General features: G+C 57.0%; 6 protein-coding genes across 8 annotated transcripts; 2 read left to right on the top strand and 4 right to left on the bottom strand.

Annotated features, from left to right (window-relative positions):
- Positions 1–8861: 8861 nt before the first annotated feature.
- Positions 8862–11228, bottom strand: OAZ1 (ornithine decarboxylase antizyme 1). Its single transcript, XM_049789299.1, is given in 6 exon segments — positions 8862–9265; positions 9356–9441; positions 9529–9701; positions 9791–9877; positions 9879–9936; positions 11012–11228. Coding segments are annotated over 6 exon segments (684 nt in total). The 5' UTR covers positions 11158–11228; the 3' UTR covers positions 8862–9131.
- A 9597-nt stretch (positions 11229–20825) lies between these two features.
- On the top strand, positions 20826–23563 carry JSRP1 (junctional sarcoplasmic reticulum protein 1). Its single transcript, XM_049788248.1, has 6 exons — positions 20826–20880; positions 21198–21235; positions 21366–21459; positions 22136–22253; positions 22946–23091; positions 23217–23563. The coding sequence occupies exons 1-6, from the start codon at positions 20826–20828 to the stop codon at positions 23561–23563; spliced, it is 798 nt and encodes a 265-aa protein (XP_049644205.1).
- Positions 23564–23666: 103 nt separating this feature from the next.
- Positions 23667–25927, bottom strand: AMH (anti-Mullerian hormone). Its single transcript, XM_049788247.1, has 5 exons — positions 25501–25927; positions 25144–25286; positions 24956–25061; positions 24698–24863; positions 23667–24609 (listed from the first exon to the last, which is right to left on the bottom strand). The coding sequence occupies exons 1-5, from the start codon at positions 25925–25927 to the stop codon at positions 23730–23732; spliced, it is 1722 nt and encodes a 573-aa protein (XP_049644204.1). The 3' UTR covers positions 23667–23729.
- Positions 25928–26261: 334 nt separating this feature from the next.
- Positions 26262–31770, bottom strand: SF3A2 (splicing factor 3a subunit 2). Its single transcript, XM_049789397.1, has 9 exons — positions 31692–31770; positions 28711–28872; positions 28542–28613; positions 28375–28421; positions 28125–28234; positions 27640–27689; positions 27381–27521; positions 27222–27290; positions 26262–27139 (listed from the first exon to the last, which is right to left on the bottom strand). Exons 2-9 carry the CDS (start codon positions 28834–28836, stop codon positions 26378–26380), a joined length of 1377 nt encoding a protein of 458 aa, XP_049645354.1. The 5' UTR covers positions 28837–28872; positions 31692–31770; the 3' UTR covers positions 26262–26377.
- A 426-nt stretch (positions 31771–32196) lies between these two features.
- PLEKHJ1 (pleckstrin homology domain containing J1) lies at positions 32197–33857 on the top strand. Its single transcript, XM_049788757.1, has 6 exons — positions 32197–32413; positions 32520–32587; positions 32685–32751; positions 33165–33255; positions 33335–33398; positions 33489–33857. Exons 1-6 carry the CDS (start codon positions 32320–32322, stop codon positions 33552–33554), a joined length of 450 nt encoding a protein of 149 aa, XP_049644714.1. The 5' UTR covers positions 32197–32319; the 3' UTR covers positions 33555–33857.
- A 169-nt stretch (positions 33858–34026) lies between these two features.
- DOT1L (DOT1 like histone lysine methyltransferase) lies at positions 34027–66636 on the bottom strand. 3 transcript variants are annotated; one of them, XM_049787911.1, is made up of 27 exons: positions 66530–66636; positions 58387–58430; positions 54153–54227; positions 52905–52968; positions 52030–52258; positions 50116–50210; positions 49715–49777; positions 46381–46436; positions 45791–45870; positions 45458–45526; positions 45238–45344; positions 44954–44995; positions 44043–44192; positions 43705–43945; positions 43503–43616; positions 43071–43162; positions 42764–42865; positions 42537–42674; positions 42224–42349; positions 41415–41854; positions 41209–41332; positions 40955–41098; positions 40320–40428; positions 39424–40186; positions 38526–38590; positions 37008–37919; positions 34027–35286 (listed from the first exon to the last, which is right to left on the bottom strand). In XM_049787911.1, the coding sequence occupies exons 1-27, from the start codon at positions 66608–66610 to the stop codon at positions 35279–35281; spliced, it is 4533 nt and encodes a 1510-aa protein (XP_049643868.1). In that variant the 5' UTR covers positions 66611–66636; the 3' UTR covers positions 34027–35278. The 3 variants fall into 3 exon arrangements, with proteins under 3 accessions (XP_049643868.1, XP_049643869.1, XP_049643867.1); XM_049787912.1 differs by lacking the exon at positions 34027–35286 and adding an exon at positions 35389–36643; XM_049787910.1 differs by lacking the exon at positions 34027–35286 and having other exon boundaries at positions 36784–37919.
- Positions 66637–67233: the final 597 nt, after the last annotated feature.

Here is a 67233-nt window from a genome sequence, read left to right as displayed (position 1 = left end):
AACCAGTCAACGTGCGATCACCACCTTCAAAACCTTCAAATAGTGAGGGGGACATACGAGAGGGCCAAAAGGAATACCTGGGGGCCCCCAACTCTAACAGAGTTGTGCAGGTATTCCCTAACTTCCTCCTCACCTGGCTTGCCATGGCAGCTTCAGGAAGCCCCCCCAAACATCCAAGTGCCTTTAGCATCTTCCAGAGGAAAAGGGGTGACTCCAAGGCTCCCAGAATGCCAGTATATGTGGAACCCCTGCCCTCTCTACCTGCCCCCTTCCCCCATAGCCCCCAACACCCTCACCTGCCACCTCATGACCTAGCCCCCCACCCTTGCTGTATTTGGTTGGAATCCAATAAAAATCAAAACTGATTTAATAACAAACTATGTCTTTTTCCCCCCTAAACTCAGGGGGTTCCCAAACTGCTCAGATCTGGATAGTTCCATGCTTGAGCACTGTAAAGGAGTCACATTTGGCTGAGTATCATAAGATGCTGGGAATGGCCGGCATGGTGGCGCTAGAGGTAAAGTGTCTGCCTTGCCAGCACTAGCCTAGGACGGAACTCGGTTCGATTCCCCGGAGTCCCATATGGTCCCCCAAACCAGGAGTGACTTCTGAGCACATAGCCAGGAGTAACCCCTGAGCGTTACCAGGTATGGCCCAAAAACCAAAAAAAAAAAAAAGATGCAGATGCTGGGAATGGAAGTACCTAGAATTTTGGGAACAGGGGGCTGGAGAGATGGCATGGAGGTAGGGCGTTTGCCTTGCATGCAGAAAGACGGTGGTTCAAATCTCGGCGTCCCATATGGTCTCCCAATCCTGCAGGAGCAATTAGCATAGATCCAGGAATAACCCCTGAACACTGCTGGGTGTGACCCAAAAAAAAGAATTCTGGAAACAGAAGTACTGTGGCATGCTGGGAAGACTGGTCTCCTCACCTCTCATTTGGTCTTTTTTGGGGTAAGGCCACACCCAGCACTATTTGGTGCTTACTCCTGGCTGTGCTCAGTATTAACTTCTGACAGTATTTTGGGCTATGTAGGTTGCCAGAAATTGAATGAGGGTCAGTTGCATGCAAGGCAAGCACCCTCCCCACTATACACTCCTGACCCCTAAATCAATAACTATCTGCCTTCTCTATCTCTTTTTTTGTTTTGTTTTGGGGCCACGCTGGGCACTGCTCAGGGTTACTCCTGGCTCCGAGCTCGGAAATCACTCCTGGCAGGCTTGGGGGACCATATGGGATGCGGGGATCAAACCCGGTTGGCCAAGTGCAAAAGCAAACGCCCTACCCACTGTACTATTATTGTTCCACCCCCCTCTCTCTGTCTCTCTCTGTCTCTCTCACTGTATTTGTCACTGATTCTGTCTCTCTTCTCTGTTTCTCTGTTTCTCTCTCTGTTTCTCTGTTTCTCTCTGTCTCTCTCTCTGTCTCTTTCTGTCTCTCTCGCTCTCTCGCTCGCTCTCTCTCTCTCCCTCTCTTTCTCTCATCTTTGGCCCACACCTGGCTGTGCTCAGGGTTATTATTGGCTCTGCACTCAGGGCTCACTCCTGGTGGGACTGGAGGACACTTTGGGGTGCCACGGATTAAACCAGGGTCAGCCATGTGTGAAGCAAACGCCCTCCGCTTTGTACCATCTCTCTGGCCCTGTGATAATGAGATTTTTCTCAGGAGAGCTCAGGCTGCTCACCTGTGCAGCCCCCTAAAGAAGCAGCTGCTTGGTGGCAGGAGCCAGAGCACAGCAGGAAGAGCATTTACCTTGCACACAGCCAACCCAGGTTCAATCCTTGGCATCCCAGGATCCTCTGAGCACTTTGGGATCACACCTAGAAGTACTCAGGGGTTACTCTTGACTCTGCACTCAGAAATCACTCCTGGGGCTGGAGATATAGCATGGAGGTAGTGTGTTTGCCTTGCATGCAGAAGGATGGTGGTTCGAATCCTGACATCCCATATGGTCCCCTCTGAGCATAGAGCCAAGAGTAACCCCTGAGCACTGCAGCGGCCGTGTGCAAGGCAAACACTGTGCTGTCTCTCCAATCATCTCTCTGGCCTCAAGAAGATGTTCTTGATTATCTACAGCAGAAAGGCCTAGCATTTGTGTTTTTATTTATTTATTTTTTAGTTTTGTATTGTGGTTTTTGGGCCACACCAGGCGGTGCTCATGGTTATTCCTGGCTCTGAGCTCAGAAATTACTTCTGGCAGGCTTTGGAAACCATATGGGATGCCAAGGATCGAACCTGGGTCGGCTGTATGCAAGGCAAACACCCTTCCCACTGTGCTACTGCTTCAGTCTAGGCCCAGAGTTTTGATCCACGTCACACAGCAAGCCCCAGTAGGGCACCAAGCCCAAACAAATAAACCAGTCCTCCCTCCCAGGCTCCCTAACACAAGCAGGGGTGCCGAGAACTGGCAGACTGAAACTTCTCAGCTGGTCTCAAGGGGAAGTGGATCTGGAGGGAAGTGAAATTGAAACCACAGACTGGTCAGGAGTGGGGCTCCCTGTGGGCCTCAGTGCCAACCCCCTAAGTCCCCAGGGCTGCCCACAGCCACACGCCCAGCCTGCTCTGTGCCCAGCACCCCTCCATGGCGAAACATCTGTTTCTCCTGCCCCAATGTCCCAGCCCTGGTCCCCCATAGCACTGCAGAGACAATAAGACACCCCCAGGGAAACCTGAATTTTGGGGAATCAGGCCTCCTCAAATCTGTGATCTCGCCTCTTCTGAAGGTAGTGGGAATGCAGCAGATGGGGATGAAGAACTGGACTGTGGGGTGAGGCTCAGTGTGGGGTGCATCTGGCCCCCCACCCAATGGCCCAGCCTCCCATACGTCTTTCTTTTTTTTTTTTTTTTTTTGGTTTTTGGGCCACACCCGTTTGACACTCAGGGGTTACTCCTGGCTATTTGCTCAGAAATAGCCCCTGGCTTGGGGGGACCATATGGGACACCGGGGGATCGAACTGCGGTCCGTTCCTTGGCTAGCGCTTGTAAGGCAGACACCTTACCTCTAGTGCCACCTTCCTGGCCCCCATACGTCTTTCTGACTCTGCTCACTACCCTGCAACCGGTGTGGGTGACAGGCCAAAGAGGGCTAGTTACATAGCAGTGGCAGGGCCAGGCTGAAAGATATGTGGGTCCTGCCAGCCTGTGCCCAATGGGGACCCCACTTGGACCTTTGCCAGCAGAAGCACCTCCAAGCCACCAACCATGACCCTCCCAGACCTGACAATCCCCAGCAATACATCTTAGCTTACATAGAGCAATACCCTGAAGAGAGACACTGAGTCTAGTGTGGTCCCCAAATCTAACTAAAAGGACCCTGGAGATAAGTCTCATGGGGAGGGCACTTGCCTTCCATGTGCTGACCTGGGTTTGTTTGTTTGTTTGTTTTTTTACTTGAGTTTAATCCCTGTTACTTCATGTGGTCCCCCAAGTCTGCCAGGGATGATAATTGAGCACAGATTAAGGAGCACCACCAGGTGTGGCCCCGGGTCCCCTCTTTTTTTTGTCGGTTTTTTTTGGGGGTCACACCCGGCAGCGCTCAGGGGTTATTCCTAGCTCCATGCTCAGAAATTGCTCCTGGCAGGCACGGGGGACCATATGGGACGCCGGAATTCGAACCGATGACCTTCTACATGAAAGGCAAACACCTAACCTCCATGCTATCTCTCTGACCCTGAAAGGAAATAACAAAGGAAGAAGTATCCTTAAGATTTTTTTGGGGGGGCTGGGAAGGTGGCGCTACAGGTTAGTTGTCTGCCTTGCAAGCGGATGGACCGCGGTTCGATCCCCCGGTGTCCCATATGGTCCCCCCAAGCCAGGGGTGATTTCTGAGCGCATAGCCAGGAGTAACCCCTGAGCTTCAAACGGGTGTGGCCCAAAAACCAAAAAAAAAAAAAAAAAAAAAAAAAAAGAATAGTTTGGGGCCGGGCGGTGGCGCTAGAGGTAAGGTGCCTGCCTTGCCAGCGCTAGCCTTGGACGGACCGCGGTTCGATCCCCCGGTGTCCCATATGGTCCCCCAAGCCAGGAGCGACTTCTGAGCGCATAGCCAGGAGTAACCCCTGAGCATCACTGGGTGTGGCCCAAAAAACCAAAAAAAAAAAAAAAAAAGATTTTTTTTTTTTTTGGTTTTTTGGGCCACACCCATTTGATGCTCAGGAGTTACTCCTGGCTAAGCACTGCCCCTGGCTTGGGGGGACCATATGGGATGCCAGGGGATCGAACCGCGGTCCTTCCTTGGCTAGTGCTTGTAAGGCAGCCACCTTATCTCTAGCGCTGCCTCTCCAGCCCCCCCCCCCAGTCCCCTCTTGTCTCTCTCCAAATGTTCTTTCATGGTTGAAAGAATAACTTGTGTTATGGGGCCAGAGAGATAGCATGGAGGTAAGGCTTTTGCCTTGCATGCAGAAGGTCGGTGGTTCAAATCCCGGCATCCCATATGGTCCCCCGAGCCTGCCAGGAGTGATTTCTGAGCATAGAGCCAGGAGTAACTCCTGAGCGCTGCCGGTGTGACCCCAAAACAAAGAAACAAAAACTTGTATTATGTTTATGAAAACAAAATTTTTTTTTTTTTTGGTTTTTGGGCCACACCCGGCGGTGCTCAGGGGTTACTCCTGGCTGTCTGCTCAGAAATAGCTCCTGGCAGGCACGGGGGACCATATGGGACACCGGGATTCGAACCAACCACCTTTGGTCCTGGATCGGCTGCTTGCAAGGCAAACGCCGCTGTGCTATCTCTCCGGGCCCAAAAAAACAAATTTAAATTGTAAGAATTTTTTTTGAAATGTATTTTTTTATTTAAGTAACATGATCATAGTTGGGTTACAGTCATAACAAGAACACCCCCCTTCACCAGTGTAACATTACCCCCTCCCCCTTCCGATCCTCTGCCTGTATTCCAGACAGGCATTCTACTACAGTTATTTGTTTTTAAGTTCAGTAAGTTGTATTTCTTTTCCTTAAAGGATAAGAGTAAAAAAAAATATAGTAAAGGTATGATAGTGGCAATTGCCGTTGTTTGCATAGGTCCAGAAAAATGGGGAAAATGGAAAAAAATCCTTGACCTGATTACAAAAAGGCCTCACCCCAGAAGTTTATTGGCATAAGACCGACTCTGGGTTCCAGGCATACCAGTCCGTCCAACCCGAGTCATTCTCCGTGGTCCTGGTGAAACTTTTTCACACTTTAGCTATTGTTGGTATCAGATTCTTATATGTAAAGACTCTGGATTCTGTGCATTTCTTTCATCGATGTCAGGCTGATGTGGAGCATCCTCTAGTTTCAGCATACCATTAAATGCGGAGCAATCTGCCCTGCATGCAGACTGTTGCTGAGTCGTCTGGGTGTTGGGAGCACTCTTTGGAGTAAGTCAATGCCAAAGCAGTGGTAGGTCTTCCCTGGTAGAGGCTTGGATCCTGGTAATGTTATAGACAATTGTGGTTGTTTCCATAGATGGTATCCATTGTTCAGGTGTGTGTTGGCGATGCCCATTCTTCTGAGGCCTAAGCCGAATCATTATGCCAATGTTCAGGGTAAAAGGCCTAATTATATTTAAACTGTAAGAATTTTAAAAATTTTTGCTCGGAGAGATAGCATGGAGGTAAGGCATTTGCCTTTCATGCAGAAGGTCATCATTCAAATCCCAGCATCCTATATGGTCCCTGTGCCTGCCAGGAGTGATTTCTGAGTGTGGAGCCAGGAGTAACCCCTGAGCGCTGCGGGGGCTGTGACCCAAAAACCAAAAAAAAAAAAAAAAAATTTAACTTTTAAAAAATTATAGTTTTTATTTTTTGGGGGGTTTGGGAACCACATCCTGTGATGCTCTGGAGTTATTCCTGGGTTATTCAGGGATTCAGGAATTCACTCCTGACAGTGGGATGCTGCAGATCCAACCAGTTCGGCCCTTTGTAAAGGCAAGTAAATGCCTTACCTGTCTCTCTCCAACCCTAAGAATTTTATTTTAAGGGATCAGAGCAATAGCATAGGGGGTAGGGCACTTTCCTTGCACACCAACAACCAGGGTTCGATTCTCAGCATCCCATATGATACCCTAAATGATCTCTGAGCACTGAGCCAGGAGTAAACTATGAGCATAGCTGAATATGGCCAAAAGCTCAAAATAAATAAAATAAAAAGCAGAAAGAAAAGAAATAGAGGGGAAGAAGAAGAAGAAGAAGAAGAAGGAGGAGGAGGAGGAGGAGGAGGAGGAGGAGGAGGAGGAGGAGGAGGATAGCAATAGCACAGCAATAGTTCATTTGCCTTGCACACGGCTGACCCAGGTTGATCCCTGGAATCCCATATGGTCAAGCCAGGAGCAATTACTGAGCCCATAGCCAGGAGTAATCCCTGTGTGTCACTGGTGTGCCCCCCCCCCAAAAAAAAAAAGAAATAGAATCGATGAAACATACAAATGCATCCTTCCGAGGTCTGGGGGTCCTTAGCTCTTCTGCTTAGCCATCTTGGGGGTTCAGACTGTGCCCTCCTCAGTATTCTTAGCATAGACCGCCCTGCAGGCCCCTCCCTGAATAGACACCCCAGTACATGCTCCATTTATGCTCATTTCCTGTGCAGTCCCCCAAACTCAAGCCTTCCCTCAAAATCAAACCAATTACTGTATTGGTGAGAAAGATGGCCTACAGGGGTAAAGTTCTTTCCTGCTCAGGGCAGCCCTCTCACTACAGGATGCTCAGAGCAGTATCCCAGACTTCCATGGGGGTCCCCGGCCCCTCTGAGTCTGAACACCACCACATTTGGGGCTAATGAGGCCAAATGTCCCCAAAAGGAGTCCCTGAGTCACTCTACTTGGGAGGTACCCAAAACATATAACTGGGGAAAAAACTTCTGGGGAACCAGAGAGAATTTCCAGTACCCCCACTGTGTGCCCTGAGCCCCAACAAATGTGGCAACAAAAAGAAAAGAATTGCGGTGAGCTGAAGCCATAGGGCAGCAGGGAAGGTGTGACTTAGCATGGAACTAATTCAGCTTTGATGCTCGGTATCCGATAGGTCCCCAAACCTGCCAGGGGTGACCCTTAAGCAATGTCAGGTGCAGCCAAACAAGTCATAGAATTGCCGAGATCCTGGGCTGTCAATTGATGCAAATGAGGGGCTGGAGCTAGAGGACAGAGGGGAGGGCGCTTACCTTGCATGTGGCTGGCCCCAGTTAAATCCCGGGTACCCCCAGAGGGTTCCGAGCACTGCCTGGAGTGATCCCTGAGCAACACCATGTATGGCCCAAACACACACACACACACCAAGTGGGGACCCCATGGCCAGTCCGAGTGTATGACACCCCGTCTTCCTAAATGCAGACTTCTGGTGCTGGGGTCTGGGGACTCGCATCAGTTTGGCCTGGTTGGGGGCACCCCCTTATCCTGTGTGTGAATGTGTGAGGCAGAGCTCATGGAGACCCCAGGGAGCAGGAGGGTGTCCCCGCGATGCTTGCACCCCCTAACCCAGCCACCCCCATGTTCCCACGTTCCCACGCTGTCCTTGGAGACCCCGCAAGTCCCGAGCTTCCCACCTGACCTACCTGGCCGAAGGCGCCTGAAATGTTCCAACTGGGCTCTCTGGCGCCTCCTCGCGGCGGGTCCCAAGAGCCAAACACCGCTTGGAAATACTGGTTTCGCTTTACCAGTCAGGGGACCAGCACCAGGTTTAATAATGGGGGGTGGGGGGGGAGGCCGGAGCGCTAGCACAGCGGTGGGCGTTTACCTTGCACACAGCTGACCCAAAACGGGCCACGGTTCGATCCACCGGAGTCCCATATGGTCCCCCCAAGCCAGGAGCGATTTCTGAGCGCATACCCAGGAGTAACCTGAGCACCACCGGGTGTGGCCCAAAAACCAAAACTATCAAAAAAACCCTTAGGGGAGGCACCACTACCGCTTGCCAGCACCCCCTAACCTGAAAGAGAAGAAATAGAAGTTCCGAATTCCCATGATCAGTGCTGTGGGGACACCCTATATTTTCTGCAAAATTATTTTCTACGATTTTATTATCCCTGGATTGTACTGGAGCTCCCCAAAGATGTAAGTTCTATCTGCCATGCCAACTTGTCATGCTTGGAGGGGTTGCCTTTTGGGGGCTACTCCTGTCCAGTGCTGGCTGGGAGGTCTGAGATTGGAACCCTAATAGGTGCTTTTACTAGGTGCACCCCAGTCTAAGACCCCTAGCGAAACTCAGGGCCTACTCTGGGCTTTGTGCGCAGGGATAGCTCTGGGAGAGGCTTGGGAACCTTTTGGGGTCCTGAGGGTTCAACCTGGGTCAGCAAGGCCAGCATCCAAACCTTTGAGGACAGTCCAAAAACAGAACCCAGAACACACAGGGAAGGGCTGTTGCTAAGCAGAACCCCAGGAACCCGTAGGAAGGCAGAAGGCAGCTTCCTCATGACTGAGGTGCCTTCCAAAAGCCTTCAACACCCTTTCCAGTCTCCAAAGCCTGGAGGTGAACCAGAGGGCGACACTCCCAGGTGTGTCCCGTAGATGGCACCCACTCATCCAGCCTGGCACCCCTACTTAGGCCTCACCTAGCCCAGCCCAGGGGCACTCCAGATGGCCGACCTGACCCCGCCAACTAGGGAATGAAGAGGGGCAATGTCTAGGACCCTATTTTTCCTTTTAACTAAAACTTAATAAGGCATTTGCCTTCAACGCAGCTGACGTAGGATGGACCGTGGTTTGATCCCCCGGCATCCTATATGGCTCTCAAACCAGGAGAGATTTCTGAGCGCAAAACCAGGAGTGTGAACCAAAAAAAAAAAAAAAAAAGACATGTTTTCGGTTGGGCGTCAGTCATAAAGAGGAACAGCCTGGCCCATGGCCAGGAGGGAAGAGCAGCAGGGACCCCCATCCCAAGTGAACACCACTGAGTCACAGGTCTTGAGGTCACTTTATTGGGGTTCTGAGCAGGGGCAGGGGGTCCCAATCAGCCTGGACCAGCCACACCAAAGTAAAATAGAAACTTTTATTCAGAATTAAAGCAAATACTTCAGTATCACAAACACAATATTAAACGTGGAGAACTAGCGGGCTAATTTGGAGCGTTTATTTGCACAATCACAACATGCGACCAAACCCGGGAAAGTGTGGGCCTGGGGTGCCTGCAGGGGGTGCGGGCGTTTGGGAAGGGGCACGCGGTCCCTACTCCTCCTCGCCCGAGGACTCTCTCTCCATTGTGTAGGCCATGAAGCAAGCGTCAGGTCTCTGGGGGACAAGGGGGTGCCCGGGTCTCACGATCTCAAAGCCCAAGAAGCTGAAGGTCCGGAGCAGGGCAGCTGCGTGCAGAGGGAGAGGCAGGCAATGAGTAGCCAGATTCTGGATCCCTGGGCGGACCCCACCCCAGCCCTCCAGGGCAGGGCCTTCACCTCGGTCATCCCGGTTCTTGGGGAAGCAGATGAAGACGTGCTTGACCTGCAGCTGCTCCTCGGCAAACTCCAGCAGCACCGCGAAGCTGGGGGACAGACAGGCAGGAGGAGTTGGCAGAGTGGGGCAGGACCTGGGGAGTCCCCCCACCAAGCACCCAGGTGTGCCCCCTCACCTGTCCTTGCTTCCCTCGGGCAGCGGACCCCCTGGGATCTCGATGTAGAGGCCGCGTCCGCTCAGCACTGCTCTCCAGTGGATGGTCCTGGCCTCGGTGAGGCGGGACTGGACATGGAGAATCCGCGTCTTGCTGTTGCTCGTTGGCTCCTCGGTCACATTCAGCCGATTATCCTGGGGGAAGAGAAAAGGAGATGCAAACCGGGCCCCACCAGTCCCTTGCCAAGAACCCCCCACGGCCCTAGCACCCCTCAGCCACTCACCGAGTACAATAAATTAGCTGGCGGACTCCGATCCCTCTGGCTATTCCCTCGCCCACCTGGGATCTTCGGGGGTGGGTGAGGGGCATCAGGAGCACCACCGAGGCCCCGGACCCAGGTGACTACAGCAGTTGGAGGACATCCTGGAACTGAGGTGAAGGCCGGGTGAGGGGGTCCGGCGCGGGCAGCAGGATGGGGGGAGGGTTCCTCCCACAACCCAGGCTCCCGGGCGCGGCCGTTGCGTCACCCGTGGCGGCCCCGGGGATTTGCACAATCGCGCACCCGGGCGCCCAGCAGCCATTTGCTGAGCCGCCGCGTCGACGGGCCCCGAACCGCCTCCATTTTGCACGGCTCCCTCCCCCCTCTACCACCACCAACCCGCGTCCGCGGGTGCAACAGGGATCCGGGTGGGGACCCTCCGTGCTGGCTACGTGGCGGTGCCTCGAGGAGCAGGGCGGACGTGAGGGTGGGGGGTTCCGAGCCGCAGGGGCGACCCCCTCAAGATTGGGGGGCCTCAATGCAAGCGACTGGGCCTAGCAAACCCGAGCCCCATGCGGGACCCTATATTTTGTTTTTGTTTTGTTTTGAATCACACCCGGCAGTGCTCAGGGCTTTACTCCTGGCTCAGCGCTCAGAAATCGCTCCTGGCAGGTTCGGGGGACCCTATGGGACGCCGGGGTTCGAAATACCGACCTTCTGCATGCAAGGCAGGCAAACGCCTTAACTCCATGCTATATCTCCAGGGCCCCTTAAAAGTCCCCAAACCCGCCTCCCCATCCATATACGATTGGAGCTTCCCAAAATAGTGCACGAGCTTCTGCGAAGACCTCCCCCCCAAAAAAATGCTTCCATAAACCCGTGTCCCCGACGCCCCTTAAGACCCTGCAGGGCACCCCCCAACCCCACCAGCATCTCCCTCCCAGACTTCCAAACCCCCGCCAACTCTCGCGAGATCTTCCCCATCAACAACAAGCCGTGCATCCCCGCAGGTGGGTGGGTGTCCAGCCGCCCAAATCATCGCGGGGATCCCCAGCCACCCACCCACCCAGCCGGGGAGACGCAGGCCGCCCCGCCCCCACCAGCCCGTCTGCGGGCTCCAACAAAGGGGCGGCGATCTCGCGCTTCCCCGGGGCGGCCCCCGCTGCTGGACGCTTCGGCGGGGTGCGGGGCAGTGCGGGCGGGCGGGCGGGCAGTGCGGGGTGCGGGGTGCGAGGCGAGGCTCACTTCTCGCTGCTGCGGCCGCCGCGGCTGTGCAGGCTGAGAAGCGGCATGGTGCGGCTGGCGGTGAGGGTGGCGCTGGGTTTATCCCCTTCCTTCTCTCGGGCGAAGCAGTGGCTGTTGAGGATGCGCTGCAGGGAGGATTTCACCATCCGGCCGCTGGGGGTCCGAGACCAGGCAAAAGCCCTCCGCTGCGCCTCTCCGCGCCGCCGCCTCTGCTCGCCGTCTGCAAAATGGCGCCGCCGCGGACCCCCACTTTTATAGGCGCCCGGCGCTGGCCCCGCCCACTCACGCTGCCGGGAGGGGCGTGGCCGCGCCGCAAGGGGAGCCGGGAAAAAAGAAACTAACACGGGCGGCGGCCCGCCCTCGGCGGCGTCTGATTGGCGAATGGAGAAGGAGACGGGGCTACGAGGGCGCCGCCGATTGGATAAACACGCTTTCGCGGGCGTTGCTGGCGTGGGGCGGCCCCCCCCGCCGGCTTTGGGGGCGTGGCCACCACCGTGGTGTTGGGAACGAGGCGCTCCAGCCCCGCCCCGCCCTGCCCTGCCCCGCCCCGCCCCCACCGCAGGGTTTAGGGGAGCGGGGGGGGGGGGGTGTTTGTCTTTGGGGTGACCCCTCCTTTGCCACTCTCTTCAGAGTCCGTTCCCCCAGCGAGGCCTTGTCCGCCTGGTGGTGTGGAAGGGCCCAGAATAGGCCAGAAAAAGGCCGAGGATATTTGGGGCCTAATTCGGGGGTCCCCTGCACCCCCATTCTATTACCACCGTAAACCCGTATTTCCACCACAGCCGTTGGAGGGGCCCGGAGGATGTTTTTTCTCCCCAACTCCTGGTTTACTGGAGACTTTTCTGGGTGCCTTAAAGGGCCGGAAGGTTTTTGTTGACGTTGTGAAAAGGAGGCCTGAGGCCCCAAGACAAAACCAAGTTTCCCTTTGCGGCTTTGGGGGTTTGGGGCAGAGCGAAACTCAATGGCTTTTCTGCTTTTGGGGGTTTGTTTTTGTTATTTTAGAGCGGTGCTCAGGCTGACTCCTGGCTCTGTGCTCAGAAATGAATTCCCCTCCAGGGGCCGAGATAGCATGGAGGTAGGGAGACTGCCTTGCATGCACAAGGACAGTGGTTTGAATCCCGGCATCCCACATGGTCCCCCCCTAGCCTGCCAGGAGCGATTTCTGAGCGTAAAGCCAGGACTAACCCCTGAGCACAGCCGAATGTGACCCCCCCAAAAAATTTTAGGGGCCAGAGCGATGGCACAGAGATAGGACTTTTGCTTTGCACGCGGCTAACTTAGAACTGACCTGGGTTCGATCTATGGCATCCCATATGGTCCCCCAAGCCAGGAGCAATTTCTGAGCATCTACTGAATGTGGCCCCAAAATAAAAATAAATAAAAAATTTAGTGGGCCCCCCAAAAAATTTTTTTCAGGGCTGGAACAGTAGTAGCATAGCAGGTGGGGCGTTTGCCTTGCACACTGCCAATCCAAGTTCAATCCCTGGCATCTCATATGGTCCCCCGAGCCTGCCAGGAGTGATTTCTGAGTGCAAAGCCAGAAGTAACCCCTGAGCTCTGCTGGGTATGGTCTCAAAATCAATTTTTTTCTTCAAAAAATAAAATAATTAAAAACCTGCAAATGCAAACGAATTTGTAGTATAAAGTTGAATGAGAATTGTCTCACAGACACTTCCCTCCTCCCCATGCAGAAAACTAAAATGAACAGAATTTTAAATCATGGAACCTCAATAAGGAAATAAAAATAGGAAATACATGGAGGGGGCCCGGAGAGATAGCACAGCAGCGTTTGCCTTGCAAGCAGCCGATCCAGGACCAAAGGTGGTTGGTTCGAATCCCGGTGTCCCATATGGTCCCCCGTGCCTGCCAGGAGCTATTTCTGAGCAGCCATAGTACAGCAGGTAGGATGTTGGTCTTGCAAGTGGCTGAGCTGGGTTTGATCCTCAGGATCACAGGGGATCACAGGACCTGAGCACCACCAGGAATAATCCCTAAGTGCAGAGCCAGGAGACACAGTCTGGAGCACCACTGGCTGTGACTTGAAAACAAAACAAACAAAAAGATGAAAAATAGCAGCTAGAGAAATAAGCCACTTGCCTTGCATGTGGCCAACCCTTGTTCAATTTCTGCCACCTCATATGGTCCCCTGAACTCCTCTAAGATGATCCCCGAGAGGCTGGAACAATAAATAGTACAGTAAGGGGCCTGGAGAGATAGCACAGCGGCGTTTGCCTTGCAAGCAGCCTATCCAGGACCAAAGGTGGTTGGTTCGAATCCCGGTGTCCCATATGGTCCCCCATGCCTGCCAGGAGCTATTTCTGAACAGACAGCTAGGAGTAACCCCTGAGCACCGCCGGGTGTGACCCAAAAACCAAAAAAAAAAAAAAAAAAAAAAAATAGTACAGTAGGGAGGGCATTTGTCTGGCATGCGGCAGACCCAGGTTCAATTCCTGGCATCCCATATGGTCGGTCCCCCTGAGTTTGCCAGAAGTAATTTCTGAGCACAGAGCCAGGAGTAAAAGCCCTGAGTATCACTGGATATGATAACCCCCCCCCCAAAAAAAAAGAATGATCCCTGAACAGATAAGGAATAAGCCTTGGGCACTCTCAGATGTGGCTGGAGAGAGAGAGACAGAGACAGAGAGAGACAGAGAGACAGACAGAGACAGAGAGACAGACAGAGAGACAGAGAAAGAGAGAAGAGTAAATGTTCCTTCAATCACCTCAACCCAGCCTTGCAGCCTTTTTTGTCTTCTTGACCTGGGAAGCAGAAACTCAGAGAGGCCTATGTGGGCAGGAGCAAAGTGAAGAGAAAATAGGGAAGTTCCTCAGATGAGCTTGGATCCCCAGAAAGGGTGACGGAGTGTCTGCGGACCACTGATAAGCCCCAGAACCAACAACTCCGGGAGAATATGTATGATAATACTTGAGAACTGGCCCAGAGGTCTTCTCTCTCTCTCTCTCTCTCTCTCTCTCTCTCTCTCTCTCTCTCTCTCTCTCTCTCTCTTTCTCTCTCTCTCTCTCTCTCCCTTTCTCTCCTCTCTTTCTCTCCCAACTATACCCTGTACTACTCAAGATGTTTGTCTAACTACACTCAGAAAAATCTGAAGCTGGAGCATAGCACAACCGATTGGGCACTTGCTTGCAACCAACCAACCTGAGTTCGATCCCCAGCATCCCATATGGTCCTTTAAGCTTATCAGGAGCGATTTCTGAGCCTAGAGCCTGTAGTAACCTGGATCTGGCCCCCTGGAAGGTTCATCCTATACTCCATGTAAGATGCCAGGGATTGAAGCCAACCCCACCACATGCAAGGCAAGCTGGTGAGTTTTCCTGGAAACTCTTTCCTGCATCTGACTTAGGAGGCACTTCCCAAGGTTGGCACGGCACAAAGTGGGACACAGGACAGGACTATGGGATCCCTCGCAGCCCATCATCTCATTTCACAGTCCACCAGCTCCCGCCCCCCCAAATCCCACCTTGGAGTTCCAGGGGGCTGTCTGTATATCCAGGAAATGAAATGTCTGTTTAGGCAGGAAAAAAAGAGGCAGGAGAAGGAAAAGAAATGGCCCTTAAAGCTCTGCTCTGCAGGCACCATGATTGGTGCCCTGGGAACGGGGATCCAGTCCACCAGGGGCCCACATGGTAAGCCTGTGTTCAGAGAAATTGTAGAGCTGGTAGGACACTTGCCTTGCTCGTAGCTGATCTGGACTCCATCCCCAGCACCCCTAAGTGTCCCTTTGAGCTCCTCTTAGAGTGATTCTTGAGTGAAGAGCCAGGATTAAGTCTTGAACACAGTCAGATAAAACTCCCAAATAAATTTAAAAAAACTGTGTTTCCAATGCTTTGCACCATTTGTCTAACCTGTATATATAATTTTGTTGGGTGGGGCACACCTAGTGGTCTCAGGGTTTATTCCTCACTGCTCAGACTTATTACTCCTGGAAGCAGAAATCAGTGATATTGGGTGCCTAGGGTCCAACCCAGGTGGGCTGCATGCAAGGCAAAAACACTATCCAGTATATTATTGCTCTGAACCTCTAAGGAATATTGTAAGTTTTTTGTTTTTGTTTTTAGGCCAGACCCAACAGTGTTCAGGGCTGCCTCCTGGCTCTACTTTCAGAGGATTACTTCTGTCAATAGTCCAGGGACCGTATGGGGTGCTGGGGATCAAATCTGGGTTGACCGTGTGCAAGGCAAATGCCCTACCTGCTGTTTTATGGCTCTGGCCCAATACATCTTTAAATTTTTTATTTTGGGGGAGCAACAACCAGAGGTGTTCGGGGCTAAGTCCAGGTTTGGGCCCAGGGATAACTAACTCTTGGTAAGACTCAGGAAACTCGGGCCCGGAGAGATAGCACAGCGGCGTTTGCCTTGCAAGCAACCGATTCAGGACCAAAGGTGGTTGGTTCAAATCCTGGTGTCCCATATGGTCCCCCGTGCCTGCCAGGAGCTATTTCTGAACAGACAGCCAGAAGTAACCCCTGAGCACCGCCGGGTGTGGCCCAAAAACCAAATTAAAAAAAAAAAAAAAAAGACTCAGGAAACTCTATGAGGTGATGGGGAGCAAACCCGGATGGTTTCTTGCAAGCCGAACACCCTACCAGGGGTCTCAAACTCGAGGCCCTCCGTACAACATTTTGTGGCCCTGCCCTAGAGGAATCTTTATTTGTTTTGTTTTGTTTTATTTGTGTCACACCCCCAACGTTCAAGGCTTACTACTGACTTTGCACTCAAGGATCACCCCGACTCCTGCGGCCCCCAGGTAAATAGAGTTTGAGACCCCTGCAACCACTGCCTTATCCGACTCCAAACAAAACCCAGTATATCAGACCTGACCCTGCTGGTCACCCACCCACCTCCAGCTGGTAAGAGCTAAATCCCAGCCTCGCCCAGGCTCCCAGCATCCTCTGCTCCAGCCATGCCCCCTCTCAGATCCTCCCACCACCACCACCCTAGGTCCTGCCCAGGACCTTTGTACTGGCTGTGCTCTCAGCTGGGTCTGGGTAGGCTGCGGGCGACTCAGCTCTCTCTCCTTTCACAAAGGAGCCCTAGGTAGGACTTTGGTTTGCATTTCCAAGGTGGGCACCACGCGCAGACCTCTACTTCCCCAATTCCAGATACACCCGCTTTTAAACCCCAGGCCTTGATCTATCTTGGTCTCCGATGCCAGTGACACTTGGAGACCACAGTGGTCTGACACCTCAACTGTGTGTCGCCTCGCTGAACCCCCCCGCCCAGGTCCCAGGATGGTCCTACTTTTGAGAGGGTCCTCGCACCCTCTCCACCTCTCCCTCTGGTAACCTCCCGATTGCACAGTCCAACTATTTTTTATTTATTTATTTATTTATTTATTTATTTATTTATTTATTTATTTATTTAGGCCACACCCGGCGATGCTCAGGTGTTACTCCTGGCTCTATACTCACAAATCGCTCCTGGCAGGCTCAGGGGACCATATGGGATGCTGGGATTCGAACCAATCACCTTAGGTTCTGCAGCGGCTGCTTGCAAGGCAAATGCCACTGTGCTATCTCTCCTGCCCCGCAATCCAACATTTTTTTTTTTTGGCCATACCTGCCGGTGTTCTGGGGTTACTCCTGACTCTGCACTGAAAAATAACTCCTGGCAGTACTCAAGAGCTACTCCTGGCTCTGTGCTCAGCCATGCAAGACAAACACCCTACCTGCTGTGCTATCACTCCAACCCCAAGTTATTTATTTATTTATTTATTTATTTATTTATTTATTTATTTATTTATTTATTTATTTATTTATTTATTTTGGGTTTTGGGTCACACCCAGCAGTGCTCAGAGGTTCCTCCTGGCTCTACGCTCAGAAATCGCTCCTGGCAGGCATGGGAGATCATGTGGGATGCCGGGATTCAAACCAGCGTCCTTCTGCATGAAAGGCAAACACCTTACCTCCATGCTATCTTTCTGGCCCCAAGATACCATGATTTGTAGAAATAATTCCTAGTTTGGACAAGAGCGGTGGCATGACGCAGCGGTAGGGCATTTGCCTTGCATGCGGCTGACCTTGGACAAACCACGATTTGATCCTATGGCGTCCCATATGGTTCCCCAAGCCAGGAGAGATTTCTGAGAGCATAGCCAGGAGTAACACCTGAGTATCACCAGGTGTGGCCCAAAAATAAAAAAAGATAGAAAGAAATTCTAGTTGAATTTCAGGCAGAAAATGCTCTAGTATCTTCTCACCTCCAGTGTGCATTTCCTTCCCCCCACTCCCACCATATCTTGCGCTCCCTCCACCCCCAACCTGCCTCCTTCACAAGCATATTTAAAGTCTGACAGGTGTATTTAAGATCTCCTGCTTTCATTGTGATTAACTCTGGTTTGGTTTGGTTTGATTTTGGGGCCACTTCCAACTGTGTTTACGGATTCCTCTTGTCTCTGTGCTCAGGGGTCACTTTTGGCCAGTCCCATCATGGGACTAGATGGGATTATATAGAGATTAAACCAGGGAGGGTATGTGCAAGACACACGTCCTACCCATTGTACTATCTCTCTGGCCCCTTCTCTGTAGTTGGAGTACTTAGCCTTATCACTCTGCTACTCCCACCTAGACCCTTGACCTTTGTCCCTCCCCCCCCCCATTACTTCCCATCTGCTTCTTCTACTCCTGGATTTTATTCCTTTACTGTCCTTCCCCTTTCAACACTCTGGTGTCAAGAGTTGCCAGCACTTTTATACTTTGCATTCCCTCATCCAGTCACTCATATAAGTGAGACTGTCCTATCCCTGTCTTACCTCTTCTTTTTTTTTTTTTTTTTTTTGGTTTTTGGGTCACATCCTGCAGTGCTCAGGGGTTATTCCTGGCTCCAGGCTCAGAAATTGCTCCTGGCAGGCACAGGGGACCATATGGGACGCCGGGATTCGAACCGATGACTTCCTGCATGAAAGGCAAATGCCTTACCTCCATGCTATCTCTCCGGCCCCTGTCTTACCTCTTCTGACCGACTCCACTCAACATGGGACCCGCCAATTTAAATCCACTGGATGGGGGCCAGAGCAATGGTACAGCAGGCATTTTTTGCGTTTTTGCACATGTCTGAGCCAAGTTCGGTCCTCAGCACCCACATAGGGTTCCCTAAGCCTTCTAGGTGTGACCCCTGACCACAGTAATCTTTGAGCACTGTTGGATATGTCCTTTTACCAAAAAGAAATGTGAACAAAAGGCAGTAAATCCACCTTGCAAATATATAAACAGACATTTGAGCTAGTGCCTCCCAGGGAAGCCAGTAGAGGTGAGATTTCACACAACCATGTTGTTCCTCTTTCAGGAAGTCCTTACTGATTCCTCCAGGCTCTGTTGACCATCCTTGAACTCTTTTTTTTTTTTTTTTTTTTTTTTTGGTTTTTGGGCCACACTTGGGCTCAGGGGTTACTCTTGGCTATGCGCTCATAAGTCGCTCCTGGTTTGGGGGACCATATGGGACACTGGAGATCGAACCGCGGTTCATCCTAGGTTAGTGCAGGCAAGGCAGATGCCCTACGGCTTGCGCCACCGCTTCGGCCCTCATCCTTGGACTCTTGAAGTCAGGGATGATAGTGGTTAAACCCAGTGCTGGATCTAGAAGAAAGATCAGCCTTGGTGGGGTTGCTTGTCCTGGGACCCCCACTTTCCAAAGCTCAGACACAGGAAACAACATCCTATGAGTCCAAGGGGCTGGCTGAGTGCTGAGTGGGGGTGGAGAGTGCCCAGCAGCCATCGCGTGTGGCCCTCCTCCCCCTCTCACTCCTGCCACCTGTCTCTGTCCATCTGTCTGTCCTGTCACGGCCAATTCACCCAGCTCCGTCCCCAGCTCCGTCGAGTTCAGCAGCCCAGCACGGTGGCTTGGGGGTAAGTGGGAGCAGGGGGTGCCCGAGCAGAGCTGGCAGCCCCAGGATCTGTAGTGGGGACATCTGAGATTCACGGGGGACTCACCCCCATGTCTGAGGTTCATAGGTTCACCCCATCTAGTGTCTGAGGTTCCTGGGGGAGCCTCATGCCCTCTTTGGGGTATCCACTTCCCCCACCTGGACCCAGCTGCTGAGGAGGGGGCATCATCTCCTTAGGGTGGGACTCACTAACTTTGGGAGTCAGTTACCAGGACCCCAAAAACAGCCTTTGGGGAGCCAACAGAGCCAAGCACTTTTTTCGAGGGGGAGGCACACCTGATATTGCTCAAGGCTGACTCCTGGCTCTGTGCTCAAGGATCACTCCTGGGGGGACTTGAGAGAACTTAATAGGGTGCTGGGGATTGAGTCCAGATCAGCCACATGCAAGGCAAGGCCCTCCTTTCTGTCCTATTGCTCTGAACCCAGGTTTGACCCTAGTCTGTCAGATCTCAGAGTGATTTCTCATGCATCCCCAGGAAGAAGTGAGGACCCCAGTGTGGCATTAGATCCCCAACCCCATGTCCCAGCCGATCATGGTCAGAGCCAGGCAGGTTCTGACTTAGGGCCCATTGTATCTCAGGGGGCCCAGAGCAGGGACAGGAGTGGGGTGGCTGGTAAAAAGGCTGGGAAGACCCAGTGGAGCAGAGATCTTAAGGGGCTTCTGGGCCACAGGCTGCTCTGTCCCAGTCTCAGCTGCAGATAAAAATAGTCTCTGGCTTCAGTGGGTGGAGCAGGGGTGCAGGGTCTGACTCACTGCCTTGCCCCTCTCCCGCCAGGCCACTTTCAGGGAATCTGTGGGTTGGGCCTGGGCGCAGCAGCCTATTGGGAGGCGTCCCCTGGCAGTTGTCAGGGGTTGAAGGGCAGAAGCAGTGGGGGGGACCCCCAATGGGTGCAGTGCCCTGCAGATTTTAGGAACCATGTTTAATACCAACATCTTATATGGTCCCCTGAGCCTGGCAGGAGTGATTTCTGAGCATTGAGAAGAACCCCTAAGAGCCTCTGGATGTGGCCCCAAAACAAAAACAAGAAAAAAAAATCAGAATAATATAGATATGGGTAGGGCTGGGGCAATAATTTAAAACTCTGAATGTGTTGGGGCTGGAGAGAGCACAGCAGTAGGGCATTTGCCTTGTAAACAGTTGATCCAGGACAGATGGTGGTTCGAATCCCAGCATCCCATATAGTCCCCTAAGCCTGCCAGGGCCTATTTTTGAGCACAGAGCCCTGAGTGTGGCCCCAAAAATTTCAGAATATGGGTTCATTTATTGGGGGGTGAAAACACATAGTGCTCAGAGCTTATTCCATATGGGGTTCAGGAGACATCCAGAAGGGACTCACGGGGAGCATATGGGATGATGGGGATCAAACCCAGGTCAGTTGTGTGCAAAGCCTGTGCCCTCCCTCTCTCCTGTTCTCCAGTCCTAAACTTGGGCTGTGTCTGGGGGAGGGATGGAGATGGAGGTTCCATGCCGGTACCAAAGAATCCCCAGAGTACCACAGCTAAACATCAATGACCCAAAAATAATTATCTTGGGAGTCAGAGTGATAATATAATTTTACACATTTGCCTTGCAAACAGCCATACCAAGTTCAATCCCCAGAAATCCATAGGGACCCCTGAGCACTGCCGATTGTGACCCCCAAAACCAACCAAACAAAAAAATAAGAATCTAGCTGCCTGAAATGATAGTACAGCAGGTAGGGTGCTTGCCTTGCATGTGACCAACCTGGGTTTAATCTCTAGCACCCCAATGGGTCCCCAATCATTGCCAGGAGTGATCCCTGGACTCAGAATCAGCCTTGAGCATTACCAGGTGTGACCCCAAAACACCACAGATTAAAAAAAATAATAATCTTGCTTGCCGGCCACTGGACAGCCTGTGTGGAGACTGCTGCATCTGGGGGTGTCTGTCTCTATGACAGCCAGAGCCTTGGAGGAGGTGGATGCAGGCCTGGGGAGCTTGCAGGCAGGTGAGGACATTTTGACCTGGGGGACCCCAAAGGAGACAAGCCTTAGGGGGAAATAACTTACAGTATCCCCACCCAGGCTCACGCCAAACCAAGAAGCATGTCTCTCAGAAAGACTAGGATTGAGACATTCCTCCCACCCCTATTGACCTCTCCCCTCTGGGTCCCAGGGAAACCCACAAAACACAGGTGCTGAGCATGTCATGGGGGGCTGAGATTTAGGCCAAACTCCCACAAGGCTTTTAGCAGCAGGCACTGTCATGGGAGGAGGGTGGGAAAAGGGGGGTGTTGCCCCATGACCTTGGTCTCTGTTTTCTTAGCTTTATCCCTAAGGGAGGATGCTGGCAGCTGGCCCCAGGTGAGTGACAAGCTGTGTGTGTGTGGGGGGGCCTAAGGATTCCTGTGCAATATGTCCCAGGGGTGGGTTTCCCTCGGTTGGGGACCCCCCCATCAGAGCAGCACACTGGGACTCCCCCAATGATTCTCAGGAGCTGGTGGTTGAGGGCAGTCCGGCAGGTGGTGCTAATGCAGGGCCCAAGGAACCGGAGGATTCTGAAAGGGGCAAGGACAAGCTGAAAGCAGGTAAAAAGGGTTTGGAAGGCGGAGTGAAAACACAGTGGGGCAGGGAGGGTACTGGCTCTGCATACGGTTGGCCTGGGTTCGATCCTGTAGGGTCCACTAGGCACCACCAGCAATGATTTCTGAGTGTGGAGCCAGGAGTCAGCCCTGAGCATTGCTGGGTGTGGACCCTCCAAAGAAAAAGGATTTGGAGGTGTCTGGAGGGGGGTGTCTGAGCTGACATAGGAGCATGGAGCAGGGAGGGGCATAAATACATCCTGGGCTGGTCTGGGGTGCTCCTGGTTGCTGAGGGGGTGCCTGATTCATGTCTGGAGCAATAGTACAGCGGGGGAGGGGGCGCTGGCCTTGCACGCGGTTGACTTGGGTTTGATCTCAGGCATCTCATAGGGTCCCTTGAGCCCCAGCAGGAGTGATTCCTGCTTGCAGAGCGGGAGTCAACCCTGAGTGTGCTCAAAACCCAGAAAAAAATAGTGACTCATGGAAGGAAGAGTAGCTGTTAATTCAAGCTGACACCAACTAAGGTGTTTCTAAGCTTCTGCTAATCATTGTCTAGAACATTCTTGGCATCTCTGCCCTGAGGGCTGAGGAGTAACTGCCTTGGCCACATTGCCTGGCTAGATCTGGAGGTCAGGCTGGCCTCAGATCCTGGCGCCCAGCCCCACCTTTGTTCATCCTGCAGCTCCTCGGAGCCCCGCGCGCAGGAAAACGCAGCCAGCACCACCCCCGCAGCCTCCCCCGCCGCCGCCGCCTCCCGCTAGGCGCCAGGAGCTGCTCTGGGGGTCTCTCTCGCTTAACCAGTGCCTGGTGGTCGCCTCACTCGTGGCCCTCCTGGGATCGGCATTCCAGCTGTGCAAGGGTAAGCATGCGCCACCAATGTGCCCCCCCCAAGGGCCTAAACCCGGCTTTCCCCTTCCCCCTGCCCCTCCACCTGCTGCGCCCCAGGATTGGGGTCTAGACCTCTTCCAAGCATCCACATTTCCCTCCTATGAGTCCCTCAGGATGGACGCGTGCACCTCCCCCCAATTCCCTGGTGTATCAGGTTAGAACCCCTAGATATAAACGATCTTTTGAGGGACCAGAAAGATAGCACAGCGGTAGGGCTTTTGCCTTGATCCAGGACGGACCTGGGTTCGATTCCCGACGTCCCACATGGTCCCCCAGAGCCAGGAGCGATTTCTGAGCGCAGAGCCAGAGTGATCCCTGAGCGTCACCGGGTGTGGCCCAAAAAATCAAAAAAAGAAAAAAAAATGACCTTTTTTTGTGGCTGGAAAGATAGTCCTCCGGTTAAGGCGCTTGCAGAGCTTTGCAACTGGGGTTCAATACCTGGCACCCCCATCTACTACAGGAGGGATCTCTGAGTACAGCCAGGTTTTGAGCCCTGAACTCCGCCAGGTGTGGCCCCAAAATAAAAACAAAAAAGGAGGGAGGCCTGGAGGGAAGGGGAGCTAATAGCCTCCAAATAGCCTCCAGTTCATGACCTCCTTTCTAGATGCTGTGGTGGGAGAAGCAACCGCCCCAGCTCCAGCCCCAATCCCAACCCCAACCCGGGCGCCTTGGGTTCCGCCCAGCTCAGCTCCAAAGGAGCCGGAGCCGGCACCGCCCCCGGTAAGCGCATCCTTCAAGGATCCTTCACGGGTGAGAAAGGGGCCTAGAGGGGGGTGTTGTTTTTGTATGTGTGTGTGGGGTCCCTGCACAGTTTGCATTGCAGCTAAAGCCGGAGACCAGGGGTCCCCTACCGCCCCCGCCTGCGCCCCAGCCAGAGGCAGAGGAGCCCGCTGAGGTTCCGGGGAACGGAGAGGCGGTAGAGGCGGCTGGAGAGGACTCTGCGTCCCGCTCGGTCCCCGAGCCCAAAGAGAAGCGGAAGAAGGAGCCGAGACCCAAGAGGGAGAGGGAGAGGCCGCAGGAGAAGCGGGAGCTGGAGGCGAGGCCGCGGCAGGAGAAACAGAGGCGCGAGAAGGCACGACGAGAAGAGGAACCCCGGAGAAAGGCACGCGCCTCGTGGGACCCCGAGCCTAGGAAGCGCCCGGCCAGGGAGTCACGGCGTCACTCGGACCCGGATCCCCGGCCTCTGGGCCGAAAGCACCGTGCGGGCAAAGGGCGGGACTGAGCCCGGAGGCCCCATCAAGGCGAATGTGGGGGTGGGGACAGCGGGCACCCCACCAAGGTGATGCAACTCCTCCCTCATTCAAACACGCACGGACAACCCGGCCTGGGTCTTGCTGATTTTTTTTTATTGGGGTGCAATCGGGGCGGAATAAATACGGGGTTGCGGGTTAGCGGCAGCCGCACTCGGTGGCCACCATGTTGGGGACGTGGTGCGCGCTGATGCGGTCCTCGGACAGGCTGATGAGCAGCTTGCCCGCGTAGGCCGTGGGCACGCAGCAGGGCGGCCGTGCCAGGGTGGTGCCCCGCGCCTGCATCTTCAGCAGCAGCACCACGTGGTTGCCGTAGTGCGGGTTGCGGTCCGACTGCGGCCACTTGCACGCGCCCTGGCAGTTGTTGGCTTGGTACGTCTCGGGGATGAGCACGGAGCGCTCGGCGCGCAGGTCCACGCTCAGCTCCCGCAGCGCGCACGGCCCGTCGGCGGCGGCGGCACCCGCGCTGCGCTGGGCCCGCGCCGATCCCCCGCGCTCACGTTGCTCGCGGCCCCGCCACTCGGCGCGCAGCCCCTGCAGCGCCTTCAGCAGCAGCAGCGCGCGGAGCGGCTCCCCCGGGGCACCCGGGTCCCCCGAGCCGTCGGGGCACAACTCCAGCAGGCGCGCGAGCAGAGGCGGGGCGGCGGGTGGCAGTCCCGAGAGTCCCCGCAGCTCGGCAGCAGCCGCCCGCAGCTCCGCTGCCACCCGACGAGCCAGGCCCGCGGCCCAGGGGGCGGACGTGGGGCCGGGCGGCGTTGCGGGGTCCCCAGCGCGGGCCGTGGGCAGCAGTAGTAACAGCAGCGGCTCCTCGCCGCTGTCCAGAAGGCGCTCCAGCGCTGCGGGGTCCGACAGATTGACCACGAGGCCCTGCGGGAAGCCGGCCAGCACGCCCGGGTCCAGGGCTAGCCGGGAAGGCGAGGATGGGCCCGGGGCCCCCCGCAGAGCGCGCACCAAGCGCGTGAGCGTCTCCAGGAAGGGGTCAGGGCGGGCCGGCAGCTCCTCCGGAGACAGAGACGGCCTGCGGGGGAGAGAGGGCAAGGTCTTGAGGCTCCGGCTGGATCCCAATGCCCCTTAGCGCCCCCCCCCCAGTCCAGGGTCCCACGCACTTGGGCGGTGGGAATGGAGCGGTGTCCAGACGGCCTTGTGCGGGCAGCGGCGTGGGTGAGGGCGAAGGAGTGGGCAGCAGAAGCAGAATCGGGCTTGGCCGCCGAAAGCTGCGGGGCTCTGAGCCGAACAGCAGTGCCTGCGTCTGGGCAGGGCTCAGCGATGCGCCTGTGGGCAGAGGGGTGTGTGGCTCCAGTTCAGCGGGAAGGACAGAACTATAGCAGGCACGGGGAGGTGGGGGACCATCAGCTCCTGCCTACCTTGACGGTTGTGCAGAGTCAGGGCGAGTCCGCGTCCCTGCCAGGCCCCCGAAGGTTGATCCAAGGCCAGTACTAGGAAGCGGGTGTCTCCCGAGGGGCAGAGGCTCTGCGGAGATGGGGAGTAGGAGGTTAGTGTTTTTCAGAGCTTGGGGGGCCCTTGCCTGCCACCACCTGTTGGTCCCAAGTACCTGGTTGCCCTGTAGTCCGGTCCCTGTGACAGTGACCTCGGTGCCTGGCCCAGAGTACAGAACCAGCAGGGCCAATTCTTGGGGTCCAGTTGCTCCTCGTGGAGGCTCCTTAAATTTCAGGGCAGGTACAGGCTCCCACGTCACTGCAGTGTGGGGTAGAAGAACAAGGGGTGTCTGAACCCCGGGGCTTTGTCGTTTCTCCGCTTCTGGGGAGGCAGTGGGAGAGCTTAGGAATCCCCCTAACATCTGAGTTTCTGCTGAGCCTTAACCCTTAACCCCAGGGCCTAAGGTGGGTGTGGAGACTCGGCCCAGAGCAGAGCGAGGGAGCCCCGGGGGGTTCTTGGGGTGCTTACATACCTTCCTCCAAGTGCAGGACCACCAGGCGCAGCCCCCCAGGCTCCCCCAGCCGGGCCCCAAGTCGCTGAAGATTCTGCAGGGCGGGCTGGTCGGAGCTGGTGCTGCACACCCCAAACATGGCCAGATCCTGGGGCACCCAGCGTGCTCTCCGCACTGCCTGGAGGAAAGCCTGCTCCGAGGGGCTCGGAGCCCCCACCACCTGCAGGGGAACGCTGCTGCCCCCGTTCAGCATTACCAAGCACAGAGGCTCATGGGGTACCCTAGGCAGCCAGGGCTCAGGGGCCTCCCAATCCCAGTCCCAGCTGAAGATCAGTCCCCCAGTATCTGTGGCTGGGGGTCCAGGCACAGTGGGCATCTCCTGGGTTGGGGTCCCAGCCCCCAGGCCCATCAGGACAAGAGGCAGCAGGCAGAGAGGGGGCACACACATGGTGGGTATTATGGCATGGGCCAGTCAGGTGCCCCGGCTTATATGGGCCAAGTGGAATGTGTCCGGGAAGGCAGTGACCTTGGGGGTAGTGGCAGCGTCCCATTGGGAAGACTCAAAGCCCCTCTGTTCCCCGCTATCAGTGCAGATAGGGCCAGCGACTGGGCCTGGCCTTGAGCATGTTGGGGTGGTGGTGCCTGCCTGCTCACCCACCTGGTGAGGTCCCTGGGCTGCTCCCCCTTTTCCCCAAGGGCCCAACCAGCCCAGTAGTATTCATGTCCTCAGGATACAATCACATGTATGCAGAGCCCCCCCACCCTAGGAATGACACAGCAGGTGTTGGGAGGCTGTTTATTGGGTTCTGGGGTGTCTCCCCAACCGTACAAAAGCACCAGCCCTGTGTGGGAAAAGAGGCACAGGGCAAGGACAAGGGCTTCGGGGAAGGGTGGGGCCTCAGTTGGTTGGGGGAGGAGGGGGAATGCTCCCGGGGCCCTCGGAGGGTAGTGGGGGTCTCAGCATCGGGGGCATGGGTGCTGGAGGATGCACCCCTGGGTTTGCAGGATGGACACCCGGAGCAGGAGGATGGACCCCAGGAGCTGCTGGGTGAACACCCGGGGGTGGGGGATGAACTCCTGGAGGCTGGGGATGGATCCCAGGGGCGGGTGGGTGCACCCCTGGGGCCTGGGGGTGAACTGCAGGAGCTGGTGGGTGCACCCCAGGGGGTTGGGGGTGGACTCCGGCAGCTGGAGGGGGGTGGACCCCGGGGGCTTGAGGGTGTACCCCGGCAGCTGGAGGAGGGTGTACCCCAGGGGCTGGAGGATGGACACCAGGGGCTGGGGGGTGTACCCCAGGAGCTGGTGGGTGAACCCCGGGTGCCGGGGGGTGAACGCCAGGAGCAGGGGGATGGACCCCAGGAGCTGGGGGATGCACCCCAGGAGCTGGAGGGTGAACCCCAGGTGCTGGTGGGTGGACCCCAGGTGCTGGAGGAGGCAGCTGGGGAGGTCCTGGGGGCCCTGATGGGGCAGGCCCGCTGGGTGGCATGGGGGGCAGGGGCAGGCCCCCTGGGGGTGGCGGGGGCAGAGACTCAGGTAGTGGGGGCCTTGGGGGGAGGCCATTCATCAGCGGGGGTGGGGGCCGCTTCACGCCTGGGGGCCCTGCAGGCAGGCTTGGGGGCGCTGGCGGCTTCTCCATTTTGAAGTGGAACTGTAGGAAGAACTGGGGAGCGGAGGGGATGGGAGGATCAGCAGAATTAGGGACACAAAGCTCCCTCACCAGCCCTCACCCTGACCACACCAACCTGCTTGGTCTCACGGTTCCAGTGAGTCCAGAACTTGCCCTCGGCCTTGTCTATCTCCCGGCTGGGCACCTGCGGGAAGGCATGGGTGGGGGACCCTCAGCACAGCAGCCTGGCTAGGCAGGGCTGGGGAACCCGAAGAGCCAAAGGGTCTGAGCCCACCTTGAAGGCAATGGTCTCGTAGGGCTCAGCCGCCATAAGCAGGTACTGCCAGCGCCGGTCTGGGGGCTCGATGCGCTGCTCATAGGCTGACATGAAGCGGTGCCGTGGCATGATGGCTTCAGCGATCTCAGGGTAGTCGATCTAGGGGATGGGGACGTGCTCAGAGCCTGGGGTAGGGGTTCAGTCTGACCACCCCACCAGAAGAGCAGACTGTCCCCAAAGCCTCATCCAAAGGGCAGACTGACCCCTGAGCTCTCACCTGGAAGAGCAAGCTCTGCTGGCCCATGTCCGTGTCCCTCTGCTTGGTCACTGCAACAGCACAGATGGCTCAGGGCCCATCCCTGGGAATGGGGTGGGGGTGCTGGGGAGCAAGGGGGCTCGTGTCCCAGCCGGGTATGGTGGGGGCTGTGGGCACCTGAGCCTCCTGGGGTGAGCAGCTCCTTCCCCTAGCTCTGTGGTTGCTCAGAACCTCTCACCCCTCACCACCACCAGACTGCAGGTATCCGACTCAGGAGAACTGTCCGTGGTTTATGCCAAGGAGGACGAGGACAGACAGACAGATACAGACACAGACACAGACACACACACACTCCACCTTGCAGCTGGGGTGGCCCTGTCCCCCCATGTGCATGCATACATGAATCTAAGTGGGCCCATCTACAGATATACACACAGAGTTTCAGGAGTGGGGACCTGCACATATTCACACATGGACCTTTGCAAGTAGGGAAACTGTGCACACACCTTTATAACCAGGGCGGCCAATCTTGACAAACTTCTTCACCTCCACTTTAACCTTCTCTGGGGCCGGCTGGGCCGGGGCCTCCTTGGCCTCTTTGGCTGCCCGCCGGGCCCTGCAGGAGGGGAGACATAAATGGGGTGGCACTGGCCCCTACACCCACGTCTAAGGTAAAAGGCCCAGATGCCGCACACCCCAGAAGTCCCCCAGGGAATAAAGGGGAGGGGAGGGTGGACTGGGGATTGGGGCACTCACAAGTTGGTCTGATGTTTCTTGCCCTGGGTATGTGCGAGGTAACTGCCCTGGAGTGGGGAGAGGGGCGCAGTCAAGACAGGGAGAACCGAGGGCCTCATCATGGGGGGGTCAGGAGTGTGGGAGGCTGATAGGTGGAAATGGGGTGTCAGGGCAAGTAGTGGACGCACCTCATTGTTGTGCAGAGTCAGGCAGAGTTTACACTCATAGGAGCCCAGGTGGTTCTTCATGAAATATGGATCCTGGGGAGGGGGGGGAAACAGGGCCGTCACACCACAGCCCCAGCCACTTCAGCCCCTAGAGCCCAGCTGTGTCCCCACCCCTGGGCCAGCCCCCCACCTTGTTAATGTCGATGGTTTCCAGAGCCAGCTGCCGAAGGCGCTCTCGTCTGTCCCGGTTGCTCTCGGAGGCCGAGGCCACCCCCCCACTGCCTGTCTTGCCCCCAGGCCGGTGCTGGAAATCCATGGTGAGGGCCTGTGCGTGTCACTCCTGGTGAGAAATCTGGGGATAGAGGCAAGGATGGGGTGGGGAGTGACGAGAGGTTCAGGGATGAACCTAGAGGAGACAGCTCGGCTCCATGTCTCACCTCCTTCAGAAGTCTCCCAAAACCATTCACTCCCAGAGGCGTGACCCTGCTTCCCCTTGTAGACAGCCCTGTGACCCCCACACCAGCAAGGATAGCCCCAGGTATCAGACACCCCAGCATGAAGTCACTGAGGGCCCCCCTGCAGTCTAGCTGCTGCACAAGTAAACCGATCAGTGCTGAACCCCAAAGACAACATGTGCCATGGCTGTGGCTGCGGGGCTGGGGGCCTCCCTCTCCCAGCATGGGGAGCTGAGACAGTATACCAGTGATGGCGAATCTTAGGCACGTGTGCCAACAGTGGCACGTGAAGACCTTACAGCTGGAATGCGAGGTCTGCAATAATAAATTTGTAAAGAGTTTTTAGATACTAAAATCTTGTTATTGAAGTTTAATTAATGTGCTTGGCACTTTGAGGAAATTCTTTGTTTTTGTGCAGCAGTCTGGGTACTCGAGGCTCAAAAAGGCTAGCCATCACTGGTCCATGCTAATGCTCTCACTTCCAGTCTGATTTCCATATCCTTCCTGAACATTCTACCAGCCAACTGGTAACCAGCAAAGCTGGAGAGGTGGTTCCAGAAGCTGTGCCCAGGCTCTGCATACAGGGGGCCTAGGGCTCATCCACATCACCTGCAGGTAGAGCACCTAACAGGGCCAGGGATGGTCCCCCAAACCCAAGATGATCCTTAGCCCTGCAAAAAGTACCCCCAATGCCTGGAAATAGGTGGACAGATACTGGGGAGCGGGAATGAACTCCAAATAGTCCTGAGTTCCTATCTTTTTTTTTGGTTTTGGGGCCACACCTGGGGATGTACAGGGCTGAATCTAAGCTTCATTCAGGGATCATGCTTTTTTTTTTGGGGGGGGGACTTTTTGGGTCACACCCAGCAGCACTCAGGGCTTATTCCTGGCAGGCTCGGGGGGACCATATGGGATACCAGGATTTGAACCACCGTCCTTCTGCATGTAAGGCAAATGCCCTATACCTCCATGCTATCTCTCCAGCCCCCTGGGGATCACTTTTGATGGGGCTCAGAAGACCCAATGGGGCACCAGGGAATGAATCTAAGTGGTCTGTGTGCAAGGCCAGCACCCTACTTCTGTGCCCACTGGTCTGTATATGCCTGTCCTCCCTCCAAGGGCCATGTCAGCAAGAGTTACTGAGATCACCTGTTGAGGACAACACTGGATTTCCCTCAACCATCATCTGATTTGTGAGCACTGGGCCATGGTCCCACAGACCCGGATCTCCTGCGCTGGAGCACTGACTGACCAAAGAACACAGCAGCAGCTGTCCTGGGCAGGAATGGGGCTAAGTAGAGGACCAGCTGGGGTTCCCTGCTCCATCAAAGAGGATAGCACCCTGCCTGTCTTGAAGGGCCTCCACTTGGAGAGGTGCCAGCAAACAGACCAGCACTGAATTCGCAGAGGAGAAAGGGGCTGACTGACGCTGGGCAGTTAGCAGGGAGCTCGTGGCACCCCTGACCATAATAGGGAGCCTACAGGGGTTGGAAAAGATAGGCAGGCCCTAGGGGGGCAAAGCAGGGGGACAGCTGCAAGTTAGGCAAGCACCTTCCCTGCTGGTCCATCACCATCATTAGCAAACTGGACCCAAGGGCAGGAAGTGTGGGCACAGGTAGATCAGTCCATTTTCTGGGGGCGGGGGGTAACGGGAGGGAAGGAGTGACCAGGATCAGAAGGATCTAACCAGTACCCCAGCACCTCCAAGTCCAAGCATCTAGTCCAGGTCACTCTCTCCAGCCCCACATTATTTTCTACAACTTTAAAAGAACCAGCTTAGGAGTCAGAGCCATATACAACAATGAGGGTATTTCTGGTACACAAGGCCGACCTGGGACCTGAGTTCAAACCCTGCTATCCCATATGGTCCCCTGAGCACAGAGCCAGGAGTAACCCCTGAGTAACCCATTGCTGAGATTAACCCAGAAACTAAAAAATAAGTAAAAGGAGAAACTTAGAACCGACCAGAGCAGGTAAGAATCTTGCTGTGCATGCTGCGACCAGGATTTGATCACAGGATTTGAACATAGCCAGGAGTAAGCCCTGGGCACGGCTGGATGTGGCCCCCCAAAAGGGGATCTGGAAGCATTTGGCTTCACAATGTGGCCAAGACTTGAGTCGTAGTTTGGGGTGACAGTCTCGCACTAATTGTTTTTAGGGTCGCTTTGCCTCGAATTAACCACGGGGGAGGTTGCGGGGGGGGGGGGCGTTGCCAGAGTACCCAAAAGCAGGCAAAAGGGCTGATTCCCAGGGCTCTGCATGGCGGCTCGGTGCTGCCAAAGGGGGCGACCCTAAGAGGCCTCAAACCCCAGGGGTCTCGACAGCTACACCTACACCATCACCTCGAGAATGGGGGGGGCCCTGTGCCAGAGAGATAGTAGAGCATTGCACGCTGTGCAATGGATCGAGTTCGATCCCCGGCATCCCTTCTCACAAGGTTCCCCGCCAGGAGTGATGCCTGAGTGCAGAGCCCAAACAACAAAAAACGGGCCCCAGGCGGAAGTTCACGGCGACGCCCCCCGTTCAAAGGGGGCTGGACCACGTGACCCGCGACCCCATCCCAACGGCGGGCCAGCGGACAGTTCCCGGAGAGGGGGGACAGGACCCATGGGGCCGGCTAAGCAGACCGGAGCACCACCCTCGGACCGCGCCCCTTACACACCCCAGCACCCGGCGGGACCCCACCCAGCCCGAAAGCGCCGGACGCGCACCAGACCTGAACCGAGGCCGCGCCGCCGTAGCCTTCCGAGACACCGCTCCCGCCGCCGCCACCGCGACGCTCTGCGCACGCGCGGATTGAGAACCAAGAAGCACTTCCGGGGACAACCAGGCTGCGGCTTCCCGTGTGCGCATGCCCGGATGGTAAATTTCTGGCTTCTTAAGGTGCCGGAGCAAGGCGGAAGGGGGAAGAAATAGAAACGAAGCCGGAAGTCGAGAGTGCGCATGCGTGTTGGGTGAGCACGCACGACGGCCTAGTTCTCGCGGGAGGTAGATCAGACTTCCTCTATTACCCTCAAGTCAGAATGGTCGCCGCCACCAAGAGTAGCGACTCCTCTTGATGTACACCTCAGGCCTTATTTATTTGCTATTTACTTATCAAAGACTTTCTGTCTCCTCTGAGTTACTCAACCTCCCCTCCCCCATGCACGTCCTCCCTCCCTCCCTCCTTCGGCATCCGGTGATTGACAGGCGTAGGGACCCGCCCCTCACGCTTGCGTATGCGCAGTCGGCTCCGCTGAGACTTCCGGCAGCAACCTCGGTGTGACGTTTTTGACGCGGGCGGGGACGGCGGCCGGTGGACCGGGGTCTCGGCGTTGTCACTCGAGTTCGGGCCCCGTGGCGCCATGCGCTACAACGAGAAGGAGCTGCAGGCACTGTCCCGGCAGCCGGCCGAGTTGGCGGCGGAGCTGGGCATGCGGGGCCCCAAGAAGGGCAGCGGTGAGCGGGCCGGGGGTCCCGGGATGGCGGACGGGAGGCCGGGCCGGAGGTGGGGCCGGGAGGCTGAGCCGAGCCGGCATGTGCCGTCCTCTATGTTCTCTCGCAGTGGTCAAGCGGCGGCTGGTGAAGCTGGTGGTGAATTTCCTCTTCTACTTCCGGACGGACGAGGCCGAGGTAGGGCGGCGGGGGGTCGGGGCCTGGGTGGCCGGCCGCCGCCTGGGAGGGCCCGGCGAGCCCCCACGCGCCCCCATGCGCCCCCGTGTGCCTCCAGCCCGTCGGAGCCTTGCTGCTGGAGCACTGCAGAGTGACCCGGGAAGAGCCCAGCGGCTTCTCCATCAGTGAGTGGTGGTGGGGGGCCCCCACCTCCCGGCTGCGTGCACCCCAGATTCCCACCGCCTCTCTAAGATGTTGGGGACTTACGTTGCAGAAGATCAAGGGGGGGCTGTGTGTGCATCCTTGGGGTGTTGGGGAGCGGGTTCGATACCGTGTGCACAGTGTAGAGTTTGGAAACTGAGGGGCTAACTCCCTCCAGGCGCAGAGGACTCTTTTGCCTCTGCACCAGCTTTGCTTGCAGTTTCTATTTCTCGTGTGTACCCCACTGGCTCTGTGTTAGGGTACTAGGTGGGGAAATGGGATTCCACGCCCTTTGCTGTGATCCCCACCACTTAGATGCAAGTGCAGTTAGTTGGGTGGATGTGGAGCAGAGGCTGTCCATGCTCTGGAGGGCCTGGACATTCATCTCCCTCCGCAGGCTTCTTGGAAGACCCGGATCGAAAATACCACTTTGAGTGCTGCAGTGATGCACAGTGTCAGGAGTGGATGGAGGCTCTGCGAAGAGCCAGGTAGGAAGGTGTGGAAGGAGGGGGTTCACCTGGGAGTACTAGGAACCTGCAGGGCGCTGAGACACAACTTCCTCCCCAGCTACGAGTTCATGCGCAGGAGCCTCATCTTCTATAGGAGTGAGATCCAGAAGATGACAGGCAAGGTGGATGTTGGGACCTGCTGGGGTGTGTGTGGGGGGGATAGAGGGCCTGGCTTCGGAGTCTTCCCTAACCCCTCCACCACCCTGCTGCAGGACCCCCTGGAGCAGTTTGGTATCTCGGAGGAAGCCAGGTTCCAGTTGGGCGGACTGAAAGCCTGAGCACTCCTTCAAGGGCTGCTGGCCCCTGGCCCTGACTACACTTAGGTTTGGACTCAAAGACGGGGCCCTGGGACAGCGTCTCTGAAGATGTGCCAGATCAGCTGCCCTCCACATCTGGGGCACCCTGGCCAGCCTGACTGTCTGGCATTGTTCACCGAGCACTGTCTTGGTGAGCTTGAATGTACATACTGAGCTCAGAGCTCTAATGCTGTGAAGGGGAGTGTGGGGAGCCCCAGTATCCTGCTGACAAAGAGGCAGGCCCCACTGGCTCCTACTCTGCACAATAAAGGTACCTCTTTTCTACTCTGATGACTGCAGATGGTGGAGGGTGCCTGTTAGAGGCAGCCTGAGGTAGGTGGCCCTTTCCCAGCTCCAGGTGGCACCCTGGCCTACTGGTTCCGAGAACTGCTGGGGAGCCCTGTCCCTGCTGTGTGTGCGCGGTGGCGGGAAAAGAGAAGGGCTCACAGCCTGGTTTTGGTGGAAACAGTTTATTACAGCGTCAGGAGGTGGGAAGCAGGACGCAGTGGAGGCCCTGGCAAGGACACTGGGCACACAGGTGGGGGGCGAGCAGGGTCTTAAATAGTCACAAATTGGAGCGTAAGCAGGCAGACTAGTCCCGGCCTCGGGGCGCCGTCACCCTGAAATGCCCATGTCAGCAGCACCAGCGCCAGGCCTTTCCAAGCCATAGTGCCATGTTAGCCGAGGGCACCCTCTCCTGCACCCTGAATCTTGTGCCTGGGTGCCCACCCAGGGGAGGGGATACAGAGATGGGGTCAGTCTCAGGCCCCGAAGGAAGGGGGAGGCGCCTGCTTGGTCCTATAGCTTAAGGAACTGGGGCTCCCTACTGGAAAGGAAGCCCAGAGACGGGGCAGGGCCCAGCAAGCACCTTGGCGCCACGGGGCAGCCTACGAGGATGGGCAGGTTGAGAACCTGCCCCAGCACCTTCTTTGAGCCCCACTATTGCTCTGGCTCGGGGTTCAGGCTGCCCCCAGCTTCTGTGTCTAGAGATGGGCTGTGCTCCTCACAAGCAACAAGCAAACAAACCCCAAGGCCCTCCCTGGGGGTGGTGTCAGCACCTTAGAGCAGGGCTAGGACCACATCTATGGGCGGCCTGTGGCCCCTCCTGGGGAACCAGAGGTTCCTCGATCCTCAGAGACTGGGACCCCCTGTAGCCCCCCAGCACAGTATAAATAACAAGGCGGCTTTCCTCCCCTCCACTGGCTTCAGTCTCCTGTGCACTATCCCATGGAAAAATAAAGCAGTCAGACCTGCCTTTTATAAACTCTTATCACATCTCTATACAATACTGTCGCTCTCATGGCGACCTCTGCTGTACACACACACAAGGGCACAGATGCCACAGGCAATGCACTTGTTCCCAGGCCGCCGCCTCGAGCACCAGGGCCGCCCGCCCTGCGGCACGGCATCAGCACCAGGACGGGAGGCGGCAGCGGGGGTTAGCACCGGGCCGAGATCCACATGTCGCTATTCTTCTCCATAGACTATGTACATCTTCACGAGTTGCCTCGACCACTTCGGTGGAATAAAATAAGTCGGAATAGGTTTTATACTTTTTAAAAAACGATAAATATTTTTATCTTAAAACTATGGACAGCCGGGCCCCAGCGTGGGGTGGCCACACGGCTTCACAGTAGTGCTCCTCCTGTCGCCTGTCCCGTGGCGCTGGCCCGTCCTTGCATAGGTCTCACGGTTGAGGTAGAATGCTAGTTACCTGCAGACATGAGGTGGAAGGGAAGTGCAAATGGTTAGCATCAGTCAGGCAGGCCTCCGAGGGCATTATTCCCCCAAAGGAGGGACAAAGTAGAGAGGGATGTGATGTCGCAGGGATGTGGACGGCGGCTTCGACAGGGAGCCCATGTCCGGCATATGGTCAGGCGGTTAGACCTGCCTGGTAGCCGTGCCAGGCCTCACCAGCGGGCACCAGGATCAGCTGTCCTGTGCGTGTCCCCAGACCCGCCTGCTCTCCTGGCCTCTCCATAGCACATCCCACCCTGGGCCTGGGGCTCTCCAGCAAGGCTCTGAGCAGGCAGTGGGTCCACTACAGGGGAACTGACTCCCCCACCCTCACTGCCGCCTTCCCGCTCCTCAACCTGTCCTCAAAATGGCCATCGCACCCTTGAGGGGCCAGGCCCGCTGCTGTCAGTCCTCTGCCCTCAGTGGAAGGGCAGCACAGCAGCCCGGACCCAGGGTCAAGACGCAGGTTTCTGGAAGCTGTGTGCGCGTGCACACGCGCAATCAAGCAGAGCGGCCTAAAGCTGAGCCAGCGTCCACCCGTGCGAACAAGCAACCGGAGTGAGGCAAAAGCTGGATGGGCCAACGGCCACAGGGCCTTAAGGTGGGGGCCCAGCTCGGGCACCCGGTAGGTTCTGCGCCCCGGGGCCGGGCAAAGGTCGGGGCCCAAGCGGGCCAACCCCGACCAGCCCGGGAGGGGGCGCCCTCTGCAAAGGAAGCGGTTCAGTTCTGGCCCAGGCCCGAGCGGGCTCCGGCCTTCCTTACCTTACAGAATACCAACTGCTAGCTAAGCAAGTCTTAGCGCGGCTTAACCCCCGCGAGGCGCGAGGCACACGGAGGCGGCATGCCCAGGGAAACCCACACGGCCGGTGGCCCTGCGGAGCTGCCCTGCGGGATCCCGGACGCGGCCGGGGCCAGGGCCAGCCCGGGCAGAGGCTGGTGGTGCACCGTGAAGGAGGGGCGGGGGGCCTTGTGCGGGAGGGAGGCGAGCTTGATGGACAAAGAGGCGTTAGCAGGCTGGAGCGAGGCGGCAGAAGAGGGGGGCAAGAAAGCTTGGTTAGGCGGGCGGGGCGGTAGGCTCTGCAAAAGCACGGGCTCGGAGTTAGGTGCCAGCAGCGCGGGGGCGGGAGGCAAGGCAGCGTTAGGGGGGCCGGGAGCGGGGGGCGGGGGCGGCCGCGGGTCCGCAGGGGCCGGGCCCTGAAAGGAAGCGGCGGGGGTGGCGGCCGCCGCCTGCAGCGGGGCTAAGCTCAGCGCGGCGCTGTGGCATGCAGCCCCGCTGCCGAAGCTCGCTCCGAACGGCTGCGAGGAGGCGGAAGGCACCGCGTGGTTAAAGACACCTGCAAACAGGAAAGAAAAACTCGGCTTCAACGGCAGCTCTCGGCCGGCGCGGGCGGGGCCAAGCGGCAAGCGGGGCGCTGCGGCGGCTCAGGCGGCCTCTCACCTGGCGGCTGACTCCTGGCTCCCCGCCCCACTCCCAGACCCCAGCTAACCCACCAGGCCTCCCCCAACCAGGCCTGCGCCGCTCTGGTGGTGGAGTCTGCGGTGCCCGCGGCGGGGCGGCTCCAGGTGGGGCGCGTGCCCGGGCCGCAAGGGCCTTGCTCAAGAAGGCAGCCCCAGGAACCTGCAAGGGGGTGGAGAGGAAGCCGGGGCACCGGAGGACGGTGCAGCCCGGTCAGGCGGAAGACACGCTCCCCTTCCTACCTCCGACGGCCCCGCCGGCCACCCCGGAGAAGCTGCCCATGGCGTGCGAGTTGGTCAGTCTGGTGGCGGCGGACGAGACATGCACCAGGCCCGCGGCGGCGGGCACCGAGCTGAACAGGGACTGGAGCACGGATGAGCCCAGGTTGGCCTGAAGGGACATGGGGCCCAGGGAGAACTGGGGGGCTGGCGCAAAGGTGCCCAGGAAGGGCCGGTGCGTCTGCGCAGAGGCGGCCGCGCTGCCGGCAGAGGACGAAGTCGCAGTGCTGAGGCCCTGGCCGCTGAGAAGGCCCCCGGGGGGCACAGCGGCTGCCGAGATGAAAAGGTTGGGTCCGCCCTTGAAGTCAGCCTCTCGGTCTCGACCTCGACCAGCTTTGGCCCCATGCATCAGCGAGGACTTGTCAGGAGCCCCACTGGGGGGCAAGCCCGGCTCTGCAGCCTCCTTGCCTTTGCCAGCCTCGCCCTTGGAGCCCCCCAGTCCATCCAGCTGCCTCTTGTTCTGGAAGGGGCCTGGCTCAGCAGCACCCTCCTTGGCCCGGGGGCCGGGAAAACTCAAGCCAGCCGCCTCGGAACCCTTGAGGGCCAGCCCAGCACCGTCATTGAAGCTGTGTAAACTGAGGTCGGAAAAGGCGAAGCTACTGGGGGAGTTGCTGTTGGGGCTGAGCCCCCCTGCTGCCAGAGGGCCCGCGAAGCCTTTGCGCCCATGCGCAGCCAGCTTGGGGTCAGCTGTCACTTCATCCAGGGTGGGGCGGAAGGCAAACAGGGAGCCCTGGGCCAGTGCTGCGCCCGCCTGCAGGGGGCTGTCGGCTGCCTTGGGCAGGCCGAGGTCCGAGATGGGGGAGAAGGTGGCCTTCCACTTGCTGCTGTTCACTGGCTCGCCCACCAGCGGCACTTTCCTCCCAGGCACGCTGCCCCCTGCCGAGGAGACCTGGGTGAGGCCGCAGGCACAGATGCCACACGGAGGTCTGAAGGGCAGTGAGCCCCTTACTGGGCCGACTGCCCCATTTCAGGGAAAACAAATTATCACTTCATGCCTCCCCCTTTTTTTTTCTTTTGGTTTTTGGGTCACATCCGGCAGCACTCAGGAGTAAGTTACTCCTGGCTCTATGCTCAGAAATCGCCCCTGGCAGGCACGGGGACCATATGGGATGCCGGGATTCAAACCACCATCCTTCTTCATGAAAGGCCTTACCTCCATGCTATCTCTCCCCGGCCCCTGCTTCCCCATTTTATCTCCACAAAGCAATCACTACAAAGTGCCTCCAGTTGCACCTGAGGCAACAACCCTCCCCCCCACCCCCATCATGCCAGTGTCTTCTGGGTGGCAGTATTACCCATTATGGGAAACAATGGTCTAAAGGATTGAAGGGGTCAGGGCACACGTCCCAACTCCAAGATAGCCCTGGAGAGGACACAGCTTAGCAGCACATGCTCTATCTAGGCTCTGGAGCGCAGGAACTAGGAAGTTGATGGAGCATAGGGAGATGGAGAAGGCTGCTGGTAGGATGTGGCATTGCTTACCATTTTCCAGAGCTTTCGGAGGAGACTTGCTTTCTAAGGAGATGGTAGCAATTTTCCGCTCGATTCTGTGCAAAGAAAAAAGATTAAGTGCTGTGGGTCAGGGACCCAATGCAGACACTCCCTGCATAGGCAGGTGTATGCCAAGAAGACTGCAAGCAGAGGGGACTCATCAGGGTTGACACACCATGCATATGTAGGTGTGTCCCAGGAAGGACTTGGATAGAGAGGTCCCACAGGGAGGACATTCTGTAATATGCATGTTTGCCAGGAAGACTCTGGGCAGAGTGGCCCAGGGTTGCCAACATGATGGAACTTTAAGTGGAAATGAGACCAGAGCAATGCCTGACAGAGGGGCCCAGACTAAGGTCCTGAGGAAGGCACCCTAAAACCACCCTGGGCCCCAGCAAAACACAAGAGACTCAGAGAATGAGGGGCTCAGTGCATGTGCTGAGGAATGAGGACTTGGAAGCGAACTCTGCCCAGAGATAAAGAAACACGGGTCTGAATACCAAGGAATGAATGAGAGACACACATGGATCCGAGCCCAGGGAAGGATGACAGACACACATTCATCCCACTCTGGATCTTTCTCAAGCCTTTCTGCAGGGTGGGAAAATGTGGGACACGCTCTGTACTCAGGGGAGCCCTGGTGAGGTGTGGGGGATTCTAGAAAGGGAGTTGGCTACATACAAGGCAAGAGCCTTACCACCTATACTTCTCTCTGGTACCCTTTACTCAGCCATACAGAGGAAAGGAACTCTCATCCCCAATAACCAGGTGAATCAGAGCACATCTCCACCTCCAGAGAGACAAGGAGATGGGGACAGTTGTGGGGGTAGGGAGCCTTCCTTCCCTGGGTGGTCTGCCAATGCTCCTTCCCTAGATTGGGGTCCCTTACCTGGCACTGGCTGGCTCATCCTCAGAGCCTGGCTCCTCGTCCGAGGTGAGTGGTGAGTACTGGGCACCATTACTTGGGCCCAGTGGCTTCTCCTTCTTGAGCACAGGGGGCTGGTCATCCTGGTAGGGTACGGGGGAGCTCTTGAGTGAGCTCTCAGGGGACGAGATGGCGGTGATCTCCAGGGGCTGGTTGATGTTGCTGACCATGGAGTTGAGGTTCAGCGGGGAACCCGATGATGGTGTGAAGAGGCCAGCCACAGCTGGCAAGGCCCGGCGCTTAGGGGACACCCCCGAGCTTAGGCTGGGGGTCCCTGTTGCTGCTGCCCGCTTCCTGCGACCACGCTTGCGACTGTCGGGGCCATGGCTTGAGGTGCCCGTGGACAGGGTGCTGTGTTTGTGAGAGGGAGACTGCTTGGTGCTGCCTGACAGGGTGAACACAATCCGCCTTTTGGTGTCACTCTCGGGGTCCGAACTGCTGGCCTCCGCTGGCAGCTCCCCCTTGCTGGGGTCAAGAAGTGGGCCCTGGGGAGCCCCGTTGAGCCGAGGGCTGGCACAGAGCTGGTGGGCTGGGGAGCCGGAGCCTGCACCCCGGGACTGTGCCAGCAGTGGGGGATGTTGCGGGGTGGAGCTGCGGGATCCCATGGTGCCAAAGAGGCTCCCGGAGCTAGAAGACTCATCAAAGGTGGGGGGCTCAGTTCCAGGTGCCAGGGAGGCTGGGCTGCCTGTGAGGGCTCCACTGATGGCTACTGAACCTGCGTAGAAACCTGTAGGAAAGGACATGAAGCTCAACACGCCCGGCAGACACTACCCTCCATCTCCCAGCACCCTTGCCTTCAGAGCAGATGGTGAAGCCCAGTATGGGGTCTCGCATATAGAAGGCAGTGAGGGGTATGTTACCTGTGGGCACCGGTACCAGGCCTTTGCTGCTTGCTCCATAGGTGCTGGTGCCCACTTTGTCCAGCATGGTAGCCTCTCGGGCCTGGGGCACAGGGCTGGGAGTGCTTCTCTATGTGTGGGAGGAAGATGACGACTAAGTGGCCAGGCCCAGACCCAGCCTGGGAGCACAATGGGCTCTGGGCCAGCAGGCAGATGGGTGGGACTTTCCAGAGCCGCTGCTAAAGGCTCCAAGATGTAGGAATACATCATGGGGCACAGCATTGGTGCCTGTGTACCCAAAACTCACATGGGCCGTCCCACAGCACAAAGCACCCCCACAGTGAATGGACCCGAGGGATATCCCTCAGCTACCAAGGCAACATGAGCTGATAAGCCCTGTGCCTTGCAGACAGCCCGGGAATCCAGCGTGTTTTTGGGAGTCGAACTCCTGAAACCCCCTCAGGAAGTGGGTGGGAATTCTGATGGGGGCTATAAGGGGTACACAGTGACAGAATGTTCTGGTACCCAGAGTTCCATAATTGGATCTCTGCAATGAGACTGTCCTGTTTCCGCCAAGCAGGGCCAACAGGGACTACCTTGCCCCCCTCTCTCTGTTCCCATCTCCAGGGCAGGTCTGCATCCTGCCCTACACTCACCTTCTCGACACGGCTGGGCAGCACCACACTGGCTAGGGGGATGCTGACGGGCAACTTGCTGGGCTGCACCGTGCTGAGCGGGATGCTGACGGGCAGGCTGGTGATGGCCTCACCGCTGCTGCTGGAGCCACGCTCCTTCAGACCCTGCAGAGCCCAAAGCAGTCGCTGACTCACATTTCAGCCTCTTCCTGTGCACCCCAACTTCTTGGGCCACCAGTCAGGATATTGGTACCCCCGACCTACACAAGCCTTACCTTCTCACTGCTCTTCTCCCCAGCTGTGGGCAGGGCCCCTGGGGATGTGGGCCATGGATCCTGGGGGCTCAGCTTAATGCCATTGACCAGGCTGGGACTACCATTCTCCTTGGTATGCTCGGCCCTGGGATGAAACAAGCAGGGAGTCACCAAAGACCAGCAGTGAACACCACCCATCTTTCCTTCCAAGGAGCATCCCTACTCACCGAGGGTGCAGCTCACCCGAGGCCTTTGCACCAGTGGTGGGCTCCTGGCTCAAGTGTCGCCGCAGAACCAGCTTAGCTGGTGAGAGGCGGGTGTAGTCAGGCAGGGACAGGCCTGCCAGCTTGTCAAGGCGTGGACGGCCGCCATGATTGGGGGTGCAGGGCACCACCTCCTGATCCAGGGGCGATGCCAGGTACTGAGGGGTGTTCTGCTTGGATGGGGGCCGGCTGAGCGCCCCACACAACTCGTAGCCAGCTGCATGACCATTGAGGGAGAGCTCAGGGCTCAGGCCGCTGAAGGGAGCCAGGGAGAATTTGGAGGCATCCAACTCAGGGGGCAGCCGGCTGGGCTGCGGCCCCAGGCCCTCATCGGGGGGCCCACACGACTTGAGCTGTAGGAGCTCCTGGCGTCGCTGGCTCTTCTCCAGCTCCACGATGCTGATCTACAGTAAGGGGGACCTGGTCAGGATCCCACTGCTGAAGGAGGTGCCACCCGAGAAGACCACAGAAAGAGCCGTAGGGACAGGTCTTCTCTACTCCAGTGAGCCGAATTACGCACCCAACCCATCCACCCAGTAGAGACTGTGTGGTAAGGAGGGTGAGGAAGGCAGCACCCAGGCAATGGCCTCGCAGCAACACCTGTCTAGACCCCATGTGGGAACCCTCAAAGCAAGGTGGTGTAGGCAGACCCAGAGGCTGCAATGCATCTGCACCGAGGGGCAGTGGAAAACACAGCAGTCACAGGAGGTGCCCACGCCATGCTCACCCCACATCCCAGACCACTTTTAGCAGCAGCCTGCAGCCCCCCACACCTGTAGCTCTAGGCAGCGCCTCTGCTTCTCAGAGATCTGGCTCCTCAGCGCCTGCTTCTCCTTTAGCAGCTTCTCCAGTGACAGTGTGGCCCAGTCCAGTTTCAGCTCCTCGCATCGAGCCTTGAGCTGCGGAAACGGGACAGGGTGGGTCTGGGTGGAGGTCCTGAGGGCAGCCCATCGAGCACAGGCTCCCGGCATTGCTGAGGCAAGTTCCAGGGGGATATGGCCGAGAGAAGCTGGACAGCAGGAACCTCTGGGAAGCTGGGCCCCCCAACCCTTGCCCCAGTGCTTGAGAACCGTGCCCTGAACGCACCAGCTGCAGGCTCTGGCCCCGCAGTGTCCGCGTGTCCTTCTCCAGCTGCTCAGTTTGCTCCCGCAGCTGCCGGTTGTGCGCTGAGATCTCTTTCTGGGCTTGGATCAGGTCGTTATAGGTCAGCGCTTTCACACCCAGCTGAGGACACAGTGGGGGTAGTCATTGGAGACTGTGGGTCCTGGACAGGAGGTGCCTCTGTCACCTGTATGGAGGGAAACAAGCCTCACCTCGTCCAGCTTCTGCTGAAACAGCCGCCGAATCTCATCTTTCTGGGCCTGGCAGTGGCCGAGCAGCTGCTGTGCGGCACCCAGGAGCCGAGCATTCTTCTCCTGAGGAGTCAGAGGGTACCACACTGCTCTCAGAGGATGGGGGCCCAGGGTCCATCAGGCTGCCACCCTCCTCCCAGAACATGCTGGCACCACAAGACCCGGGTGGGGGAGCTGCCATGGCACAGCCTTGTCTGGTGTTTCCATGTGGGAGGCCCAGGGCTCAGAGGACATAAGGACCTGGGGGAGGAGGGGGCCGGGGCAGCACCTTCTCCTGGTCCAGCAGCTGCTGCAGGTTGGCTTTATACTGCGGGGTCTTGGTGTATGCCAGGAACTGCAGATACTGAACCTTGAAGGACTCTAAGGGTGAGAAAGGGCGTTACAGGTCAGGACACAAGACGCCCTAGACCCTGGTCAAAGCAGGGATAAGCTCTCCAGGAAAATTCCGCCCACAGGCCACCAAGATGGTCCCAAGATCCTTGGAAGCAAAGGGGTGCCCTGGGCTGGGAAACTGAGGATTCCTGGGATACTAACAAAGCAGGGGCCAACAGCCAGAGATAGGTCAAGTCCTTCCTAGCACGCCAGAACTTGGCCACTAGGGGGTGGTGGTAGGCAGATACTTGGCCCTCATGTCAATGTGGGAACCCACATTGTGCCAGGGCTCACCCAGGAGACCACTAGAGCGATGCTCCCCACTCACCAAGCAGCTTCTGCAGTGCAGGCGGGGTGGGGGCCAGCAACAGCTGGTCGGGGGGTTGGCGCTGCACGCTGGGAGGTAGCTGGTAAAAGGGGCTGTGAGGTGACTTGTAGGCATCTGGGGAGACAGCGGACACCACTCAGCGCCCCCACTCCTCGACCTGTCTCCCACAGAGACCTCCCCACTAGGGCTCCCCGCGGCGCACCCTGGGGTGAGGGCGAGGCGCCAGCGGCGTCCGGCGCCGTCTGCGAGTGCAGCAGCTCCAGTGGCGTCTGGCCTTTGCGGGGCTTGCGCTCGGGGTGTGCGGCGCTCAGCTTCTTGGGGCGGCCCCGCTTCCGGCCTGCCATCTTGCGCCCCTTCTTGTTCAGCTTCTTCTTGCGGGCTTTGGAGGGAGATGGCTTTTTGACGGTGGTCGCCCCGGCTTTCTCTTCCTCAGCACCAGAGTCCTGGGGAGGGGGTGGGGGCGTTGAGTGGGAGGTGAGCGTCGGGGCATCCGGCAGGGAGCGTGGGGGGATCGGAGCAGCGGGGCGTCCACAGGCTCACCAGGGGCGCGTCCACGGGGGCTGCGGCTGCGGCGTTGGCGTTAGGGTTGTTGTTGGCGGCGGCGGCCTTGCTCTCGGGCGCCTTGGTGGGGGTGGACGTGCTGCTCTTGCTCTCCCGCTGCTGTCGCCGCCGCGCAGCCTCCTGCTCCTCCTGTGGGGGGACACGCCACGCCATGCCACGTCGGGGTGCGGTCCCACTGCCCCGCAGCCCATGCGCCCAACCCCTCATCAGCACCCTTCAGATTATGGCCCCCCACTCCTGCCCCTCAGCACCTCAGCTCTGCCCCTCGGTTCCCCTGACAGAGGGTGCCCCTCGGCCTCCCCGGGTCTCTCCGATCAGCCTCTCCCCACCCTGGCTGGCTGTCCCCCTCAAACCCGCCTGTCCCTTCCCTTGGTTCACCTCTCAGCCTCCTCGCCCAGACCACGCCCCAGGTCACAACGGCCTCCCGGCCACGCCCCGTGTCACTTGCCTGGGACCACGCCCCGCCTTTAGACCACGCCCTAAAACTGTCCCTGCATCCCTCCATCACCAGACCACAGCTCCACAACCCCCTCCATCCCTGTTCCTCACCCCACCTCCAGACCATGCCCCCCTCAATTCCAGTCCCTCAGCTCCCCCTCAGTCCCCATCTCCCCCCAATACCCAGACCCTTCTGAAGAGGGTTCCCCCGTGCCTGTCCATGGACGCATCCCAGCCTCTCTGCCTTAGGAGGCAGGTGAGGGAGGGTCAGGGCACACACACACCCACATTAGACCTGGCCACAGCGGGGCCAACCCCTACTTCATATTGGCCAAGGCCGTCCTCCCTCCTATGCCCCCAAATCCACAAACCCAGGCTGGAAGAGCCCGAACCCTGCCTCTTCCCCTGTCCACTCTACCAAAGGTGCGGTCCTCACCCCCTGCAGAACTTACCCTGAGTTTGGGATTTTTCAGACTAGAAAAATAGTTTTCAAGCTAAAAAGGGAAAAGCAGAGACAAGAGGCCGAGTCAGCTTGGTCAGCAGTCGGTAAGATAGAAAACAAGCTCCCAAGCTGTACCCCAGCAGCAGGGATGGGGTGCACCAACCACAACCCCCACCCCTGCCCGGAGACCCTGATGTAGGTTCAGTTGGAGAGGCTGAAGAGACCTCTGGACACCTGGGGGGCAGGCTCAGGAAAGGGGGGCGTCCAGCTGGGGGAACCCCCCAGAGCACTTACTATGGTGCGGTCGATGGTGTGCAGGTAGTAAGAGACTGGCTTCCCTGTCCACGACACGGAGCCCTTCAGTGGGGACAGCTCCACCACGCGCATGATGGTGCCAATGTCTGCAACAGCCACACACATGCTCAGGCCATGTGAAGATCTGGGATGGGGGATCCCACGGCTCACACGGGCCAAAGGACCCAGCCACACATGGGAGGAAGAAGCTGATTCTTACCGCTCAAGTTTCTGCTGTTGATTCTGAAGTTTAAGGGGGCAAAAGGCTTTGAGGACACAATTCTGCCACCTGCAAGAGAAAACCAAACCCATCACTGCTGCTCCGGGCATGCATGGCCAAGCACCACTCCTTAGAGCCCTCCTGTGAGGAAAGCTCATAAAATCTCTGTGGCAGCATGTGCAGACTTGGGGTACACTGTGAGGTAACCAGCAGCCATGTCCCAGGTTCAGAGAGATGGCCAGGCACAAGAGGGGGTGAGACTGCAAGCCCTCTTGACCTCAGGTCAGAGCCCAGACCCCTGCGGACAACCCACTCAGGAAGCCAACGCCCTACCTTCCTTCATGTTTGCAAAGCGCTCTTTCAGCTGGTGATCCACCTCAGGACCAAAGGCAAAGTTATTCACAAATATAACACTGCAAGACAAGGTTTTGCTTTAGTGGCCAGGCCAGCCAGCAAGTGTCCCAGACGTATCTCTCCTCTCCCAACCATTCCCACCACCTCCAGCTGACTACAGCACTTCCATCCTCACTGCTACCTGCCTGCACCACCTCCACTCTCACCACTATCTGCCTGCACCATCTCCAGCTGCTCTTGTCACCTCCACCTGTCCATACCATCTCTGCCCACCCCCCCTAAGCACCCTACACCTACACTATTGCTACCTGCCCCCTCCCAATCCTGTACTGCTCCATCCAGACAATAAGGAGTATAGTTAGTCTGGTGGTGGGGTGAAAAGGAAAGAGCGGCAAAGAGGACAAAGGCAGCCGAAGGAAACCTGCCCCAAGCCTGTGCTGGGTCCCAGAGAGGGTCCTTCCAAACTGCAGGGGAATCCCTCGCCATGAGCACCGCTCCCCTCAGCCCCATTCTGTCACCCACCCCTGGTGCCCACAACTTGGGAAAGCCACCAGGGGATCCCGACATACCTTGTGTTGGCGATACGTTCCCTCCACTCTTCTGAGAGGAAGTCGCCTCTTTCCAGCTGGAAAGGAATGGGAAAGGACCCACTCAGGGGTTGAGGGGCGGTGCCCCTGCCCACCCTCTGGGACAGAGGCCAGAGGGTGGATGCACAAAGTACCCAGTGCCCACATGGCTTGCTTGGAGCAGGGAACACAGGAAGGGCTGAGGGGGAAGTGATGGGGCACTTGCCCTGTGGTGGTAGGAGAGGTGGCATGGGCCACGCCAGCAGGGCCAGACTGCAATTCCTAACCTCACCCCACAGGCCTCTTTTGGGGGGCCATTTCCTCCCTACCACCACCAAGAGTGGAGAGCAACCCGCTTCTTCCAAGGGACACCCACAAGTCCTCCAAGCCAGGGCTGCTGTGAAGAGGCAGGCAGCCACCCCCACATCTCAGGACATCAGATCCCCCAAAGCCCTCCCAGGGATGGAGAAGTCTAGGACAGGGCCCTCCCTTTCACAGACGTGAGGCACATTCAGGGGCCAGAGGGGGTACACGCTGCTGGCGCATGTCTGCATCTCACACTGGTGCCAGGAGATGGTCAGGATTGCCTTAACCCTGGGGGCAAGAGTTAGCCCCCAATTGCATGTGTCCAACAAGGGGCTCTTTGGCCAAGATCTGCTGCACACGAGACGCAGGATTGACCCTGGGGTGCATGCAGGGGCAGTTGAGCCCGGGTTGTGCTGTGGCTTGGTTTGGGGACCAGTACCACCTTCCACTTCCAGGGGCAGTAGGGGCCCACCTACTTCTGGCTCTATGCTCAGTGATCATTCCTGGCAGTACTGAGAATGATCTCTATCTCACCAGCGCCCCCTTCTGGAGAGGCCCCATTGGAGAGGGTGCTTGCAGGGGGCCAATAACAGGTTCAATCCCTGGCACCCGATATGGTCCCCAAGCCCACCAGGAACGATTCCTGAGTGCAGAGCCTGGAGTAACTTAAGAGAATTGCCAGGTGTGGGCCCAAGGCAAAAAAAAAAATAAATAAAATAAATAAAGTTCAAGTTTGGAAAGGTAGCACAACAGGGAGGGTGCCTGCCATGCAGGATTCAATCCCTAGCATCTCATAGGGTCCTCTGAGCCCTGCCAGGAGTGACCCGTGAGCACAGGGGCAGGAGTTAAGTCTTGAGCATGTCTGGGTGGCACTCAAAAACCAATAAATAATAAAGTACAGGTACAAGCACATGGCACAGTCACACACTTGCCCCCCCACATCTTCCACTCCTTGCTGGCATTCCCCCATCTTCGCCAGCTGCAAGTTCCTGAGGCCACATGTTCTCTGAGATCAGAACTGGAGGGTGAAGCATATCTTGAGACCCCCCACTAAGGAGGGGTCCCCTTGAACATGTCCTGGCACTATGCCCTGAAGTTGGCCGGCCCCAAGGTGAAGCCCAGAGCACCTCTGTGAATGCTCTCCCTCCCAGGACCCCCACTCACTGCCTATGGCAGCGTGTGTCTGGGGGACCTGGGGAAGCTCCCAGCATGAGAGACCCTGAGGCCCAAGATTCTTGTCCACATGCTCACAGGCTTCCTTATGACTCCTTTTGAGCTACTCTAGGGGTCTGGCCTGAAGTGGAGCTGCAGCTGGAAGGTGTGCAGGGCCTAGAAATGCAGGGGGGGCCAAGCAGGGCCACAAAGGGCCACCGGGGGGCAGCGGGAGAACTGGCAGTGCCTGCTGGCAGGAAGGGCAAGCAGGCTGGCAGGACATGCGCTATTTTTAGCCCGAGCTGGCTGGGCTCCTGGATGCGGACAGGACAGCGGAGGGCACTAGGCGTGCCAAACCAGCGCCTTGCAGACCACACAGGAAACAGGACCAGGTCCCGGTGCCTGGATTTCAGCCCCGAGCACTCCTGGGGTTAGGGCAGGGATCCTCCGACACCAGAGCCCCAGAGCACAGCAAGCACCGAAGAGGATTATCTGGCTCACCCCAAACACTCCAGACCTAGCAGCACCTCCACCTGCTGCTGGCCAGAGCTGGGATTCAGCAACACCCACTGGCCATACCTGAGGACACACTGCACCTAATTAGGAGGCCACCAGGGATGAGGAAACGAGTGAGGGGGGGCAGCATAAGAATCCAAAATTCAGTGCTGACAACTTGACAGCCCCCAACTGGAATCAGAAAATGTTCCAGTTTGTTTGGGTTTGGGGGGGGTGTTAGGCCACACCCGATAATGTGTTCAGGGGTCATTCCTGATGAGGCTCAGGGGACTCTATGTTGGGGATCAAGTCCAGATCAGCTAAGTACAGGCCAAATAAATACCTCCCCATGTAGTACCTCTCTGGGTCGGGGTTAGAACATCACATAGCAGGACACAGGCCTGTGACCTGTGACCTCTTGGTCATATTGGTAGACATTTTGGCAAAGGAGTTTTTGGGTTTTGGGCCATACCCAGAGGTGCTCAGAGTATAGTGCTGGTTCATACCCAGAGATCACTCTTTTTGCAGGGCACACTGGTGCTGGGGATTGAACCTGGGCTCGGTACAAGGTAAGTGCCCTCCAGCTCTACAATCTCTTCAATCCCCCAACCCTGGAGTTTGCCAGAAACATAGCCTGAGGGGCCAGGCTCAAGGCTGGGGAATCTGCAGAAGACGGTACTGCCTCACCAGGTCAAGTTGGCTAGGAAAGGTAGATGCTGGGCTCACTGTACGGGGAGCTGCTCCCTGCCTGCACAAGGCCACACCTCCATCCTGGCAATGGGATATGGGGCTCTCTCCCACTCCCAGGAGCCTAAGGGCACAATGAGCTAAGGTGGAAGAGCAAGGGAAGAGAGCAGGCATAGATACCTAATGATTGGAACTTCCAAACCAAGTCCCAGAGCGCCTCCCAGGTTCCTTCCTGCAGCTCCCCCAACTCTGGGCTACGTGGGGACCCCTGCAGCAGGGCTGGCCTGCACCAAGCGGGGAGAGTGGCAGCGCCTGCCCTGGGTCCAGGCTGGCTCAGGCCACTGGGAGGCCGCATACCCTGCTCACTGCGGGCTCCGGGCCTGAGCCAGGCCCACAATCCCACCGCCTGCCTCCATGGCCGCCGCCCACAGGCACGGGGTTGGAAGGGCTCCTGGGTCCAGCGCCCCGGGCCACTGGGGAAAAGCCAAAAAGGAACAATCACACCCCAAAGGTGAGCCTGAGAAGGGGGGCCAAGGGAGGAGAAAAAAACACCAGGCAGTGGTGACAGCCGGCCTGGGCAGAGCGGGAGGGGCAGGGCTGCCCGGTGCCCTCTGGACCCAGGACCGCGATGGGCGGGGTCGACGCAGCAGTGGGCGGGGCAGCGAGGCGGTGGGCGGGGCATGGGCGGGGCACTCACTGTGTACTCTGCATGCTTTTTCCCGTACCATTTCATCCACTTCCGGAACTCTCGGTCCATGGTCTGCAAGAGGGCAGGGGATGCATCACCCATGGGGCCGGGCTACGTAAGTCCCTTGACTCCTCCCCACGCCCAAATGCAACCTGTCGGCCCCTCCCATTCTGCCCCACAGAATTAGGCTGAATCTGGCTGAAGAAGGAGAGGGGCCACTGGCCTGGAGGCCTACAAAGCCCGCACATGTGGAAACAGGGATTTGGGAACCCCTCTCCCATTCCCTCCATCCTAGCAACCACCCCTCCTTGCCAGACTTAGCAGAGACGCCCAAGTGGGTATGTGCATGCACCCCATCATGCAAGTGCAAACCCGCGCACGCGCTCACAGACAGGGTACCCAGGCCTCACCTCCGCGTACTTGGCCGGGATGTCGGCTTTCTCCACGCCGTAGTGATGCCGGCAGTTGGTGGCTGCCGCGACCTGCAGCACCACCTGGCCCACACCTTTGGAAAGAGGGAGTGCCTTAAAAAACACAGCCTGTACTCTAAACCAAGCTCAAGAGAGGCTTACAAGCAAGCAACCTAGGTACCGAGCTGTGTTGTGCCCCCCCCCCCCGACCTTTCAGGGACTGATGCGCAGTTTCACAATATCCCACTCTCCACCCCAGAGCCCAGAAAACAAGCCTTAGGGGTCACGGGCTGGTGGGACCTCCTTGCTTGACTCAACTCAAGTAAAGCCCAGCCCAGCCTAGCATTAATGGGATCTGGGGTGCTGGCAGCATCAGGAGACCCCATGCCACAGTGATCAGAACACAGGAGGTGGGCCGGAAAGATAGCATGGAGGTAGAGTGTTTGCCTTGCATGCAGAAGGACGGTGCTTTGAATTCTGGGATCCCATATGGTCACCTGCCATATCGCCTGCCAGGAGCGATTTCTGAATGTAGAGCCAGGAGTAACCCGAGCACTGCCGGGTATGACCCAAAAACCAAAAACCAAAAAAAAAAAAAAAAAAAAAAAAAGAACACAGGAGGCAGCTTATGGGCACCAGAAACTGCATCAAGACCAGCAAGCAGGATCCTGGCTAGAACCTATGCCCAAGACTGTAGAGTCAGTACAGATGTCTTGCAAACAGCTGACCTGGGTTCAATCCTCAGCATCTCATGGGGTTCCCTGAGCCTCTCCAAAAGTAATTCCTTAATTACTTTTGAACCAGGAGCAAACATTGAGCACAACCCGGTGTGATACAAAATAACCAAAATGTGTTTTTATGTCCTAGGTCCTGAGGATGACTCAGGAGGACAGACTGGAGCTTCTGTTCCATGTGCAGGATCTAGGTTTTCCAACCCAGCACCACTGCTCAGAGTAAACCCCATGACTCTCAGGTGTGGCCCAAAAACCAAAAGAGAAAACAGAAAGAGGAGAGGACGGTTGGGGCTAGAGTGATACCACAATGGGGAAGAGGAAGGCATTTATTTGCCTTGCTTGTGGCCAGGTTTAATCCCCAGCATCCCATACGGTTTCCCGAGCCTGCCAGTAGTGATTCTTGAGTGCAGAACAGGAGTAAACCCAAGCACCACCAGATGTGGCAAAGAAAAAAAGAAAAGGAGGGGCCGTAGCGGTGGCACAAGTGGTAAGGAGTCTGCCTTGCCGACACTAGCCTAGGACAGACCACGGTTCAATCCCCTGATATCTCATATGGTCTTCCAAGCCAGGAGCAATGAGCACATGGCCAGGAGTAACCCCTGAGTGCACTGGGTGTGGCCACCCCCCCAAAAAAAAAACAAAAAAAAAAAAGAAAAAGAAAAAGAAGAGAGGACAGGCCAGAGTGGTAGCTCAGTGGGTAGAGCATTTGTCGGCACACAGCTGAGCCAGTTTGATTCCTGGCATCTCATACAGTCCTTGGAACCTGCCAGGAGTGATTTCTGAGGGCAGAGCCAGGAGTAACCTCTAATCACTGCTCACACACCAAAACCAAACAAACAAACAAAAATACCAAAACAGGGCCCGGAGAGATAGCACAGTGGCGTTTGCCTTGCAAGCAGCCGATCCAGGACCAAAGGTGGTTGGTTCGAATCCCGGTGTCCCATATGGTCCCCCGTGCCTGCCAGGAGCTATTTCTGAGCAGACAGCCAGGAGTAACCCCTGAGCACCGCCGGGTGTGACCCAAAAACTAAAAAAACAAACAAACAAACAAAAAAAAAACAATGAACAGAAAGAACAAAAGACAGCCTATGACCAGGAGGATCCTACATGCTGGTGGGAGAGAATGGCTGACGAAAGAGCCACAGGGGAGCAGACATGGAGGCTCCCAGACCCCACTCACCGCTGCCCAGATCCACGAAGAGGTCATCCTCGGTCATCTTGATCTCATCAATCATCTGCGCCACCAGATCGAAAGAGGTCTCACCATACACCTCAGGGGAGAAGGGCTCGTAGTTGTTGAGTTTCTCGGGGTCCGTGACCGAGTGGTTGTAGACCTGCTGCAGGATGTGCCGGAGCAGCCCCGTGGATGGCCGCGTGTTGAGCTTCAGGGGCTGCGTGGTGCCCTTCCACTACCAACACAAACAGCGCCCATCACCTGGCGCCAGTACCCAGCCCACCGGTGGGTGACACTTATGTGCACCTGCCTCTGTGTGTGGGTCCAAGTCTTACATGCTATATGCGTGCATCTCATGTGTGCATGTGAAGCACATCTGAGCACAGAAGAGAAGGTGCGTGCATACAGGCAGGGTATGGCAAGGTGGGTGCACACATTGCCAGTGTGGACATGTGGGGGGGTATAAGCACGGAAGGCATGTGCAGGTGGTGAGCCAGGGAGGAGTACGGACTGTGCGTACCTCTGGATGTGGGCAGGAGTGCATGTGAGACATGACCAGAGCATCATGGGAAGACGAAAGCAAGTGTGTGGGTGGGGGCAGGTGTAACAGGGGCAGGTGTGACAGGGGCAGGTGTAGGGGGGGCAGGTGTGCAGGACAGAGCCAGGCAAGGCACTGACTAAAGCTAAGACAGCCCCCACGCCCCCATCCCCCTGATGATCCCCCAGGCTATGACAAGACAGACAGCCATGGAGCTCCAGTATATGCATCCAATGAAAAAATGAACCCGCCTGTTAACCAGAGTGCCAGGAGGTGGGGGCAAGAGGATGTGGGGGGGGGCAGCAGCCAGAGGACCCCAACCCAGGCCAGACCCAGCACCTACCAGCTGATGGATGCTGTCAATGGCTCGGTTGTACTTGTCACAGAGCCGCTGCATGCTTTCAAAGCTGCAACACAAGGGGTGTCCCCACTCAGCTGGGCACAGGAGCCCTGCCTTCCCTCTGGCTCCTGTAGAGAGCTGCAGGAGCAGCTGAGGGGCAGCTGCCCCAGGGCAGCCCAAACTCATGAACCATCCCCAACCATGGCACATGCCTAACCAATGGGTGAGCTCCCAACCCAGGGTTTCATGGGGTGCCTGCCTCTAGTAGGGATCGTGCTGCTCACATCCCACAGGACCTGGAGCACCAGTGAAGGAGCACAGATGTCAGCAGTGCAGCAAGAACCCTACCCTCCCACTCCCCACCCCCTGTGGAAACCCTGTGATAGAGAGCACCTGGGGTTCTCTGTGGATGGGGAGCACTTTCTGCTCCACCTCTGTGGCAGCTACCAAGTGGCCCCTCCTGGGTGAGAGCCCAGAAGCAGGAGTACGCTGGACAAAATGGGGTCCCCCAAGGCCCTGAGAAGTCATACCACAGCTACATGATGCCCACATCTCTAACATAGAACCCTGCAACCCTGGCACAGTTATTCTATTCCAGAGAATGTGCTTACATGTATGCATGCACCACTTTCCCACAGTCTTAGGAGCCAAATACCACCCCATTCCTGAGACATCCTCACAACTCCCCTTCCCATTGGACTTGAGGTCCCTGAGATCTGGACAGAGACTAGCCCAATGCACCCAGCCCCCACCCCTCAACCCCAGGGTATTCCCAGCAGGTGGCCAGGTTTCCTCTTGCAGGACAAATTATAAGACCCCCCCACACACACATGACACTGGCTGAGAGGGTAGAAGCCCAGGAGTGACACTTACAAGCCCCACCAAGTCCCACCTGCTCTATTTTTTTCTTTTTTTTTTTTGGGGGGGGGGAGGCACCCCTAGTCTCTGTACAGGATTTACCCCCAGCTCTTCACTCAGGAATCACTCCTGGTGTGCTCAGAGGATCTTATGGGGTGCCAGGGATAAAAACCAGGGTTGGGGGCCAGAGAGATAGTACAGCATTAGCATCTCGGCACCTAAATTGACAGATGCTCACATGGCCTCTCCCTCCCACCCGGGCTGCTCCCTTATGTGGTTCCCAAAAGTCAGCAAATACAGGCAGCAGAGGGTACTCATGGGGCCAGCCCAGGTCAATGGCGCTGTCTGCCCATGGAGCTCTGCTACCTCCCAGGGTCCCGTGCCTTCCCTTACCTTTTAGTATCGTAGTCAATTAAAACGTAATTCTCCATGGCGAGCTTGAGATCAGGGATTTCTTCACAGACCCATCTGGAAGTGGAAGCAGCAAAGGTCAGTGCGGGGGACCCCAATGGGAAAGCGAGGCCAGAACAACAGGAGATCAGCTCCTTGCCTCCTAGGCAAATCCAAAGCATCTCCCGCACCCCAATGTCAAGGTTGGCTGTGGCCAGTCCCTCAGGCCCACACCAGACTGGTAGGGAAGAGATAGGCTCAAACAGGATCATCCCAGTACCTAGCCAATGCGACAACCCGAATACAGACTCACACAGCAAAGAAATGACCAGGGAACCCTGCAACAGCAAAGGGCTGACGGGAGAGTGGAAGAGGGGGGCCCAGTGCAAGCTCCAAGAGAGGAAGCAGAGGCTGACTCAGGACCCCACACCCACCATGGTGGGCAAGCCCTGGAGGAGGAGCCCCCCAACAGATAAACCAGCAAGAGCCCTCATTCCATTCCCACCCTGACTCTGCTCAATCCCAGGAAGAAAAGAAAGAAAAACTGGGGTCACTGTGGTAACTGCAGGAAGTAATGGAGAGCAACTATACAGACACACACAAGCTCACAGAATCACATTCTCTACACTCAGACTCATATCCACATACTTACACATGTTCTCACACTTGTTCACACACACAATTCACACATACATTCTTTTTGTTTTGTTTTGTTTTGGCCCATGGTGCTCAGGGGTTACTCCTGGCTCTGTGCTCAAAAATTGCTCTGGATGGGCCGGGAAGGTGGCGCTAGAGGTAAGGTGTCTGCCTTGCAAGCACTAGCGTAGGACAGACCGCAGTTCTATCCCCCCTGGCATCCCATATGGTCCCCCAAGCCAGGGGCGATTTCTGAGCGCATAGCCAGGAGTAACCCCTGAGCATCAAAACAGGTGTGGCCCAAAAAAAAAAAAAAAAAAAAATTGCTCCTGGCAGGCTCAGGGGATCATATGGAATACCAGGGATTGAACCCAGGTCAGCCATGTGCAAAGCAAAATCCCTCCTCGCTGTGTTATTGCTCGGGCGCACACACATGCAGACTCGCACTCATATTCACACATACCCACTCACACACTCATTCTCATCTCACACTAAAAACATACTCAAACTGTTACACGCAGTCTCACATTCCACACACGTGTCCATTCATTCACTCGCACCCACATTCACACCCATCCACACAAACTCACAATCACAATCTTTTCATTTTGGTTTTCTTTTTTATTTCTTTCTTTCTTTCTTTTTTTTTTGTGGTTTTTGGGTCACACCCGGCAGTGCTCAGGGGTTTTTCCTGGCTTCGTGCTCAGAAATCGCTCCTGGCAGGCACGGGGGAGACCAAGTGGGACGCCCCAGGATTCGAACCGATGAACTTCTGCATGAAAGGTAAACGCCTTACCTCCATGCTATCTCTCCGGCCCCTCATTTTGGTTTTCTTTTTTGTTTTATTTTTGGCCCATACTGGCAGTGCTCGGGAGTTACTCCTGGCTCTGTACTCAGAAAGAAATCACTCCTGACAGGTGCTTGGGGGACCATGATGGGATGCTGAGAACCGAACCCGGGTTGGCTATGTGCAAAGGAAACACCTTATCCAGTTACGACTCTCCGTCCCACACTCACAATCCTACACACAATTTTACACTAGGACTGAGCCGGCTGACAGCCCTGCCTGCCCAGTCTAGTACCCCCACAATTCCATCTAAATATAGGGTGTAGCTCAGCAGCTACATATGAACCATCTGTGGAGGGTTCAGTACTCCCAGTAAAGTTCCAACTCAAGGGGCTGGAGCGATAGCACAGCAGGGAGGACTTTTGCCTTGTACATAGCTGACCTGGGATTGATCCAGCATCCCATAGTCCCCTAAACCCGCTAGGAGTGATTCCTGATAGCAGAGCCAGGAGTAACCCGAGTACCACCAATTGAGGCTCCCCCACAAAAAAAGTTCCAGCTCAAGCTTAGCTGGCACCTCAATGCCCAGGACTGGGGAACAAGGAGGCATTTGCGGGTCCACCTGCCCAGTATGCAGCCAACCTGACCAGCTTCAGCCTGAGCCCCAGTGAACTGAAAGGAAACACAGACCCAAGTCTGGACACACGATCTGGCCAGGGGATTTGCATTTGCAGAGAAGGCTCAAGAATGTGGGTGAAGTTGCGCAAGGCAACAAGGCACTCTATTTACAAACACCAGCACGAAGGAGCTGCAGAGAAAGAAGCAACTCAGCAACAAGAATTCTCGAGTCAGCATCGCCAACACTAGCAGGATGGTGCTTCGGGAAATATGGAGACAGAAAGGAGAAAAGTGGGGGCCAGAACCCCGCTGTGCTCCCAGATAGGAAGACTGGAGCATCTACCTCACCCTCTGAACCCCAAGCATGTGGTGCTCCTTTGAGCACTGAAGAGAAGCTGCCCTGCTGGATTTATGCACAGGAGGCCAGGGTTCCACCCCACACTGTGCATGGTCCCCAAACATCTCTGAGAGTGCACCCCAGGAGAGATAGGACAGTGGGGAGGGTCCTTCCCTTGCACATGGCAGAGCTGGGTTCGAAATCCCTGTCACGCCATAGGGTCCCCCTGAGCCCAGAAAAGTGATCCCTGAGAACCACTATGTGTGGCCCCCCCACCAAAAAAAGCAATAAAACATCCGAAGAAAATATTGCAGTTAGGGGCTGAAAAGACAGCACAGCAGTAGGGCATTTGCCTTGCAAATGTGACCCAAAAACAAAACAAAACAATACAAAAAAAAAAAAGAGAAAACATTGCAGTTGTAACAAAGAGGTTGCATCACAATGCTGGGGTGGACACAGACAGCCCTATTCACCTGCTATAGTCAGGGCTCCTGGGGGGTACACAGTCAACAGCATAGCTTGAACCCACCCCCTCCCAGGGCCGCTCCCAGCCTCAATGAGCCCCACCCACATGCAGAGCCAGCCGAAGACCAAGAACCATCTGGAGCGACACTCCCAGAGTTCACCAGTCTGAAAGGTGGGTCAAAGGTCACTGTAGTAGCAAGTGGGGAGCACAGGCCATGCTCCCAGGGAGCAGCTACCACAGGGGACTCACAGAGGTGTGACCAGGAAACCACCCCAGCTCCACATGTCAAGGTCTCTGACAGTTGACACCCTCTTGCCTGGGTTCTTCAGGCATCCCTGATCCTGAGAGGGAAGGTCACAGAACACTGTAAGCCCTGAACATTGACTGAGCAGCACTGCAGGGGGAGCCTTACCACCCAAGCCACCTTATCAGCAGCACACAGACCATGGGGGTGGATTCCCCCTCCCAGCTGGGCCTGGACACCCAGCAACATGGCTAAGAGTGAGACACAGGAGCAGCATGTGCTCTGATACACCCAAAAAGCCCCAGGTTTGCTGCCAGCACTGTGGGGTCCACTGAACCCCTCCCAGAGCAACCCAAGAAAATGTGAAGGACCTAGCAGAAACGCCACGAAGATGAGGGGGACCCTTCTGGGAAGAGACAGGGATCAGTGCCCATTTTATTTATTTATTTATTTTTGGTTTCTGGGCCACACTCGGCTGCACTCAGGAGTTACTCCTGGCTATCTGCTCAGAAATTGCTCCTGGCAGGCACAGGGGACCATAAGTGCCCATCTACTCTTGACCCACTCCCAGGCAAACCCAGTGCCCGAGACCACAGACACTGGTATGTATCCCTTCTCTCTGAAAGAGAAGCCTCTTGAAGCCCTACTCCAGTATGCCCACAACTCATGGTGCCAGCAATGGACGGGATAGACAGACAGATGCTCAATGGACCAGCCACACTTAGATTAGGACAGCCTCGATTCCACTGGGACCAGTCACACTCAGACACGGCCTGTACAAGGCACCTCAAGGCCACAAAGCGTGGACTCCTAAAAGACTCTCCCAGAGACCTACCCACCTCTTGAAACACCAATGCTTCATCCCTAAAGCCCAGCTGGGTCCTCGAGGTCACAGCCCAGAAGGTCCTACCTCTCCCCTTAAGGCCCATAGCCACAAAATGTTCCCACCAAGAAGCCCTCAAGCCATGCCCCCATCACCCCCAATCCAGAGACCCAGCCTATAACAGCCCACCGCCTGCCCTAAAGCTCCACCAGGAACCCCCTATGTACCCCAGATCCCGCCCACTCCCATAGCCACGCCCACACACGACAACATCCTGTCTGGTCACGCCCACCAGAGACCACACTCTTGGGGCCACCCTTGCTCACCGGATGGTCTCGATGATTTCATGAGCAGCATCGTGGTGTTTGTCCTGAAAGACAAAGGTCAGGGTTCAGAGGTGGTTGGCCAACCCTCTACCCCCCCCCAGAGATGCTGGGCCCAGCCCTGGGAAAGGGGCGCTGCACCCTCACCCTGCCCAGCTCTAGCTTCTTGGTCCACAAGTTCCCAGCCACAAGCACTGCAGGGTCAGTAAGAGGTGGCTCAAGCCCTGGCATCAGGGGCACCAAGGATAGACCTGCCCTGGGGACATGGAACATTCTGGTCTGGAGAGGTCTGTTCCCCACTCCTGGCGGAAAGTGGAAAAGGGGCAGATGCACATCTATCCATCTGTCTGTCTATCCCGTCCACAAACACCCAAAACAAGACCATTCGGCCATACCACACCTACCACTCAGGACCACACCCACCCAGCTTTGCCACGTTCATCACTTAGGACCTCGCACATCAACCAGAGCTGTACCCACCCTCTGAAGTTGGCCGGCCCAGAAATGCCCTCATCTGACCTTAGTGCCTGCACCCACCCAGTAAGCATACACCTGCCCCGAATGCCTACAGCAGTATCCACACCAGTGTCCACTAGGACTCCCCACCCCAGAGTGGGTTTTAGTCCTGAAAACTCAGGGCCTGAAACTCCCACCCCTCTATCCCCACCTCCCAAAGCACTCAGAGCACCTCCCTGTGACTCAGCCCCATCCTCTGCACTAGGAGGGTTGGGAGTTCTCCATGCTGGAGCAGGAATGTTCAAGAATGTTCAGGAATGCGTGGAACAGGCTTGCCAGACAAGCTGTCCCCCACAAGGGGCAGTGACAGGACACAGCTGGAATCCTCGGCCTGGTTATGGAATCCTGGTTATGGTTACGGTTACGGAATCTGGTTATGGAATCCTGATAACCAGAGCTGAGACATGCCTCAGAATGGTCAACCACACAGTCCAGGGCAGGGGAGATACTGGGCATGACTCCAACATACCCCAACATACCTGTCTGCACTCTGTCCCAGGGGTGATACTGGAGCACAGAGCCAGCAGTAAACCCTAAGCACCATCAAGTGTGGTCCCAAAACAAAACAAAACAAAAAAACCAAAAGCAGTCTCTTATGGGTGTCACAGGGACATTTTGGGTGGGCGCAAAGCAGTGCTGGGTCCCACCTCCCCAGGGAACTGTGGGAATGTCTGAGCACAGGCATAGGGGAAAGCAACCCTTGTGGCAGGAGGTGTAGGATAGGGGGTGGTGGGCAGCACCCGGAGCCCCACACTCCTCACATCTACGAAGCTTCAAGGTGACCCTTGTCCTCTGCAGCCTTCAGTCCTGGGCAGAGCCCAAGGCAGCAGAGAGTGCATGGTACGGTGGCAGAGGGTGAGAGATGTGGGGCCTTCCTCCCCTAAGACCATCCTCCACACACCCAGATGAGGCCAAGCCTACCACTTTGCCTTCTGCCCTCCCAGATGGCATAGGCACTGCCCACTCGACCTACAGCAAGGCCAGAGGACGCCAAGGGTTGCCCAACACCCACCCCACAGACTGGGTACTGGGGCACTTGGCCCAAGCCCCTGCCCATGAGTCTCAAAATACCACCCCAGAACAACTATTTTCAACTTCAGGAGAAGCCAGACTTGATGGATGAGAAGCACTTCAGGGGCCAGCCATGGGACCCTTGCTAGGAACCGAAAATATCTCTTTCCACCTCTCCCACTCCACCCTCCTTTCTCTCTGCTCATTCCTTGGAATTCCCGAAGAATGCCTGTTTTCACTTCATGGCTCAACTCCAGCTAAAGTTCTTTCCTGTGAGGGAAGAAAGAACCTGGAAGGCCAGGTAAGAATTTGGACTGACTTCCCTTCATGCTAGGACCATGGATAGCCCATTCTCAGATGTCCTGGGCCCTGCCTGGGGGTCTGCCAGCCCTCACCTCCCTAATACACACAAGTCACCCAGGGACACCCACCAGCAAGGATGGGGAAGTGCCAGCAAATGCTTCCCTTGCAGGGATCTGAGAATCCCACTGGAGGAAAAGGCCTGGGCCCCCCACAGGAAACCCCCCACTTTTATATTTGCATGAGCACACACACAGATCCCCAATCCATAATTAGAGTGAGCATCTGTAACAGCTGCAGGCAGAACAGCACAGGAATCCAGTAGACACAACAGCCCCACCAAAGTCAATACTCCCCAGAATCCTGCCCACAGGTTCTCCCCAGGAACTTCAGGCTCAGAAGGGGCAAAGGACCAGCTGGTGGCAGGGAGACTCTTACCACAGCAGCAAGGCAAGATGAGTCAGCCTCTGGTCCCCCAATACTCACACACTGGGGGTAATTCAGCATGGGGGTGTTGAAGGTACACTGGGCACCCATCATGAAAGGTGCACCTGGAAAGGCAGCACCAAGCAGAAATGCAGCCTTGGGGAGTCAGGGAGAACCCAGTGGGGCTTGGGCTGGACAAGTGGCCCCTGTATGGACAAGCTGTGCTATGGACCCCAAGAACCAAAGGGGCTGCAGGTCAGAAAGGCCACACCCCATGGCTGGGGGCCCTTCTGCAGGGGCTGAGTAGGCATGCCCATGGCAAGATGGGAGTACATGTTACACACGCGCACACATACATACATGCGCACACAAACACGTGCATACACACCTGCCTCTAGCATGATTCATGCTGCTCACACTCCAAGGTCCCAGAGCATCAGAGAGGGAGCACAGACAACTGGGAGCAGGAAGGCCGAAGAGATAGCATGGAGGTAAGGCATTTACCTTACATGCAGAAGGTCGGTGGTTGGAATCCCCGGCATCCCATATGGTCCCCGAGCCTACCAGGAGCGATTTCTGAGCATAGACCCAAGAGGAACCCCTGAGCGCTGCAGGGTGTGACCCAACCCCCCCCAAAAAAAAAACTACTGGGAGCAGGGACTGAAACCTCATGCCAACCCTATGAAGGGGAGCACCTGGGGGATCTGTGCAGATGGGGAGCACCTAGGGGACCTGAGCGAGATGGGAACACTTGGGCAACCTGAGTGGATGGAGCACCTAGGTGGGGTCTCAAACTCGAAGCCCGCGGGGCCGTACAACATTCTGTGGCCCTGCCCTAGAGGAATCTTTTTTGTTTAGTTTTGTTTTAGTTGTTTGGATCACACCCCCCAATGTTCAAGGCTTACTACTGACTTTGCCTCCTGCAGCCCCCAGGTAAATTGAGTTTGAGACCCCTGACTTAGAGGAACTGTGCAGATGGGAAACACCTAGAACAGCGATAGTGAACCTGGCACATCTAGCAAGCGAAGGCCTTGCAGCTGGCACACAGGAAGGTCCGCAATTAATAAATTTATAAAATTTATAAAGAGTTTTTAGATACTAAACTCTTGTTATTTATTTTTTTTGTTTTTGTTTTTTTTTGGGGGGGGGGTTACACCCGGCGGCACTCAGGGGTTACTCCTGGCTCTATGCTCAGAAATCGCTCCTGGCAGGCTTGGGGGACCATATGGGATGCCAGGACTCAAACCACCGACCTTCTGCATGCAAGGCAAATGCCTTACCTCTCCGGCCTCTAAACTCTTGTTATTAAGGTTTTTTTGTTTTTTTTTGGTTTTTGGGCCACACCCGGCGTTGCTCAGGGGTTACTCCTGGCTGTCTGCTCAGAAAGAGCTCCTGGCAGGCACGGGGGACCATATGGGACACCGGGATTCGAACCAACCACCTTTGGTCCTGAATCGGCTGCTTGCAAGGGAAATGCCACTGTGCTATCTCTCCGGGCCCTTGTTATTAAGGTTTAATTGACATGCTGGCACTTTGAGGTTTTGTGCGGCAGTTTGGGCACTTAGGCTCAAAAAGGTTAGCCATCACTGCTAGGTCCTAGAAGATCTGTGTGAATGGGAAGAAACATCTAGGAGACTTGTGTGAAGAGGAGCACCTGGGGGATCTCTGTAGATGGGGAACCCTGGGAACCTTTTTACTCCACCTCTATGGCAGCCATCAGTGGCCCCTCCTGGGTGAGAGCCCAGAAGCAGGAGGATGCTGGACAACATGGGGTCCCCCCACAGTTTTGAGAGGGTCAGATCACAGCCACAAGGTGCCCACATCTCTCTAACAGGAGAGACAACCCCTCACTCCCAGCGCAGCTGCTCTACCCCAGAGAATGTGCCCACCTGTGAGCATTCGCCACTTTTCAACAGTTTTAGGGGCCAGACATCACCCCATTCCCTTGTCCATCCTCACAACTCCCCTTCCCGTTGGACCTGAGATGCCAGAGAAGCTGGACAGAGCCCCACCCACCAGACTATGGCCCCACCCGCCCGTCATGCTCAGCCCAACCCCTCAGCAGGTGGTCCAGCTGTCCTCTGGCAGTACACACCTGCACACACCACTGCGGGTTGTTTCTAATAACATGTATACACAAGCACACACGCCACCACCTGTCTCTAGCACGTACACACACACACCCCATCCCCTGCTGTGTCTAATCTCATGCATACATACCACAGCCTGCTGTCTCTAATAACACGTACAGACACTTTATCATCTACTATCTCAAATCAAACATACAACACACACACACACTACCTACATGTTGTCTCTAATCCTCTCTCTCCCCCCTCCTCTCTCTCTCTCACACACACCCCACCACTACCACCTGCTGTTTTTGTTTTAGGGTCACACACACACCCCACCACCACCTGCTGTTTTTGTTTTGGGGACACACTCTCAGGAGTGTTTAGATCTGACTCCTGGCTCTGTGCTCAGGTATCATGCCTGGCAGGCTCAAGGAAACATATGAGATGTTGAACCCAGGTCTACCGGGAGCTAAGCAAGCACCCTCCTCTCTGTGCAATGGCTCTGACCACACACTGTGACCACTGTCATCACTCAGACACAGTCACACACCCACTCTCTCACAGTCATACACTCACCCACAGAGTGTCAGAGATGTTCACTCATACTCTCACCCCCAGGCCTGAGTGAGTCACTACATGATTCAGAGGAAAAGGTCAGTGTGCTGGGGGGCCCCTGAGACCAGACCTTGTGGCCCCATGCAAGATGCCAGGCTGCCCACACAAGGCTGGGGGCACGATGTGTGGTTGTGAGCAGGCGCTGAGTCACAGAAGATGACTGCTTCCCCCAGGCTTTGTCAGCTTCCCCCTTAACTAGTCTCAAAGCAGCAGGACCCTCAGGGCCTATTGCCAAATCCCCAACACTGTCCCTGCTGAGAGGAGCCTTTCTGCTGTTGGAGATCCCTGGGGCGGGAAGCTGGTCACCGTGGGAACCAGCTGTCATGGCTCAGCCACCAACTGTGCCAGCAGTTGCCGCTGGCAGACCTCAGCTGACCCTGTGGGGCAACTCCAGGCCCCCTTTCTGTCCTCTGCAGACAGTTCTAGAGCCACATGGAATCCTTAAGGGCAAATTCCAGTGGCCAGACATCTGGGACCTGACCTGGCCCCACCTCAGGGCTTCAGATGTGAAAGGGGGACCCCTGGGAACCACAGCCTCAACACCCACCCCCAGCTCAGGGGAGGGGAGACCCACTAAACCACTCAGGGTGCCAGCCAGCCAGTGGCTGTAAGAATCAAGGAAATCCTTGGGAGAGGACAGGCAGTCCCCCCACTTTCTTTTTTTTTTTTTTTTGTGGTTTTTGGGTCACACCCGGCAGTGCTCAGGGGTTATTCCTGGCTCCAGGCTCAGAAATTGCTCCTGGCAGGCACGGGAGGACCATATATGGGACGCCGGGATTCGAACCGATGACCTCCTGCATGAGAGGCAAACGCCTTACCTCCATGCTATCTCTCCGGCCCCATGTCCCCCCACTTTCAAACCTGCCTAGCCCTAGCCCTGGGAGGGGGGGCTTCCCCAGAAATAGCGATCGAAAGTTGCAGAACCAGAGGACCACGGGAAGGTTTCAAATACTAGCACAGTACAGACTAGTCTACGTACCCGCAGTCTCAACACCACCTTGTCAGAGATGGGGGCCTCAGAGCCCAGCATGGGGACAGACATGAGGTCAGGGGGTAGACCCAGGCACTGCTCTTGGCCACTGGAAACTCCCCAAAGTAGATACTACGAAGCATGAATAAGGGCCAGAGCGAGAGCAAAGCGAGGAGGGTGTGTGCCTTGCCTGCCCTGGACTCGGGTTCAATCCCTGACACCACATAGGGGGTCTCCCAAGTCCAGGAATGATCCCTGAACACAGAGCTAGGAGTCAGCCCTGAGCAATGACAAAAAACAAAACATGGACTCTTGGTGAGCAGTGTGCCCCACTCTGATTTGAAGGGGGGCCACGGACTGAGACGGGGCACTCCTGGAAATGCCCAGTTCAATCTCAGGGGCACTGCCAGTGTGACCAGTGTGTGGCAAGCACCAGACCTCACAACTGAGGAAAGCAAAGAGGAGAAAAGTATCCCACTCTGGTGACAGACAGCAAATGAACCACCTGCCTGCTGGGAACGAATTGGGGGGTAAGGGGGAGTTCATCTTCAGGACCTTCAAGAAACCCAACTTTCCAAAGTGCAAGGCTAGATAGAAGTTGGAGCCCTAGCACAGCGGGAAGGGCGCTTGCCTCGCATGCGGCTGACCCAGGTTTGATCTCTGGCATCTCACAGGATCTCCTGAACACTACCAGTAGTGATCCCAGAGCACAGAGCCAAAAGTGAGCCCTGAGCACCAAGGGGTGTGGCCAAAAAAAGAAAGTGTAAGGTTATAAACAGTTCAGAGTTGAATCCAAAGGGCATTTTTTCACTCACAAGGGCCAAACTAGCCCTGAACAAGGACTGGGTCTGTCTGCATTAATTCGGCTTCCGCAGGCAGCCTCGGTCTCCGTGCCCAGCCCAGGGCTCAGGCCGCCGCCCCGGACGCTTTGGCCCAGCAGCCCAACCGGAAAAGCCGGCGCCCGAGCCCCAGCTCGCCTAGGGCAGCTCCGGATGAGCAGAAATAGAAAAGCGGCGGGAGGGGCCCGAGGGACGGTCCGTACAGCGGGGAGAGGGCTTGCCTTGCAAGCGACTGAGCCAGGTTCGATCCCTGGCACCTCATAGGGTCCCCCGTGCAAGGCCAGGAGTGACCCCCTAAGTGCAGACCCTGGAGCAACCCGGGTGTGGCCCCAAAGCCTATAAAAATAAAAGGGAAGAAGGCACAGGCCGGGGGTTACGGGGGTGCCAGAGAACAGCGAGAGACACTAGGCTGGTTGCACAGGAACCAGACCCCGCCCCCAGACAGCCGCGACGTTTATTCCCCAAAACTGACACCCGCGCCGGCGCGCGCGCGCGCGGGCTTCCCCGCCGGTTCCCGGTTCCCGGGGAGCCGCGCGCGCCAAAGGGCGCCCCAAAGACACCGGCCAGCGACAAGCCCTGCGTGGGCAGAGAGAGGGACATGGACACCTGCCGCGTCGGGACGCTGCTGGGGTGGATCCAAACCGGGCCCGGGGTGAAATTGACAACCCTTGTAAATTTCCACTGAGCTGTCATCTGCCCAGCGCTCACTCCAGAGCTGGAACCCGGGGACCACCAGCGGCTATCCGGGCGACCTCCGAATGATCGGAGGGGGAAACAGAATGAAAATTAATAAATAATAATAATAATAAAGGGCAAGCGCTGGGCTGACTGACGCCCACAACCTAGTGACCCCTCCAAATTAGGGGACAGAACGACGTGACCCCGAGGGGGGGGGGAATGGGTCCGGGAAGCGCAACACTCCGAGAAGCTTAGGGAGGGACAGACAGACGCCCACTATCCAGGACGAATCGGGTCTTTCTTCAGGGTCTCTCCCGCAGCTCGGGGAGGGAAAAAGTGGGGTCACCACCAACCAACCAACCAACCACCACCGTCCTATAGCGCTTAGGAGCAGGGCCCGGGGAAGGAGCAAGGCCGGTGTGGTGAGAACGCGCGGGGCCCACTTGACAGCGCGGCGCCAGCAACATTCCGCTCCCGAGATCCCCGAGAAGTGCCAAATGGAAGATGATCGAGGGAGGCCCCGGGCTTGGGGGTGCGGGGAGGAGTGCGGAACGAACAAGCGGGACGAGAGGAGGAAGAGGCAACGGCAAAGCCGGCTCGGGGTGCTCCAGGCGCCGCACCCGCACCCGCACGCGGGAGGGCGGGCGGGCAAGCTGCAAACGGCCGGCGCCGGCGATCGGGAGAGCCCGGGCTGGACTCCGCGGAGGGACACTCACGTAGACGGGCAGCGGCCACGGGTAGACGGCGGGCTCGGCTCCCACTGGCGACTTGAGCCTCAGCTCCAGCTTCTCCCCCATGTCGGCGCGCTCGGCCGCCGCACCATGCTAGACGGGCGGTGGGGGAGGGGCGCGAGCGGGCGGGGTGCGGGGCGGGGCGGGCCTCGGGGCGCGAGAGGCCCCAGTGCGCCGGGGGACGCGGGAGAGGCGACCGGGCCGTGCGCGGGGCCTGCGCGGCCGCTGCCACCGCGCCACGGGCCGTCCGGGGCCCCAGGGCTCCCTCTTTGTGCTCACAGGCCCGGGGCCGCCAGCGCCGCCGCCATCTTGGGCCGCAGAGCCGCGAGCACAATGCGCCGGGGCCGGGCGCGACCACTCGGCGCAGGCGGGCGGGGGGAACCCGGCGCCGGGCTGCGGCGCGTGCCCGCCCGCGCCGTCCGCCGCGTACGCCGCGCGCCCCCGCCGCCGTCTCGGGAAATGGGCTCGCCCGCGCGCTCGCGTGACGTCAGCGCGCAAGTACGCACGCGCACTCGCGGGCACACGGACGTAAGGCGCGCTCGCGCGTCCTCGGCTGCCCTCTGCGGGGACCTGGGCTCGGCGCCTGCTGCTGCGTTCGAATCCCTGCCTCGGAAGAAGGCGCTGCTGCTTGCTGGCGGAGAGGCGGCCCCAGTGACACTTTGCTATGTATTTTGTGCATGCTTTGTTTT

This window comes from Suncus etruscus, chromosome 15 (assembly GCF_024139225.1).
Source record: "Suncus etruscus isolate mSunEtr1 chromosome 15, mSunEtr1.pri.cur, whole genome shotgun sequence".
NCBI classification, from domain to species: domain Eukaryota; kingdom Metazoa; phylum Chordata; class Mammalia; order Eulipotyphla; family Soricidae; genus Suncus; species Suncus etruscus.
This window is presented reverse-complemented; position numbering and strand designations above follow the sequence as displayed.

Excerpts from the sequence above, each read along its gene's own strand:
- PLEKHJ1 (XM_049788757.1), top strand. The coding sequence starts at position 32,320 with ATGCGCTACAACGAGAAGGAGCTGCAGGCACTGTCCCGGCAGCCGGCC. Across the intron at positions 32,752-33,164 it reads GCCCAGCGGCTTCTCCATCA|GCTTCTTGGAAGACCCGGAT; the intron begins GTGAGTGGTGGT and ends CTCCCTCCGCAG. Across the intron at positions 33,399-33,488 it reads TCCAGAAGATGACAGGCAAG|GACCCCCTGGAGCAGTTTGG; the intron begins GTGGATGTTGGG and ends ACCCTGCTGCAG.
- JSRP1 (XM_049788248.1), top strand. The coding sequence starts at position 20,826 with ATGACAGCCAGAGCCTTGGAGGAGGTGGATGCAGGCCTGGGGAGCTTG. Across the intron at positions 21,460-22,135 it reads CAAGGACAAGCTGAAAGCAG|CTCCTCGGAGCCCCGCGCGC; the intron begins GTAAAAAGGGTT and ends TTCATCCTGCAG. Across the intron at positions 22,254-22,945 it reads GGGTCTCTCTCGCTTAACCA|ATGCTGTGGTGGGAGAAGCA; the intron begins GTGCCTGGTGGT and ends CCTCCTTTCTAG.
- AMH (XM_049788247.1), bottom strand. The coding sequence starts at position 25,927 with ATGTGTGTGCCCCCTCTCTGCCTGCTGCCTCTTGTCCTGATGGGCCTG. Across the intron at positions 24,864-24,955 it reads GACTCTGCACAACCGTCAAG|GCGCATCGCTGAGCCCTGCC; the intron begins GTAGGCAGGAGC and ends CTCTGCCCACAG. Across the intron at positions 24,610-24,697 it reads GCTCCATTCCCACCGCCCAA|GCCGTCTCTGTCTCCGGAGG; the intron begins GTGCGTGGGACC and ends TCTCCCCCGCAG.
- SF3A2 (XM_049789397.1), bottom strand. The coding sequence starts at position 28,836 with ATGGATTTCCAGCACCGGCCTGGGGGCAAGACAGGCAGTGGGGGGGTG. Across the intron at positions 28,422-28,541 it reads TGACTCTGCACAACAATGAG|GGCAGTTACCTCGCACATAC; the intron begins GTGCGTCCACTA and ends TCCCCACTCCAG. Across the intron at positions 27,291-27,380 it reads ACGAGACCATTGCCTTCAAG|GTGCCCAGCCGGGAGATAGA; the intron begins GTGGGCTCAGAC and ends GCCTTCCCGCAG.
- DOT1L (XM_049787912.1), bottom strand. The coding sequence starts at position 66,610 with ATGGGGGAGAAGCTGGAGCTGAGGCTCAAGTCGCCAGTGGGAGCCGAG. Across the intron at positions 43,163-43,502 it reads TGCACTGCAGAAGCTGCTTG|AGTCCTTCAAGGTTCAGTAT; the intron begins GTGAGTGGGGAG and ends TCTCACCCTTAG. Across the intron at positions 40,429-40,954 it reads TGCCCAGCCGTGTCGAGAAG|AGAAGCACTCCCAGCCCTGT; the intron begins GTGAGTGTAGGG and ends TCCCACACATAG.